The 72,089-nt window shown below is 32.7% G+C and overlaps 6 protein-coding genes and 1 non-coding gene across 10 annotated transcripts in view; 3 read left to right on the top strand and 4 right to left on the bottom strand.

The window, feature by feature from the left end:
• Positions 1–3,274, top strand: part of LOC126725181 (inactive protein kinase SELMODRAFT_444075) — a 7,070-nt gene extending 3,796 nt beyond the window's left edge. For both annotated transcript variants that reach the window (XM_050429722.1, XM_050429721.1), the window contains exons 7-12: positions 1–652; positions 900–1,060; positions 1,354–1,430; positions 1,513–1,660; positions 1,876–2,025; positions 2,771–3,274. The exon at positions 1–652 is cut by the window's left edge and continues 391 nt beyond it. In XM_050429722.1, coding sequence (XP_050285679.1) covers positions 1–652; positions 900–1,060; positions 1,354–1,430; positions 1,513–1,660; positions 1,876–2,025; positions 2,771–3,013 — 1,431 coding nt within the window. In that variant the 3' untranslated portion in view covers positions 3,014–3,274. The remainder of the gene's footprint in view (positions 653–899; positions 1,061–1,353; positions 1,431–1,512; positions 1,661–1,875; positions 2,026–2,770) is intronic.
• A 6,720-nt stretch (positions 3,275–9,994) lies between these two features.
• Positions 9,995–20,588, bottom strand: LOC126725180 (protein WHI4). Of its 2 annotated transcripts, none has more exons than XM_050429720.1 (10): positions 20,243–20,588; positions 18,209–18,271; positions 17,758–17,839; positions 17,537–17,611; positions 17,161–17,242; positions 16,949–16,994; positions 16,267–16,370; positions 16,045–16,114; positions 14,855–14,937; positions 9,995–10,030 (listed from the first exon to the last, which is right to left on the bottom strand). In XM_050429720.1, the coding sequence occupies exons 1-10, from the start codon at positions 20,465–20,467 to the stop codon at positions 10,000–10,002; spliced, it is 861 nt and encodes a 286-aa protein (XP_050285677.1). In that variant the 5' UTR covers positions 20,468–20,588; the 3' UTR covers positions 9,995–9,999. The 2 variants fall into 2 exon arrangements, with proteins under 2 accessions (XP_050285677.1, XP_050285676.1); XM_050429719.1 differs by lacking the exon at positions 9,995–10,030 and adding an exon at positions 14,559–14,763 and having other exon boundaries at positions 20,243–20,587.
• Positions 20,589–28,953: 8,365 nt separating this feature from the next.
• Positions 28,954–29,830, bottom strand: LOC126725178 (PRA1 family protein F2). Its single transcript, XM_050429718.1, has one exon. It carries the CDS (start codon positions 29,668–29,670, stop codon positions 29,092–29,094), a length of 579 nt encoding a protein of 192 aa, XP_050285675.1. The 5' UTR covers positions 29,671–29,830; the 3' UTR covers positions 28,954–29,091.
• A 6,795-nt stretch (positions 29,831–36,625) lies between these two features.
• LOC126725177 (phospholipase D alpha 4) lies at positions 36,626–40,377 on the top strand. The gene is made up of 4 exons (XM_050429717.1): positions 36,626–36,808; positions 37,076–37,639; positions 37,754–38,948; positions 39,665–40,377. The coding sequence occupies exons 1-4, from the start codon at positions 36,722–36,724 to the stop codon at positions 40,099–40,101; spliced, it is 2,283 nt and encodes a 760-aa protein (XP_050285674.1). The 5' UTR covers positions 36,626–36,721; the 3' UTR covers positions 40,102–40,377.
• A 10,953-nt stretch (positions 40,378–51,330) lies between these two features.
• Positions 51,331–56,026, top strand: LOC126725176 (calcineurin B-like protein 10). Of its 2 annotated transcripts, none has more exons than XM_050429716.1 (9): positions 51,331–51,537; positions 51,786–51,957; positions 52,086–52,168; positions 52,956–53,015; positions 53,178–53,262; positions 53,362–53,414; positions 54,290–54,370; positions 54,456–54,568; positions 55,457–56,026. In XM_050429716.1, exons 1-9 carry the CDS (start codon positions 51,514–51,516, stop codon positions 55,530–55,532), a joined length of 747 nt encoding a protein of 248 aa, XP_050285673.1. In that variant the 5' UTR covers positions 51,331–51,513; the 3' UTR covers positions 55,533–56,026. The 2 variants fall into 2 exon arrangements, with proteins under 2 accessions (XP_050285673.1, XP_050285672.1); XM_050429715.1 differs by having other exon boundaries at positions 51,332–51,537; positions 53,154–53,262.
• Positions 56,027–64,958: 8,932 nt separating this feature from the next.
• LOC126731997 (small nucleolar RNA R71) lies at positions 64,959–65,065 on the bottom strand. The gene has a single exon (XR_007659189.1). It is a non-coding gene; the product is annotated as a small nucleolar RNA R71 (small nucleolar RNA).
• Positions 65,066–68,916: 3,851 nt separating this feature from the next.
• On the bottom strand, positions 68,917–69,390 carry LOC126727819 (uncharacterized mitochondrial protein AtMg00310-like). Its single transcript, XM_050433730.1, has one exon. It carries the CDS (start codon positions 69,388–69,390, stop codon positions 68,917–68,919), a length of 474 nt encoding a protein of 157 aa, XP_050289687.1.
• Positions 69,391–72,089: the final 2,699 nt, after the last annotated feature.

Here is a 72,089-nt window from a genome sequence, read left to right as displayed (position 1 = left end):
ACTAGTTCCGATGCGGACAGTGAGCACTTAACTTCATCTTCAAGAAGTTTGAGGTTCCAACCATGGATGGGTGAATTTATAACTTCTAATTTTCAGTCCTCACAAGATACGGATAGAAGCTCACAGAGACCTTTTCATAAGCCTCAAGCATTAATGTCCAAAACTTTGGTAGAGAAGTACTCAAAACAGGATGGAGAACCTGGAATTGGAATGCAGCACTACAGAACTGATATGGACTTCAATGGAAATGTTAGAGAAGCAGTTTCGCTATCGAGAAATGCACCTCCTGGCCCCCCTCCATTGTGTTCAATCTGTCAACACAAGGCACCTGTCTTTGGAAAACCTCCAAGGTGGTTTAGCTATGCTGAATTGGAGCTTGCTACTGGTGGATTTTCAAAAGCCAATTTCTTGGCTGAAGGAGGGTTTGGATCTGTTCACAGAGGTGTTCTACCAGATGGTCAGGTAGTTGCTGTCAAGCAACACAAATTGGCTAGTTCCCAGGGGGATGTTGAGTTTTGCTCGGAAGTAGAAGTTTTGAGTTGTGCTCAGCACCGAAATGTTGTTATGCTGATTGGTTTCTGTATCGAGGACAGACGAAGGTTGCTGGTTTATGAATTTATATGCAATGGGTCACTGGATTCTCATCTATATGGTAACTTGTTTGGAATTGGGATTGGCAACATAAATCCTGTTTATGCTATTTCAGTTATTGATTATTTCCATTCTTAGACAACAGTGAAGAGACTTTTACTTGCGCTTACTTTTACATTGACAGTGTCCTCACTGATCATCATCATTGTCATTCTTTTTAAATATATTGGTTGAATATAAATTGAGATGCTAATATTTTGGGTAGAAACTCTGGTTGTGAGCTCACCAAGGATTTTGGTTCGTTTTAGGACGACATCAGGAGCCATTAGAATGGGCTGCACGTCAAAAGATTGCCGTGGGAGCTGCACGGGGGCTTCGGTATCTTCATGAAGAATGCAGAGTGGGTTGCATTGTACACCGTGACATGCGGCCAAACAACATCCTCATCACCCATGATTTTGAACCACTGGTATGGCAATTTCTTATACTCCTACCTAAATTGGGAAAATTCTAATGTCCAAGTTAATTATGATGGCTTCATTGTTGCAACCTTCATTGATATTAATCAGGGCCTCTTTCCTTGATCCTCATTTTTTTAAAGTAAAATTGTCTTGAGTGTTTATTTTTCTAGATAATTATATTACCGCATGGTATGTGGATATTACAAGTTTTCTAAATTTTATCGATCCTCTGGATATTGAGATGAATCTGTATCTGTTTTCCAAAGTGCATGATGAAATTGTTAAATATTTGTTTTTCAAGGTTGGTGATTTTGGCCTAGCAAGGTGGCAGCCTGACGGAGATATGGGTGTGGACACAAGAGTAATTGGAACGTTTGGGTAAGTATGACGGCTTTTGTTTTTATGGTCTACTTTCCCCATGACATTACAGTATCTGATAAGCCTTTGGGCTGTGCTGTAGATATTTGGCTCCAGAATATGCTCAAAGTGGCCAAATCACAGAAAAAGCTGATGTTTACTCCTTTGGGGTTGTATTGGTGGAGCTGGTTACAGGAAGAAAAGCAGTGGACCTTAACCGGCCCAAGGGCCAGCAGTGTCTTACTGAATGGGTATGACTTATTAGACTCTAATTATACATCTGAAGACCCATTCATGTTTGGTATTGAGAACATATTATGAAATAAATGATACTGATCAGAAACATGACAAAATCTTGACAAAATCAACAGAAAAGAAAAACAAGTTATAGTAGCTTTTGTTGTTTCCTCTTAGTGTAGGTTCTTTAGTTTTCTTGATTTACATGTGCCTTTTTGATCTGGAGCAGGCACGCCCATTATTGGAAGATTGTGCCATTGATGAACTGGTTGATCCACAGTTAGGGAATCACTATTCAGAACAAGAGGTCTTTTGCATGCTGAACGCTGCATCATTATGCATACAACGGGATCCTCATTCTAGGCCTCGCATGTCACAGGTTAGGAGAAAATCAGAAGACAATAATAATTTCTCTACTTACAGGACACTGTACAATAATTAGATGTCTTACAAAGCACTAAATAAATTGGGGATTTTAATTTATACATCACTAGGAAAGGTTAGAAAACTCCAGTAAAATTTTGAGGGCCAGTATGATGGTATGGAAAATTTCTGTTTTCTGCAGGTATTTTTGAATTCCTCAAGTCTTTATTACCATTTTGGTAAACTACTGGACGTAAGATTCGAAAGGATAATGCCAGATTGCTGTAATATGGGACTTAGGAGACAAAGTGGAAATATGTGAGACATTTTCCCGAAGATGTCTAACTAAGGAAACAAAACAAAATCCCAAAATGCAAACGCTTCCACTGAATGTAGATTAATGGGAGCCTGTTTCCGGGAATTTTTTTTGTTTTGTTTACTCTTATGATGGGAAAGGGGTTCTAAACCTTACAAATGGGATTCATGGGTTTGGGGATCAGTTTTACTGTGGCATGGTTGAGACCTTCAATATTTTGCGTGATTGACACCTTTTTCACTGCTAACACCACTGTATTGTTTGTCATTGACAACTTGCCTCCTCAGAGGCTGTGAAGAAATTTGTGAAAATAGTTGTGCCTATGTGCTTATTAATCTTGCACATCACATTTTTTTTTTTTTTTTGGTGCAACACATAACTTGCATAATTAGTCAATTGTCACTGACATTTGGACATGCTTTTGCTTACTCATGTTCTGGTGAAGGTGCTCCGCATACTAGAAGGTGATATGGTCATGGATGCAAATTACATTTCAACACCTGGGTATGATGTGGGGAGCAGGAGTAATCGGATTTGGGTGGAGCAGCAGCAGCAGCAACAACATTACAGTGGTCCCCTATTAAATGAGGCAATTGAAGGGTTTAGTGGGAAGCTGTCTCTTGAAAATTCAAGGCAATCTTATTGGGAAAGGGACAAGGCAAGAACTTCATGTGCTGATGATTTGTAAAAAAGTCTCAGCCATTTAGAATTACATGCTTAGAATGCTAAACATGTACTTTGCCCTTTTTGTATTTTCTTCTCCCACTCATATATTTTTGTCCAATGACATCTAGATTTTGCTTCTGTACAGTAGGAAGGGTAGTAGGAAATAGCAGGGTTTTGTAATTCTTTTGGAAATGAAGTGAAGTTAAAACCACCAAAATGGCCATGCTCATATCTTCAGTGAAATACGTTTTTAGTTAAATGTCAAGATAGCAGCTCTCAGGAATATACTCTCTCTCATGTTTTCATGTTGGATAAAATTAGACAGTTTTCTAGGCGTTATATCTTGGGTTTTTCAATTAAGTTCAATCATAATTCATATGGTTAAATTGACCACTATACTCCCTTTCTTTAGTAGTTAAATAGTGATGGATCAGAGAGATGGAGTTTGAATCATACACATAGGTATCACAAAGTGAGAAAATTATTGGGTAGTTTGGAGTATACTTCCTCTCTCTTACATAGAGGTGGGTCTTATGGTGGGTGGGATCTACCTTTACGTGAAAGGGAGGGACTATCCAATAACAACCCCTATAGAGTGTACTGGTACTATTGTGCTATCATTCGAACCTCATATTGGCCAGCAAAATATAAAAACCAATGCTATCCATCAAATATTTGTGAGTTCATTCAAACAGTCTATTTTGTATAGTAAATTATATTTGTATAGTAAATCACTACACACTTCTGTTTTAATGGTTACTCTACTAGTATAAGTGCTTGTAGGGTGTGAGGGAAAAAAATCGGAGTTTAAGTTTTCAGAAGGGAGTTTTACATACATATACATTTAGATTAGACTAAAGTAGAATTTCTATCTTGTATCTAAAAAATAAAAACCTCGTATAGTAAATTATATTAATCATAATAATTCACATTTCCTTTCTTTGGACGTGCAGTATAATGGTACTATTTAATAAGTATTATATAATGAAATATAAAGATGATTGCTTATAAAACATCTGCTAGATGAATCAACAACTCTTTTTGTATTACATTTATGGTTAACATCTAAGTAACACCACCGAATAAGAAACTTTTCCTTAAGTTAAGAAGAACTGTGGAAGCGGATAGTTTAGCTGGCTAGGCCATGATCTAAATCTTGATGTAAGCCTTTTCCTGCTTGTGGGTGACTTGGAGAAAATAAAACTGATCTTATTGTCTCGTATAAGGGTAGCAAATATCGGTATGCAAATATTCCATGAAGGAAACATCTGTGATCTGGCTGTGCATTGATTGGCACATGCATCATCATTATTAGATGATGTGCAGCGCATGATATCAACTGTTTCAAATTCACTTCAATACGTGGGACAAGTAACCATCGTCGAGACAGAGAGTAGTACTTATGGATGATTCTTTGAGGCAGGTGATGGACCGAGGCTTTCTTCAACATTATGTATTACTGGGGTTGAAAGTCGAAACCATTAGTTATTTCAGCTGGGTTTTCTGTCAGTGGCTTTATCAATTTGCAAATTCTTTGTCCATTAGGAATAGTTCTCTTTGAGGTTTAAGTGATAGTATGTATGGCATTAGTGATATACTTGGTGGTGCAACACCAATATTGTTCGAGCCCCACCTCTGCCCTACCCCACTATCAATTTACTAAAAAAAAACATTAGTTTTTTTCAATAAATCAATAAACTTTTTGATTGTTTTTAGACCCTGCTTTTCTTAGAACAAGAAAATCTATCATGTATCGGATACATGTATCCACCCTCTTACATGAGATGTATATATATAAATAACCACTTTTCTTAGAACCCATTGGAAGTCTTGCATGGGAAACAATTACGTGATGCTCTAATTGTTAAATTAGTAATAGAATTCTAAACTTAAACTTTCAAGTGATCAGACATGGCATACCATAGTTAGTAGGTTTGATTGCATTTTTAAAGCTAGTATGTGATTGATTTTGGCAGGAATCATGCCCCAAATTTCAAGTTTGGAGTGTGCCAAAGGTTGCCTTCTTTGGTTGGTTGATGAGATGTATTCCAAGGTGATGTGTCTAAGGTTGCAAAGAGGGAATATGTTCGATTGCATTTAATGTGATTGATAGTTGGTGAAGCGCAATAAATGCTGATGTGAAGGGAGTTCAACAACGCTACTTTCATTTTGAGAAAACTTGTATGGACTATGGACTGACTAACGGGAAGATTCCCTTAAGCATCATGTTCAGTTCTATAGGTCATATAGTTGTCATGAGGTGATGCGGCCGGTCGGTCAAGAGGGTACTAGGACCCAAGCACCGGTGAGGTAGTTTCAAATATTATAATGCTGTTCAACCTCGGCGTGCATCCTGTTGGGTCCAGCCTTAAGACTCATGGGCCGGTACTGAAGTCCTACTTGGGAGCCATTTGGGGCTAGCTCTTGGGCCCAACAGGCCCAAATTCAATTATAGGCTTGCTGAATTTAAATTACACTGAGGCATTTATAATTTTATAGAAATTTTTATACCAAAAATAATGGTTTTTGCAAGTATAAGTTGTATAACCCTTACTCAAGTTGGAATTTACAAAAAAAAGAATAAATGTTAACGTAAACGTAAAGGAATTAATTAAAACCACCAATAATTTGAATTTTGTATTCATTTATCTATTATATTGTTATTGATTGATTTTTCTTTATTGCAAACTATAGCAACTTAGGCCAATTCAAGATGGAGTTGACTAAAGTTGCTTTTATTGTTAAATTAGTTATAGATTTCTAAACTCAAAATATCAAAGTATTGGTGATCAGACATGCCATACCTTAGTCAGTAGGATTGATTGCATTTTTTAAGGTAGTATGGGATTGATTTTTGCGGGAATCATGCCCCAAAAATCAAGCTTTCGAGTGTGCCAAAAGTTGCCTTCTTTGGTTGGTTGATGGGATATATTCTAAGGTGATGTGTCTAAGGTTGCAAATAGGGGATATGTTCAAATTGCATTTAATTATTTAATGTGATTGACAGTAGGTGAAGCACAATAAATGTTGATGTGAAGAGAGGTCAACCGCGCACAATTGACTCTCATTTTGAGAAAACCTATATGGACTATATGGACCGACTAAGGAGAAGATTCCCTTGAGCACCGTGTTGAGTTCTTCCGATCATATAGTTCATCGTGAGGGGATGTGGCCGGTCAGCCAAGAGGGTACTAGAAGCAGAGCACCGGTAAGGTAGTTTCAAATTTTATGACGGTGTTCAACCTGGGCGTGCATCCTGCTGGTCCAGCCTCAAGGCTCATGGGCCAGTACTGAAGTCCTACTTGGGAGCCATTAGGGGCTAGCTCTTGGGCCTGACAGGCCCAAATTCAATTATAGGCTTGCTGGACCCACTCCTCTCCCCAAATCTACCCAATTTCTCGTGCAATAAGGCTCATTGTTTGTCACTGCTGGTACGAATAGTATACCTATGACAATTAGTTCACTTTATTTTGTTGGTTAAGTGTACATTGACCTATTATGATAAATAATTTAATGGATATTGAATACTACTAAGTATTAATCACTAAAATAAAACATTAGCTAGCTAAAGAAACTAGCCCTGTGCGTAATTTGGTTTGGGACTAGCATAATGCACCTAGCCTCGAAAACAAATTTTGCCTTTAAAAGCTACAACCTATACATGTAAAGCCTAATAACTTAAAAGATTTTTTACAAAGTTTCCAGTTAAAATTTCTCTTATTGTCCTTACAAAGTTACTATATATACCAATTCCAAACCATAGGTCTTTACTCTGAAGCAAAAGTCTTATAGTAGTTAGTGAGAACAACTAAGCAATTTCCTTAAGTGAATGAAATGATTGTCCTTGAGAGATTTTTAGTTACTAATGATTAATGAGAGACTTTATTGTTTTGATTGAATTAAAGATACTCTAGAATTCTTAAACTTCTATTCATTTATCTATTTTGAAAGAGTGAATTGTATTTTGCCACATCATCGATATTTAAACAAACATTGATTATCATCATTTTCTTGTCAATTTAAATTAGAGATGACGCCAAAGAGCTTAATCTTTTTGTGACAATGATTGTGATGTCTTACTAAGGCATTAAACACTCCACATCTTAGAAATTGAAGACAACAAAAATGAAAAATTACAAACGACACAATCCTAGTCAAACTTGAACGGTTTGATTACTATCATGTAGCAATTCTTAAAATAGTAATTTCCTATAACTTTACACATTCGAGTTTTGAAACTTATAATTTAAACATATGGTTACATTGACTAATAGACATTAAAATATATATATATATATATATATATATAGTGGAGGAGGGGGGAGATGGAGTTTGAATCAAACACATTAGGTACCACATAGTGTACTAATACTAGCGGGCCATCACTTGGACCTCATATTGATAAAAAAACACAAAAGCAAATGTTATAATACATACAATTAAGTTAGTCAAAATAATCTAATATTTATGAGTTCATTCAAACAGTCTATTTGTACAATAAATTATATCACTCATAAAAATCCACATTTCCTTTCTTAAACATGTAATATAATCAATTATCAAATATATTAGTATTACTTAATGAACTATAAAGATGATTGTTTATAAAATATACTTGCATATCGCACAGGACATTCACTAGTTGAATTAATAATTCTTTGTAAGAGCATTAATATTAGTAGTGCTAAAAAAGTCATATTACTATTTTTAATACCACAAATACTAAAAAGCATGCTGCAATGGTGGAGGGAAAGCCAAAAAATTTGGCTGTTGAGCTACAGTGGACAACCAAAGATGGCTGTGCACTGTAGATAAGAAGGTAAAAATAAAAAATAAAAAAATAAAAATTAAAAGATATATTATTTTATTATGTTGGTGGTGGTGGTTATTGTTTATTGTCGTAGATATATTAGTATTATTTTATTGTGTTGAAAGTTAAAATAAAACTATTAACGTTGGTGTTTTGTAAAGTGAAGTGGTAAAATAGAATATAGATGTTCTTGCTCAATAGTTATACCGATTACTTTAATTTGAGAATTTAACATATAACATGAAAGTAATTCTACTTAAGAATCATTGTCTCGTACAGGGGTGGTAAATATCACTATGCAAGTACTCCATGAAGGAAACTTCAAACTTGTATGATATGGCTGTGCATTGATTGGCACATGCATCATGATTAGATTAGATCTATAGGTGCAGTTGACGTGCAGGTCATGATATAACTGTTTCTCGATTTGCTTCAATACGTGGGACAAGTAACAATCGAGCCAGAGTAGTACTTATGGATAGATTCATTGGAGCAGGTGATTGACCCAAGCATGCTTCAACATGAAGTGAAGACTAGTACTATATATGTGGGGGGTGATTGATGAAACCACTAGTTATTTCACCTGGGTTTTATCAATTTGCAAATTCTTTGTTCATTAGTCCGGTTCCTCTCGTAACCGTTAGCGCGGGGTTATATCCTCCACAATAATCAATTACCCAGTCAAAAAAAAAAAAAAAAAATAGTAATAGTTCTCTTTGAGGTTTAATTGTTTGATAGTTTGGTATTATTACTAAATGTTAACAAGTACTTATGCTGTGCTTGTTAAGATTGTACTAATATGGATTTCATTTAATAAAAAAATTGAATAAATAGAAGAAAAAAAAACATAAAATTGACTTCAGAATTTATGTTCAATTGCATTTAATGTGATTGACAGTTAGTAAAGAGCAATAATTGCTAATATGAAGGGAAATCAGTAGTACTTAGCAGACATTATTTTAGAGAAAACTTGTATTGACTATAAACCAACTAAGAGGAGGATTCCCTTGAGCAACACATTGAGGTGAAGTCAGTAGTGCTGATTTCTTTAGGTCATATAGTTTGTCATGAGGTGACGAGGGTTGAGAGTGTCTCACGACATGGCCGGTCAGTTGGTTGAGAGGGTACTAGAGGCTGAGCACCGCTAAGGCAGTTTCAGATAATATAATGGTGTTCAATCTGAGTCCAGCTTCAAGGCCCATGGGCCAGTACTGACGTTCTGCTTAGGTGCTATTTGGGGCTCACTATTAAGCCTGACAGGCCCAACTCTAATTATAGGCTTGCTGGACCCACTCCCCTCTAGAATCCAGATATCAACCCAATTTCTGGTGCAAGGCTAATTGCTCATATTTTTTGTCACTACTGCTATGACAATTAATTCATTTTATTTTGTTGGATTAGTGTACATTGACCTATTTTGTTGAATAATTAGAATTAATCACTACAAGTTAAATAAATCAGAGCTGTGCGTAGCTGGAATTGGGACGAACATTATTACACCTAGGCTAGATATCATTTAGTTGTTTACATTGTCATGGTAAATGGTATATTGTCATGTAGTCAGGTCCTCAATAACAAATTATGCCTTTAAAACATACAACCTGTTCATGTAAAGCCATATAACTTTAATAGCTTTCACTAAGTTTCCATTTTCCAATTCCTTTCCTTGCCATTAAAAAATTCCTATATATCCCAATTCCTAACCACTAGTCTTTTAGTAGCAAACGTTTTATAGTGGTCAGAAAAAACCACGAAGTAATTTCTGTAAGTGAATGGAACAATTTGTCCTTAAGAGATTCTTAGTTACTAAGGTCTACTGGGAGACTTATTGTTTTGATGAATTAAGATGCTCTAGAATTATTAAAATTCTATTCTAATTACCCTAAAAAATCTAGAGCTTAATTTTGTTGTGAGTTGTGACAAAGATGGCAATGTCTCACTAAGATGTGTGAAGAGAAATTAAAGATGACAAAGATGAAAAATTACAACCAACACAATCTTAGTCAAAACTCATAATTCAACGGTTGAACCACTATCTTGTAATAATCCCTAAAGCTGCAATTTTTTTTACACATTTGAGTTTCGAAAACTCATAATTTAAAGTTAAGAGTAAGAGGAGCAATTACTAAATATGGTCAATTAAATTTCAATAGAAAACTGTTTGAAATGTGTCAACTTGTGCGTGTGCCCCTCTTCTTCTAAGACTTCCTCATTTTTGACCTTGCATACCTAGAAAGCAGCAATCAAAGAATACCACAATCAAAATCAAATGCAATTTTTTTAGATAAAGGCATATGAATGTGAGAACAAGGAAATACTCTATATGCATGCCACCCCGATCTGACGAATGACGATGGTAGCAGGCTGCCCTGAAGTTCCTCCATGGTCTTATTTGCTTGCTCGATTTCCTGCCAAAAAAGAAAGTGAATTTTTTTTATTAAAAAAAAAACACACATAATATTGAGTTTAAATAACCTGATAACTTGATGTTTTCCAACAAGAGAAACACCAAACCTATAAACTATTTAACTAGCAACAGGTTAAAAAAAAAAAAAAAAAAAAAAACTACCAACAGGTTGGGACCTTTTCTTCTCAGAACTTGAAAGATCTCTTTGTTTCCCTAGGTATAATTAATCAATCAGAGGAGTCTGTAAATTGCGAATTGACTTGTACTAATATATATATTAACTATCACGAGAAAATAACACCAAACACCATATAAGTCGTATAGTGTAATTGATAATCAAACAATAATTTCACAACTCATTACTGGTGCAAAACAAGAAAGAGTAGGCCTATTAATATAATCTTCATGCAAATACAGTGTTCAACAGAATCAACAATCAAGAGTAATCCATGACTCTGTTACTAATTATGCCTTTAAAAGCTACAACCTATACATGTAAAGCCAAACAACTTAAATAGTTTTCACAGAGTTTCCAGTTACCAATTCCTCGTATTGTCATTACAAAGTTCCTGTATATCCCAAATCTAAACCATAGGTCTTTTTAGCCTTAGGATAAAAAAGACCTATGGTTAAGATTTGGAGCCAAAGTATTATAGCAGTCAGAGGGAACAATTGAGTAATGTCCGTAAGCGAATGAAATGATTGTTCTTGAGAGATTCTTAGTTACTAATGACTAATGAGAGACTATTGTTTTGATGAATTAAAGATACTTTAGAATTCTTAAAATTCTACTCATCTATTTTGAAAGAATGAATTGTATTTTGCCACGTCATCAACATTTAAACAAACATTGATTATCATTATTTCCTTATCAATTTAAATTAGAGATGATGTCCACTTATTGCAAAATAGACAAACACAATTTTGGGAACTTTTTTTTTTTTTTAGAGTTTCAATCTATGGTGTCCGCTCTTGATAATAGTTCTTAATTTTTTTTAAAAGAATTTATTAAGACTTTTTTTCAACCTATTTCGTCCGCTCTTGATAATAGTTTTTTATCATCAAACCAAGACACCAATTGGTTTTTTGTGTAAGCGGAAATTGAATTCTAGATTTCTTGTTTAACCATCAGAGACTTTACCAGTTGAGCGAACTTGAAACCCACCAGAATTTTGGAAACTTAATGGTGAAATTACCCCAAAAAAAATCCAGAGGAGCTTAATTTTGTTGTGACAAGGATCATGATGTCTCACTAAGGCATTAAACACTCCACATCTTTAGAAATTGAAGACAACAAAAATGAAAATTACAACTGATACAATCCTAGTGAAACTTGAACGGTTTAACAATTGCCTTGTAACAATTCCCAAAACTGCAATTTCCTATAGCTTTACACATTCGACCTTCGAAACTCATAATTTAAACATATGGTTAGATTGACCAAAAGAATTTTTTGAAAAGTAAGTAAATAGTGTGGGAGGGGGAGATGGAATTTGAATCAGACACATCAGGTACCACATTGTAATAGACTACTAGTACTAGCGGGCTATCACTTGGGCCTCATATTGACCAACATAACACAAAAACAAATCTTATAACACATGCAATTAAGTTAGTCAAAATATCCAAATATTTATGAGTTCATTCGAACAATCTAGTTGTATAGTAAATTATATCACTCGTAAAAATTCACATTTCCTTTCTTAAACGTAATATACTCAATTCTCAAATATAATAATACTACTACTTAATGAGTATTATATATGAATTATAAAGATGCTTGTTTATAAAATATTTTTATTTGAACTTGTAATATACTTGCACACCGAACAAGACATCTACTAGTTGAATCAATAACTCTTTGTATTACATTGGTAAATACAGTTATAGTGTTGACTTTAACTTGGGAATTTAACATATAAATTTTTTGTCCCGTATAGGGTTTGCAAATATCACTATGCAAGTACTCCATGAAGGAAACTTGAAACTTGTGTGATATGGCTGTGCATTGATTGGCACATGCATCATTATTATTAGATCTATAGGTGCAGTGCAGTCTGTGCAGATGACTTGCAGGTCATGATATAACTATTTCGAATTTGCTTCAATACGTGGGACAAGTAACAATCGAGGCAGAGTAGTACCTAATACTTATGGATGATTCTTTGAGGCAGGTGATTGACCGAAGCATGCTTCAACATGAAGACTATATATGTGGGGGATGATTGATGAAACCACTAGTTATTTCTGCTGCCTTTTTCTGAGTGGTTTTCCTTGGATATGGAAAATTTTTCCTTTAGATTTTATCAATCTGCAAATTCTTTGTTCATTAGTAATAGTTCTCTTTGAGGTTTGACTGTTTGATTGCCTGTATAAGTGATATACTTTGTGGTGCCTGATCAAATATAGTTGGAGACCCACCTCTTCCCTACCCACTATAAATTTATTATTTTTAAAAAAAGCATAATTTAGTTTTTTTTTTAATTAAAAAAAAAGCATTAGTTCTGGGATTAATTCAAATTGCACTGTAGGGCATTTCTAATTTTTATGGAAATTTCTATTCCAAAAATAATGGTATCTCCAAGTATATCTCTAACTCAAGGTGTAATTTACTACAAAGATAATAAATGTTAAGGTAAAAGAATTAATTAGACCTACCTCTCTCTCTCTCTATATATATATATTGTGTGTGTGTGTTTTTTTTTCATTTATCTACTATTGTTATTGATTTATTTTTCTTTTTTGCAAACTCTAACCTTTTCATAGTCATTGTTGTCAAAGTTGAAACATGCTTTGCAGGCACGTTGACGGAGGAACCGGAAGAAATTGTACAAGTCAATTGAACAACATTAACTTCTACCAAAATATTACCTTCCCACTTGTAGGGGAGCAATGTTCGTGCAACCTAGGCCAACTCAAGATGGAGGTTGAAAAATGGTGCTCTGATTGTTCAAAGTAATGGTGATCAAACATGGTGTACCTTAGCCATTAGGTTTGATTGCATTTTTTAAGATAGTATGGGATTGATTTTGGTGGGAATGATGCCCCAAAAATCAAGCTTTTGAGTGTGCCAAAGGCTGCCTTCTTTGTTTGGTTGATGCCTTGATGGTATGTATTCCAAGGTGATGTGTCCAACGTTGCAAATAGGAGATACGTTTAATGGGATTGATAGTTGGTGAAGTATAATAAATGTTGATGTGAAAGGAAGTCAATAACACTTAGCAGGCTCTCATTTTGAGAAAACTTGTATTGACTATAAACCAAATGGGAGGAAGATTCCTTTGAGCACCGTGTTGAGTTTTTCAGGTCATATAGTTCGTCATGAGGTGATGTGGCCGGTCGGTTGAGAGGGTACTAGAGGCTGAGCACCAGTAAGGTAGTTTCAGATATTATAATGGTGTTCAATCTGGGTCCAGCGTCATGGCTCATGGGCCAGTACTGGTGTCCTGCTTGGGAGATATTTGGGGCTCCCTCTTGGGCCTGACAGGCCCAACTTCAATTATAGGCTTGCTGGACCCACTCTCCTCCAGAATCCAGATATCAACCCAATTACTGGTGCAAGGCTAATTGCTCATATTTTTGTCACTGTTGGTCCGGATTGTATACTATGACAATTAGTTCATTTTATTTTGTTGGTTTAGCGTACATTGACCTATTTTGTTGAATAATAACTATTAATCTCTATAAAACATTAACAAACCATATAAATTAGAGCTGTGCGTAGCTGGGATTGGGACTAATATATTACACTAGCCTAGATAAACATTCAGTCGTTTACATCGCCCTGGTCAATGGTATATTGTCATGTAGTAATGTCCTCATCAACAAATTATGCCTTTAAAAACTACGAGCTGTTCGTGTAAATAATAGTTCTCACTAAGTTTCCAGTTTCCAATTCCTTTTCTTGTTGTTACAAAGTTCCTCTATCCCAATTCCTAACCACAGATCTTTAAATCTGATGCAAACTTTTTATGGTAGCTAGAGGGAATCACTGAGTAATTTCTGCAAGTGAAAGGAAAAATTTGTGCTTGAGAGACTCTTATTTAGTTACTAATGATACTCTAGCATTCTTAAAATTCTACTCTATCATCTATTTTGAAGGAGTGAATTATATTTTGCCACATCAACATTTAAACGAACATTGATTATTGTCATTTTTGTATGCACTTAAATTATAGACGATGTCCACTTTTTTCAAAAAGAATTTTATACTCTATGGTGAAATTACCCTGAAAAATCTAGAGCTTAATTTTGTTGTGAGTTGTGACAAGGATAGTGATGTCTCACTAAGATATGTGAAGAGAAATTGAAGATGAAAAAGAATGAAAAATTACAACCAATACAATCCTATTCAAACTTAACCACTATCTTGTAATAATTCCTAAAGCTGAAATTTTTTTTACACATTTGAGTTTCAAAAACTCATAATTTAAACTTAAGGGTAAGAGGAGCAATTAATAAGTATGGTCAATTAAATTTCGATAGAAAACTGTTTGCAGGGTGTCAACTTGTGCCCCTCTTCTTCTAAGACTTCCTCATTTTTGACCTTGCATACCTAGAAAACAGCAATCAAAGAATATCACAATCAAAATCAAAAGCAATTTTTTTAGATAAAGGCATATAAATGTTTGAGAACAAGGAAATACTCTATATGCATGCCACCCCGATCTGACGATGGTAGCAGGCTGCCCTGAAGTTCCTCCATGGTCTTATTTGCTTGCTCGATTTCCTGCCAAAAAATAAAGTGAATTTTTTTTATTAAAAAAAAAAACACATAATATTGAGTTTAAATAACATGATAACTTGATGTTTTCCAACAAGAGAAACACCAAACCTATAAACTATTTAACTAGCAACAGGTTACTTATCAAAAAAAAACTACCAACAGGTTGGGACCTTTTATTCTCAGAACCTGAAAGAAACTTGTCTCTTTGTTTCCCTAGGTATAGTTAATCAATCAGAGGAGTCTGTAAATTGCGAATCGACTTGTACTAATTTATATATATTTTAACTATCCTGAGAAAATAATACCAAACACTATATTGGTCCGTTTGGATGGAAGGGGAGGGAGGGAAAGTAGAATATAGTAGATTTGGCTCAAAATTAGCCAATTTTCAGCCAACTATACTCTACTCCCTTCCCCTCTCCCTCCTTCTCCTCTCAATCCAAACAGGCCCTACAAGTTGTTTAGTGTAATTGATAATCAAACAATAATTTCACAACTCATTACTGGTGCAAAACAAGAAAGAGTAGGCCTATTAATAGCATCTTCATGCAAATACAGTGTTCAACAGAATCAACAATCAAGAGTAATCCATGACTATGTTACTAATTTACAAAATAGTGTTACCAATTAGAAAATTCACTATAGTACAGATGATGTGGTTGAATTCATAGCTTCAGAACAAACTCCAAAGATTGTATTACCAATTTGCTAGTAATTGCACTTTCCAATTTCCATTTTCCTCGGATTTTAAGATTAAAAACTGTCAGTCAGTAATCAGGCTACTCACAGCTCATTCTCAGTTGCGATTTTAACCTTAAAGGATGGCGGTAGAATAATTACTTCTATCCTTATTAAGCCAAAAAAAAAAAAAAAACAAACAAACAAACAAACAAACAAACTTCTATCCTTCTGGCAAGATTGAAAGACAACCTTAATGGGGTATTTCCAATTTAGAGACATTGCGTTGATACTCAGGTTTGGTAGAGCTAATCGGGCACTTCTTTTTTGTTTTGGTTATTTAAGATGTCATTTATGTTTTACAGCATGATTAGGGGTATATTTTATTTATAAAAACAATTACCATAATTTCTAGCATTAAGTATGGGATACCTCAAAGTCAGCAAATGCAACTGGCATTCCACCTCTTGCACGCATTTTGAGCATATTGAATCCAGGACGCCTGAAAATTAAAAAATAATTGTAGCCATCAAGTCTTCTGATTGAAGATTCACTGAATCACTGGTTGATGAAAACAATAGGCATGTGGATATAGAGAAAAGACTGTCCCTCACCCTCCCTTAGGGAAAGAGAGAGAAAAGAACTACAACTTACTCAGCAAAAACTTGCTTCAGTTCATCTTCAGTGCAATTTGGACCTAGATTTGCAATAAATAGAGTCGAACATTGACCTCCATCACCAGTCTTTTCTGGATGCTCCTGCAGAAGCCAATCAATATCAAGATCAGTGAAAAACACATTGATACAAATTTAAATGAGGTGCACTGGCAACGAATTAATTGTCAGATGGAACTACCAATTTTTTTGAATAGTAATGGAAAAATTAAATTTAACCCCCAATATGGATTTTGTTACAGCATCTAAGACTTTCTTGAAAACCTTATCCTCTTTCATAAGTTCTACTTTAGAAATTGGATCCTCTGATGAACAATACTACTGTTTTGCATAGGAAACATACATACCGTATTAACAATATCCTAACTCAAACCCCTGAGAAAATTAACTGTGGAAGACTGAGAAAGAGAACAAGCAAGAGGATGCAAAACATCAGCATATTCCAATCTAGCGTAGAATATAAATTCACTATCTTGTTGCAATAACAATTCTCTCACACTTGAAACTCAAGCAATACTCTCCCCCCCCCCCCCCCCCCCCCCAACCAAAAAAAAATTAGGCCAAAATGAATTGCATAAAAAAAGGGTGAAGGTAGTCTATTTGTCTTTGATCAAATACACATAAGGATCCCACAATTTTGTGAAAATGCTATCGTGACTTACGCTTGTGGAAGCTGGAGCATTGTCAGGACCAACTGCCGTCTCACCACTGCACATTACCAAATGGAAATACAGTCTTAGTGATTTACATGAAAGATATAGCAGAAAATAAAAAGGAGCTTTCTGAAGTACAGATGCTAGTACTAGTGATTGTGAAGTTCATAATGTTGAACTTTCATATAAAATGACTAGTGTACTTTATGAGTGCTTTCAACCTTTTTGAGGCTGCTAAATCATCATTCTTGCCAGAATCAGGATTGTCGGCTTCCGAATCAGGTTCATCAGATTCACTGTCTCCTGAATGTGCAAAGAAGTGCCAAAAGTGCAAGTGAGCCACGGAATCAAGTTCAGGTGGCAGTGCCTCCCTCAAGTGAAATAGTGGATTATAACAGCAAACTTTTTCTCGTTTAAATGGAGTGATTACAAGAGAGGGGGAAAAGTATATACAGAAGTTGCATTAAAAAGGCTAATAAAACTAAAATAGCAACCTAGGTCACATACTTGCAAAAGAAGAAAATCTGCTGGAGAGGGAATGAATGTTGGCTATAATATGTTTTATATTGAAAAATTTCAACTGAAATGGAATACTACCTTCGTCACTTGATGTTTCTTGGACATTAGTGTCTGCTTTAGTTCTTTTATCTATGACAACATAGGCTCCACTACCTGTACAAGGAAAAAGTTAATTGAAAATCTAACAAAAAGTAAGTGGAGATCAATCTTAAAATAACGCAGAATCTTGTACACGGTACACCGATACAAGAATCTTTATGGAATTATCACTTGAATGAGTATGAGAAGCCATTACAGACCTGGTTTACGTTTTCTCCTGGAGTTTGATCTGGCCAGTTCAATATGTAGAATGGATCCAGTTTGAGGATCAAATTTTACACCCTGAACATTATAATCATCAGAACATCAAAATTAGATATGCTTCCAATTTCCAAAAATTCAAAAGTTATTGTCAGAGGAGATTAAAAAAGAACAAAGCAGGAAAAAGTTTTTACTTTTGGTTCATTTCCTATCAGGCCATCCAACAAAAAAATTGAATTAGAAACACATTCGGAACTCAAGACCTGATATTCAATGAGTTTAAAAATATTGACAACTTAAATAGGAGAATTCTATCATTAAATTAAATTCAGTCTTGTTGGCCTTGAATATTGGATTACATAGAACACCGCCAAAAAGATTTGTTCGATGCTATATTGATACACATATTAAAATAAACAATTACATTTGGTCGTGGAGAAAAGTTCTCACATTTAAAGAGTGCATTGCCGCTATTGCTGATTGATGATTGAAAAAGGTAGCAAATGCCACAACCTGCAAAAAATAATAGGAAGTCTTCAAAGTGTTATCTATCCCCACTCAAATTATCATCAAAATGTAAAAGATGACTGGAAGACTAACAAATTGAAAATTGCAACCACCAATCAGGCCTTAACATTCTACAAGCAATGCAAACCTTCATTCTTGGTTTGGTTTTTGAGAGAATACAAAAAAGGAAATATATATATATATATATATATGACTTCTTCCTTGGTTTTAAATAAAAAGTTATCTTTCTACATTCAACACAATACATGATGCAAGAGATTTTTATTTTTTATTTTTTAATTATTATTATTTTTTTAATAATTAAATTTGCCAAAATTTTCTCAGGGACCAACAAAGAATAACTTCTCTGGGTATAGAAATTTTCTCAGGGACCAACAAAGAATAACTTCTCTGGGTATAGAGGAAAACAAACCATAATACTAACGAAATGAAGAAGTGATTTTCTCATTCTCCACATTTCTCAAGACATGACTTTTTATGTTCAACATAACATATGATGCTTTATTTTTATGACTTTACTAGCTTTTCTCATGAACCAAACAGAAAATAATTTCTCTGAGTATAGAGAAATGAAAAAACCATAATACTCACACAATTTTTTTTATTTATTTTTTTTAAACATAGCTTTCTATATTCAACAATTCATGAAGCTTTGTTTTTATTGAAGTTCCTAACTGGTCCTTTGGAAACAATCGGAGAACACTTCTCCAGGTCTAGGGGGAAAAAAAAAAATTTTATTTTCTCATCCTCTACTCTTTTTAGAAACCAAGCAGAAGGCAAAAGAAGCTTTAAATTCACAAACTCCAAACCAAAAACTTCCACTCGACAAATTGTTTCTTTGTCATCAAAACCCAAAGCAAGACAACATTTGAAAATATTTTGAAGTGCTATGCTAGGCAGCTACGGTTCTACATTTTCTCAGGAACCAAAACAGAGAGTAATGAAATTTTAGCAAGAACCTGGTTGCATGAAACTTTATATTTATAGTTCCTATCTATTCTTGGAAAGGAAACTAGAATAATTTCTTAATGTTTAGGGAGAAGAAAACCTTTTTTTTTTGGCAAGAGTCATGACACAAGGAAAGCACAATTGACATTTGTGCTATACCCAAAAGGACTAGTCAAGTTAGAATTGGGGTTCCTCGTAATCATGCATACACCCAAAATCCACCTAATAAACACCCAATGTAATTCTCCGTGCACGCCCGCACACAACAAGCACTCATACAATCCAACGCAAACAAATCCACAAACTCTGTGATATATAATAAAAAAATAAAAATTCTAAAGCAACACAACATTTGAATTTTTCCCCTCCCCTTCACTTTGATGTGGTATGCTAGGAGTTCCACATTTTCTAGGGAACCAAAACAGAGAGTAATACAATTTTTTCAGGAACATGGTTGCGTGAAACCTTATTATTTGAATGTATTTTTTTGGGGTTATGTTTTGTTCTTTTCAATCTTTCCTACTTGGCTAAATTTTACTCGGCATTGTACATTTTCTCGGGAACCAAAGATGGAGTAATTCACAAACTCATAACAATTACAATTTCCACTCTTAAAAGTTCCAAAGCAACACAAAAATTGAAACTTTTAATTTTTCCCTAAGCGTTTGTAATATTATCACAAACTCAGAACAACTACAATGTTAAATTTTCACGGTTCCAAAGCAACACAAAGTTTGAAAAACTTGTTTTGGCTAGGGATTAGTAATATTTTCTCGGGAACCAAACATAGAGTAATTCACAAACTCATATCAATTACAATCTCCACTCTTAAAACTCCCAAAGCAACACAACAATTGAAACCTTTCTTTTTTTTCTTTCTAGAATAACTACAATGTTAAATTTTTAAGGTTCCAACGCAACACAGTATTGAAGACTTGTTTCAGCTAGGGATTTGAAATATTTTCTCGGGAACCAAACAGGGATTAGTAAAGAAAAAAAAAAATTGACCTGGTTGCCACGGCCGGTGTACTTGAGCTGGCAAGAGTCGAAACCGGGGCGGCGGCGGAAGAGGTTGTGAATCTCACGCGCCTTGATATCGTCGGGGAGTCCGGAGACGAAGAGCGTGTTGATTCCACTCCGGTCCTTGTTGTTGCTGTTGTTGTATTCTTGCGGTGGTGGCTGCGGTGGTTGTTGGAGGAGGTAGTAGGGATCGTACGGCTGCGGATGAGCCATTCTTTGTATTGGACGGCTGTGATTTGATGATGGGTTTGGGGAGAGTGGTGGTTGTGGTGGAGAGGACTGAGGAGTAGAGAGATTTTAGAGAGGTTTCAACGAAACAATGAGAAGAGAAGCTATAGTTACGAAAATGTTAACACGAGTTTATTTGTTATAACGGCGAAAGAGAAGAGTGTTATAAAATGTTTTTTTTTTTTTTTTTTATAGAATTTCTTGAAAGAGAGACGTTGTCTTAATAAATGTCTAGTTTGATAATAACTTATTTAACCTTTTGCTTTCATTAAAAAAAAAAAAAAAAAAAAAAAAAAAAAAGGCTGAAAATGTGCTAAAGCATATATATTTTATAAATTGAGGGAAAAAAAAGTGAGATTTTCAAAATCTATACATTTATTTTTGAGGAATTTCAAAATCTGTACATAAAAGTTAAAAATAAAAAAAGTTAGCTTATAATTTAGTTTGTTTGGCCTAAACTTATTTGCTAAGTTTTTAGCTTTTAGTTTTTATGCATGGCTTTTTAAAACCCCACATTTTCTCACTTTGTCGAAGTACAAGTAAACTTTAACACACCTTCAACGAAAATCTTTTTAACAAAAAACTAAATAAATTGTTCCCAATTGAGGCAAATGACTCTATTTTTGTACTCTGATAATTGTCGTCTTTGTTATTTGGTCATGAAAAAACTGTAGAATACTCTATAATCAATATCAATATCAATATAAAAGGAGAGACCTCATGTAAGAGTGATTAAAGTTCTGCCACGTTGCACTCTAATATTGCATTTAGCATTTTTACCTCTTTTCATTAAGTATTTTCTACTGTTACCCAATAAATCATAGTAACTTATTTGTACAGTTATATAAATTTAGCATTTTTGCCCCTTTTTATTAAGTATCGTTTACTATTACCCAATAGATCATAATAACTTTTTTTTACTATTATATCAAATATGAGTTGTTCTTGACAATTAGACCAAAAGTTATTCATTACAAATTGGACTATCTTTTAAAAGTAGACCAAACCTTATGAAAAACTCAAGCCCAGTTATTATCTTACACATTATGGCCAAAGTTTGACCCTTCCCACATGTAAATCAAAGCAAAAACTCTTACCCTCTTAGAAACTCTCTTCTTCCTCCCCTATGTATAGATGATACTTCTAGAAAATCTCATTATTATGAAATCATGTCTCCATTTTTCCCCAATTTCAATTCAATATGCTTTTGTCTATTAATAATGTTCTATGCAATTTATGCAGACAAATTTTGTCATCGACCAATGCAACAAAAATATATATAAATCTTGAGATTCCTGAGGTTGTTGAAATAATTGATAAGTGCATATTTCTAAAATTTATAATAACAAAAAGTCTAATAAATAGCATATACTATCTCACAAAATGCCATTAAATTAATATTTTCTTAAAAAAAATTCAATGATAGGAATGGTAAAAAACATGATCCTATACAAGAAATACCAAAAATACATGCAAAACAATTTTCATAGGAGGATTTATCTTTAAATAATATGAAGACAATAGTAAAGATAAAATGCATTGAATGAGGTCCTATGAAACAAGTTTGTTAATCATTTCAAATTATACTCATCATTTACGTAAAAAATTAATAATACATCATATTATTTACATTAAAAAAAAATACATATTAATTCCAAAGTTCATTGTAAGATATGACCTGTGAGGGTATTGCAACATTAAGTAACATTGATACAACAATGGGTTGGTATTACATTTTGTGCATACTTTGTGAAAGGAATGTCAAACCACAAACAGGATCATCTTGGTGTGCAAAATGTGAAACAAAAACAACATTAACTACATACTCTCCAAATATTTATAATATATTTAACTCACTATAACTACTATATATATATATATATACTTACATACAATTGCAAACTACTTTAGATACAGGATTCAAATTGAATTTTTTTATGCAATTGACAAAACAAATTTTGTGATATTTGATCAAGATGCAGAGAAAATCCTAAATAAATCTACAAGAGATCTTGCTAAAAAATAAACTGAGGTACAACTTATTTAAATTATTATGAAACTATTGATATTGGAGAAAGAATCCCATGTGATTTGGAAAAAAAAAAAAAAAAAAAGAGGAAAAAAATAGATTTTCCTACTTCATTTGAATGAATTCAATCTAAAGGATAGTTTTGAAAATTAAATAGTTGCTAAGACTTTTGATGCACCTTCAGATGACAAAATGGTATGGAAGAAAAAAAAATATACACATTCCAATATGCTATATTAATACTTTGCACTATTCCAAAATTAAGGAAAATAAAAAATAAAAACATTTACAAAAAACTGTCATATCATTGAAATTTAATATAAATGCAAATACCTACGCAAAATCTTAGCGACAAAGTCCAAACTTTATAAGATCTAATCAAGAATCTCTCAGTGCTAATTCATTAGTGATTAACACAAATGATGCAACAAAAAGAAAAGTGATGAAAGCTCAAAAATTAAACAAGTATGGACGGACTAAACTTCAAAAGTTGAAGATGGAGAAACTAATGATGATAACAAGCATCACCATACTGCAATAACAAAGCATTGAAGAAACAACAACAAAAAAAAAAAGGATTTCTTAATGAAGTTTTTTATTACATCACATAATAAAAATCAATAATAGAGAATGAATTAATATGCTTTTATCAACTTTTATTATACAATATTACTCCAAAGTTGTTTTAATTATTGCTCATTAATTGAAGAAAATAATTATAATAGATATATGTGTGTAATTTATAATTGTTACTTTTTATGATGAATTCATTACTAACAAAGTTTTAAAATAAATATACTATAATATATGTATTATATTTTCCAAAAAAAAAAATTTACATAAAACATTATTACAACATTATCCGTGCATCACACAGGCAACTTATTAGTTACTATAAATGTGTGTATTCTTCCTTTTCACATGAATGGTTAGTTTTATCGTGATCAATTTCATAATTAATTAGTGAGATTCAATTTTATGCGAAAGAAATGAATATGTAATTACTATTCCTAGTTTGGTTAAGATGATATGTCTTAGAGTGACTTTATTTCGATTTAATAAGCCCTTAGATTTTACATCACTTTTGTATTTATGGTCCTTTTGAGGTTCTTTCTTTTAATAATTTCAAAAACATTGTTCCGGCTTGTGTGTGTGGTTTAAAATGGCCAAAAGGTGGTTTTTACTTGTTATATTAAGAGTATGTTTAGGAAGTGATGAAATTCACAGCTTATTAGAGTTTTTAGCTTATTTTTGCTACTATTCATGAGTTTTTTTGTATTTTTTGATACTATTCATGGGTTCTATTGTACTATTTAGTTATTTTTTAATCTTTTTTTTACTATACTTTCAATAATAAATTTTTAGTTTTAGTTAAATAAACTGTTTCCAAACAGACCTTAAGTATAATTATGAGATATTCTCTTCTTTTTCTTTTGGGTTTTGGGTTTAGAAGAAAAGTGACAAGTGGTTGATTTGAAGGGCAAGTTGATGAAATCATTGGGTTTAGAAAGGGGCAACCACCCAACCAAATACAATCTAAACTCTCTTTTCGAAACTATTATGAGTGAGGAATAAGAAAGAGAAGCAAAGCCCTTTGTTTTTTGTTTTTTTTTTTTTTTAACTTAATTATATTTTTTCTTTTCTTATAATTTTTTTTTCTCACCAACATGACATTCCCTTGGTGTAAAGAAATTATTTTAGAAATTAAACAAACAAAAGAAAATACAAAATAATGCAACATAACAACAACTAAAGGGTAAGAGATCGCTTGAGCAAACTGTTCACTATGAAGGTTTGGTTAGACATGCCTAATTGCAGGAACAACCTCCTCACTTCGGAACATGGAAATTATATCTGATTGTCCTCAATATACTAGCTACCTTCGAGACACTAATGCAACGATGGTAGTATATATTTGGGCTCTATCGAAGAGGGTTAGGAGGCCATGAAATAGTGAACATGAGATTGAGTGTCGGCAAAGCTACACAACTTCTTTGCTAAGCTTGACAGCCAATTCCTGGAAAGCTACTTTTTCGTAATCCCTTATATCTCTTTCAATTCCTTGTTCTATCCGTCTCATATATATTCCATACTATACTCACATCATCCATGCCTTTAATTGCAATTTAACGTGATCTAGATCACTATTTTTAAATAACCCGTCGACAACATTATCATTAGTGATGGCTTTAGGAATTTTTTTTTTAAGGTGGTCACTAAGAAATTTAAATTATACAAAATCTAATAAAGCGATAACTTTAATATTTGCTACAATTGCGAATCAAGTCACTAAAGAGAGCAAAATTTTTGCGATTACAAAGTCAAAAAGAGTATAACTGTTGTTACTGTAAAAAGAACTCACAACCACAATATTTTCTTAGTACCATTTTTTAAGGAAAAATAAAATTAGAGATTATTTTATTAAAGAGGTTGAACAATCTACACATTTAAATGATTAGCGACTTTTATCTTTTTATTTTATAATAGGATTTCTGTTGAACAATTTGTTCACTTGTTGTTGTTTGGTCTTGTCTTGTTTTTGTTTGGTTTATGTTTGTTGTTATTTGAGCTAATATTTATTGTTATTATTTAAGATTTTTTTTAAAAAAAAATTTATAAAAGGGATTAAGGATTATGTTTGGGGGGCAGAATTAATTTTGGAATAATACTACGTCCACAACATTTTATAATAAATCTTATGCAAAAAACCGTTATCGGTGGATAAAAAAATAATATTGGTATTTGAGTCAAATTAGAATTAGTAACAGCTTACTATATTGAATTTATTGTGAAATTATTGTAAAAATGTTGTGAATGTAACATTACTTTTATTTTTGTTAAACCCAAATTTTTGTAATTCTCAAGTCAGAGTGTTCAACATTTTTTATTAGAGTGATTACAATAGGTTAGTTTAGCATATAATATCTTTTTAGCAACTATATATACATATTTTTTTATAAGTCAGGTGACCACCTTAACTTGCATGTGAAGCCGCTAGTGATTATCATCAAGCTATACATATCATCTAGGATGCACAGACACTTCATTTGAGGTTCCGTACTAGTGTTGTAACGGTGTTCAATATACGATATCATGTTATAACTTTTCAAAAATTACTTGTGTTGCCGTATCGTATCCGTATCCGTACCTGTACCCATATACGTAGCCATGCATGGTAGCATATCATCACTCAACTCAATATTTTCATCAAATTTAATAGGCTGAAAAGTAGGAGCAGCAGCAGCAAACCGTGTAATGGGGAAACTCACAAGTGGTCTTTGTTATCACAAGTGGTCTCTGTTAGAACATCCAGGGGTGGTCTTTGGTTGAGGATAATCATTAAAGATTCCTGTCATACGCTATATATTGGTCATTGAATTAAAAACAGCAGTTTCTAACTAATCCTATAAAGTCCATAAATGAATCTATATATCTGCCCTTCAAAAAACTACATTTTGAGAAACAGTGCACTGCATAAACCCCTGATATAGACCTACATTTTGAACAGGGGAAAATGTCTCTCCAAAAACACTTTAAACTCCCCTTGTATCTTTTTATTTGATGTAAATTTTGAAAATTTAATTATTAGATTGCATATTCTTATTATATCTTTCATGCTTGCAAAATCTTAAAAAGATCAAAGATCAATTGCTATGTCATCAATCAAATGTATAGTTTCAAGTTTATATGGTCTAAAATTATGCATAAAAAATAAGTTTGTTGATCAAATAGTAAACATTTGATTTGAATGAATTTGACATGCATGTTAAGAATATGAAAAACATGTAATTAATTTTCAAAATTCATACTCAATAAAAAGATAGGGTAGAACAGTGGTGGCTCAATGAATTTTTTTAGGGAGTGTAGTCATTAAAAAAACTTAAATTAATTTTTTTAATAAAAATAAAACTTGAATATATTAACATCGTACAAAAAAAAAAAAAACTTGCAAATATATAAAGTTTTCAAATTTTCTTTCACAAGTTTTCGTATTTTGAAATCGTTATGTGATATGATAGCTTCAATATTAATGTTATTAGGTACATATTTCTCAATGTACACAACCAAATAATTATTAAGCTACAGATCTTTCATTCAATTACTAATATATTGCCTAATTAAATAATAATATATCCAAATTATCTTTTTGAAAAAAATGTATCATGCACATAAATCCAACAAATTCAATTAAAGACTAAAATAAACATTAACAGACTAGCTATTTGAAAAGTGTGCATTTTTTAAATTAAAAAAATAGCGATTTTAAAATATACCATTTGAAAACATAATTAAACGTTTGATTGGAGCTTTTAGACTAATTTGTTTGTTTGGAAAATTTTTGAGAAGTGTTACATTCACAATATTTTTGCAACACTTTCACAACAAAGACTAGGTGATAAGTTTTTATTGGTTTTAATTTGAACTTACCATTGAAATTATTTTTTTGTCCACCAGTAACAACTTGCTACATAGGATTTGTTACGAAAATGTTGTGAACATAGCATTTTTCGCAAATTTTGTACGCAAATTTTTGGTTCAACATTCATTGGACCAAAATTTTGGAGGCGTTGAATTTTAGTTTTAATGGGCTCAAATTGTTATTTAGGGTGTTCAAGGTTCTCTCTCTCTCTTTTTTTTTTTTTTTTTTTTTTTTTTTTAGGGTGGTCAAAGACCTGTATTAATTTAAAGGACAGAGTTTAGCTACAAAATTGGTTGTAGCCTAAGACTACAACCTTACTTAGTATCTTTTTATTGGAGGTAAATTTTGACAAACCTACCATTGGATTACATCTTCTTCTTATATCCTTCATGCTTGCAAAATATCTAGAAAATTTAATATTAATAGTTATGTCATCAATAAATTGTTTAAATTGCAATTTTTTGCAGTTTAAAATTATGTATAATATATAAGCTTATAGATCATATAATAAATAATATCCGATTGACACAAAATTTGACATGTGTATTAAGAGCGTAAAAATCATGCAATTCAACAGTTAGATTTTCAAATTATGTAATAATGTTTATTTTATTGAGTATGGTTGTAGCCTTAAGTTATAATCAGTTTTGTAGCTAAATTTTGTTCTAATTTAAAATTCAATATTTTTAAGGTATATAATTTTTTTTTTTTAAAGTTAGGTATAGTATTTTAAGTGCTATTACTTAGGTTATTCTCTTAAAATTCAGCTGTATAACCTTTTTCTCATGGGATAGAGAGTGTTTTTAGTTAAGTAGCCACATGACTGAATTTTAAGAAAAGAATCTAAAAAATAATACCTAAGATACTGTACGGTTGTATCTAAATTTTGTCCAAAAAGATACATAAAAAGTTTGAAGGGTTTTTTTTTTTTTTTTTTGTTTATTTAGAAGGAAATTAAGATATAACTTGATGAAGATCCAAATTTTTATATATTAGATTTAAAAGTTAATTCAAGTGTTACCAACTTTTGTATGTTGTGAGTTGTGTGTTCTTAAGCTTAGGTTCTCAATCCCTCTGTGTGTGTGTGCGTGTTAGTCTCTGTTTATCAAAAGATTTACAACTTAAATCAAATAATTAGACCAACCTCACAACTCATGATATAATTTCCAGACTTCCTGTTGATGATATTGCCCCTTGGCGGGCCCGAATCAATGTCACTCACAATGATTTTGAACCACCAGCAGCTGAGGCCTCAAAAGCTCACAAGAAAAGAATATAACCAATGATACAATGACACAAAAGTAACCAATTACAAAAACCTTGTAAGAAATTTCAAAGTTCAATGCGCAAAAATTGAATTAAAGAGTAGTAATTCCAGGTCATATTTGGCGCGAAAGATCTTGGTTTGGTTGAGAATATGAGCATTAAAAGCAGTCACATGATTTTTGGGCCATTCCACTTGACAAAATTTCATCATTCACAACCACATTCTTCTGTAAAGGCACCTTCAATCTCGCATCTTGCACGTTGAGATTGTCTCGATTTTCTGATTTTCCTGCGGATAACACTGCCCTTGTTTTTGCTGTAAAAACGAACATGTTTGCAAATGGAGCCCTTTAGGGTCCCCAAAACAATGTCGGAAAGATTTGGACCACCAAGGGGCCGAAGAACCCTTAAAGCTCCCACCATCAAAGTAGGACAATGACCAACGATATTAACAATAACACAAACACAACCATAACCAAACAAAGATCTGAATAAACAAACGACAAAATTTAGGTCAATTTTTTATAAGCAGTATATATTCTTTTAGCTGTAATCCGAAAACGATCTCTCAAAATTTAAGAATAGTATCTTATGTGTTGTACATATTTTATTCAAGTGTAATTAAATTCAACTATGTAACTATTGACCAATGTAAATAGATAGTTGTATTTGATTAGCAACTAAGAAATGAATCTAAGATTCTAAGTTTTATCCCATACGAAAAACCCAGATGCCAAATAGAGCAAAACCCCAAAATTGAAAAAGAAACCAAAGAAACAAATCTCATTTCCTCTGTACTAAATCACCAAATTGGGGGGTGGGGGAGAATTACAAAACCCAAAACAAAACAAAACAAATCAAAAATTCATGGCAACATACACAAATTTTGATTAATTAAGAACTAGATCCAGAACCAACAACACCACCACCAGAGCTAGTACCAGTCATCAACCCAGAAGCTTCTTCATCCGAGAACAAATCATCAGTCCTTCTCACTGCGGCGTGCACCACCACCAACACCGCCCCAATCAACAGCGCCACCAAGATGTTCAACGTGGCCTTTGTCAACAACAAGAACACCACGGTCAACACAGCCAACACAATCATCACCACCCTATCGTCAATCACGCGGCCAAAAACCATGAGTGGCTCATCACGCAAGAAGTACAAGAAAAACCACGCTGCCATCATTACTATAAACACTATGAGCGATACGGGGTGCCATAGAAGGCTGAGGAAAAGAATTAGAAGCGCTACGATGGCATAGTTCATGCGAAAATACCCCACGTTTGTTTTTATCCTTGAGACTGCATCGCCAAAGTTTGAAGGAAAGCCAAAACTGTAGAAATGGAACATGAGCTTCCATGGTCTACGAGTGCCAAGGCCTGACTTGATTCTCTCTTTTGCCCGTGAGATGTATTCAAGGTTGGCTTGTGCTGGTGATGAAGCTGGTATAGTACCATAGGTGGTCATGTTGTACTTTGCTTTTTGTTTATGTTTTTGGTTTTGTTTTGGTGAGTTTTGAGGGTTTGAGACTTTTAGGTAAGAGAGTTTGAAGAGTTGGAGAGAGAATGAAGGTTATAATGGGGATTGTGAAAGGGGAACCTGAAACGTGGAGAGAGTAATAAAATAGAGAGGGTGTATTGGGGTTTATAATAAGATGGGTGTGAGGTGCATTGTTTGAAGTGTAGGGGCCGTGGGGTGTGCGTGTGATGTTGTGTGATGGGGGGTGTTTGTGAAATTTTGGTTGGGTGTCAATTATGATATACCCAACAAGCAAAAAAAAATAGAAGGGAATATCAATTATGATTAAACCCCAAATTGGGTTAGGACAACGGGTAAATGATCAAGTAATGTAGGACAAGTTTGATGAGGATGAAAAAGTATGATTGTCAATTCCATTATTAGATTTTACTATGCATGGAGGGGAATATATGAATTGTATAATTGATGGACTTGAAATCAAATTGGGAGGATAATTGTAATCAATCAATATGTAATTAATTTGTAACTTAAAGAGATTTTGGGCTCCACAAACCAAAAAAAGGAGATTAGGAAAATATAGAAAGATGAGCGATCTATTGTCAAAACATTGTTCGAATTACGGAATCAATCCAATAAACTTAGGACAAATAGTAAAAGTAAATTTTAAATATATATATACTTGTTATTGGACTGAATAATGATTGAGATGAGTAATTATTAGGAGTTCTCGAATCACAGTAATGTAGAGATCTATTCTCTTATATTAATAATAAATTCCACCAATAAATTTGTGATAAGATTTACCAAAAATGTGAAATGAAGGAGCACTATATTATTGTGTTTCAGGGGCAATTTTCCCTAAATTATATAACAATTCAATGAAATGAAGCTCATCAATTTTTATTTTTTTATTTTTTTATTTCTTAACTTGAATTTTTATGATTGCTTCTATTTTTACCATACAAGTCTTGAATTAGAAGGCTAAACAAACTAATCTTAATTCACTCTAAGCAATTAGATTTGCTTCTAAATTTCACTCTAAAAGTCTTAATTTAAAAGATAAGTTTACATTTACCAAAAAAAGACAAGTTTACTCTAAATTTGGATTTAACTACATTATTTTTCCTTTTTAATAGGAGATTTTAATTGAATTCTTGACTTAATAAATATCAGTTACTAAATTAAAATCTTATAGATCATGGAGGATTTTTTAATTGATAACTGCAATTGTCATGTCACAATTTAGATGCCCAAAAGAAGAAGAAATTATTATTTACACTGAAAGGACTGCTAATATGGTCCTCTCTGACCAATGAAATAATGTCATCTATATAAATGTATGCGTGAGCTTCATAATCAGCACATATAATAAATAATAAAAATTACCAAATGATATCACATTTGCATAAATAACAACATTTTATTGATTGAAAGGTCAAGAATAACCACGTCAGCAGTCTTCTGGTGGATCTAATAATTTCTCTCCAAGTGATAATTTAAATGTGGCAAATGAATGATTGAGATTGATGAGGTACATGGAATGTGATCAAGTGTACCCACATGTTGATGCCTCTTTCTTAATTTCTTAAAATTATGGTAGTTGTACAAGGACCCAACATTTTCAAACTAATCTTCCAACACGGAATGGGTTGGACTCTTATGTGGACAAGACCACACTAAAGCGTTGTAGGGACGGCAATGATAAAACGACGGCAAGGTTCCAACGAGAACCGGCTTGATTGCCCACGTGGCATGTTGGAAGCTACGAGAAAAATACTGTGGAAACCTTTACAAGCAAAGAAATCTTAATTAAAATGTTTCGTTGATTTTAAAATCGGGAAAAGATTTATTTTATATGCAAACGTGGCAGGAAGATAGTGAATTAAGAGAAATGGGTTGGTAAATCTGACCGATAAGAGATTGCCACGAAAGCAGAATAGTAACCATTTGCTTGAAGAAGCACTTTCTATCTAAATCATCAAGTCGGTTTCAAAAAAAAAAAAAAAATCATCAAGTCAATTCGAATTTTGAAAGTGCCACAATCTAATAGATGATGTGAAGCTTCTTCATTCCATAACACGTGGAAGTTATATGAGTGATTATTGTTTTATGCCTAGTTTTTCATTTCTTAAAGTTTATATTTGAGATCCGAGTATAAATTTTTTATCTTACTTTTTGTATACTACTTTATACTATATTCACAACTTGTTACATATTTTTCCTTTTACTTTTTTTTATAAAATAACTAAAGTCTAAAATAGAAAAAGAAAAAAAAAAAAAAAAAACCAGGCATGTAACATATCATAATAAATAAAATTTAAAGTAGAATATAGAAATTTTATTCTAAATGATTACTCTGTTAGAGCATAATCATAGTAGCTTAGTTATTTTAGAATTGATGTTTGAGGGGTTGAAATGGTGATATGGGATCATAACTCGTAAACACTCCCTCATGTGAGTTGAACCATAACTGGATCTTAAACCCACATAAAATACTAGCTTCATTACACACGTTTTGCTTGTGCAATGAGGTCTTTTTTTTGGAATAAATTTTGGATAAGTTTGTTTTAAAGATATGGATTAGTAAGAAAATGTCCTATTTTGTAGGCATTTTAAGTGGAGTTGGAGATATATTTTTACCATCCTCAAGTTTTTTCCCTTAAATGTAAGGTTTATGGGTATTTTTGAACCACATAAAAGTTCAATCTAAAGATGAGAATCCTCTTATAAATAGTATAGACTAGTATTGCAAATGTTAGGAGGAAATACATAGTATTAAAATTGAATCAGTGTCATATTGTCATATTTGAAGGTTCGAACTCAAGACCTATCTTATGTCAAGATCCTAATCATTAGGTCACAACTCTTGGTGGTTGGAACTTGGAAATGACTAATATGGAATGTTTATAACGGGAAAAGAAAAAAAAATATATTCATGATATAAAATTTTGCCTACAATGATTTTCCTTTTTATTATATGATTTTGAGTGTAAAAGGTAAGTTATAATGTAAAATATGGATAGACTATCAAGTTGTTATGAGTCTAGTTAGACTCAAACGGTTTTTATTTTTTATTTTAACTATTATATTCAAAAATTAATTATACTAATATGGGATTCTACTACTATTACATAAAAAAGCAAAGAAAGGGCTTTGTTTTGTTGCTTTCATTTGTTCCGAGACAGCTTAGATTCCATTTCCCTAGAAAAGAAGAATGAAAAAGATAAGGGCCATTGTTGGATGGTTTGGAGTTTTGATTAGCACTTTAGCAGAAACCATTTTTGTTGGTGGACCCTTCCCTTTGCTGTGCAATCATATGGGCCCAAAGAAAAGCCCAACTCAAAATGTGGCAGACAAGTCCCAAGCTCTTTAACATGACAATATTTGGGTTCGATTTCTTCTTAACATTTCTAAAATTTCCTCATAACATGATCTAGTCCTTTTGTTTTTGTAGGAGTAACCTAGAAAAAAACTTTGTTTTGATAGCTATAATTGGGTGTTGAATTATTCATTCAGTGTATTTTTTCTCCACCACATTTGTTTTTTCCACCAAGTCCCTACACTAAAATTGGTGTTCTTTCTCCATAGCGTGTGATTCTAGAGTCTAGACCAACACAGAGCCACAGAATGTGGTTTTTTCTCCAATGCGTGTGATTCTAAATTTCTAATCCAACACAAACCACAAATTGAAGGTGCTGACTCATTTGCTGTGCCAAAGATTTGGAGTTCAATTCTTTCCACGAAGCTTCAATACTGTTTTCACTTTGAATCATTTTTTATTATGCTAACAATTAATTAGATTGGTTTAAAAGGTTCCATATATAAAGCTGCACCCGATTGGCTTTTGCTCCCTTTCACATGAGGGTGAAAGACTAGAAGTCATGTATAAGACCTACAAATGAAGGCCACTCTAATGTGAAAAGCGATGGACTTTGTTGGGCTAGCCTAATAATGTCATAGTATATTTGGAGCATCATTATAGAACCATGTATTTTTTGGTTGGGAGGGGGATTATACCGATAAAAGAGGTGCTACATCCACAATATTTCAATAACACTTTCATAACAAATAATAGGTGGTTAGTTGTTATTGGTTATAATTTGAATATATCATTAAAATTACTTTTTTGTCTCACCAATAACAACTTGCCACATAGAATTTGTTGTGAAAGAGTAGTGAAAATATTGTGGCCATATCATTTCTCTACTAATAATGTTTATATATTTTACGTAATCAGATTCCTTGTTTGAATATCTTACATTTGTCAAGAACCTTGTAATTCAATTGACTAGTACTTTCTAGTATTTCCAAGATATCTCGGGTTCAAATCTTTCCTCCCTTATTGTATCTATCAAATTAAAAAAAAAAAAAAATTATCTTACATTTAAACTAATATTTTAACTTCATTTATTAATGACTATATATTTATTATTCTTATTTATGTTTCTTTCTGTGTTGAAATATATAATTAGTCACTTTAGAGTATGGAGTACTTAAAAGTAACAATGATTATAACAAGTCTCAACTCTAACTCACTCCATGAAAAAATAAATTATTATTTACATCTATGTTATATTTTCTATATCAATTAATTTTTTAATTAATTAAATACTTTTTACGTATATTAATTAGTATTTTTAGAATTACTTTTGTTTTCAACCTTTTATTTTCATCTTATCCCCTTAAATTAAAAGTCAGACTTTCCCATTAGGGGAGAGACTTGGGAGGGATAAGTTCCAATTGGCTTAAAAGACCATACTTTGTGGAGGTTACATTTATATTATATTTTCCATATCAATTAATTTGTTAATTAATTAATACTTTTTAAGTATATTAATTAGTATTTTTAGAATTACTTCTGTTTTAATCTTGTCCCCTTAATTAAAATTCTGATATTTCTCATTAGGGGAGAAACTAGAGAGGGATAGGTGCCAATTGGGTTAGAAGCCCCTTAGCAGCATGATTTTATATGTAGGGGAGATAACACCTTGTGGAGGCTATCATGTTGTGGAGATAACACTTTGAGAAACCTCTAATTGAGTAATTAATATAACATATATGATTATTGCTTAACCCATAAGTTTAAACTTATGAAGTTGGGCCCAACTATTTTATATTAACCATTCACTCTTCTCGTTAATCGTTATTATCCAATGTGAGATTTTACCCACACATTTATACCCAACACTATATATTATGGACAAGGTTTCTTTCTAAAATTTTTTAATACAAGGTTTCTCTCTAAATTAGTTTGGAGAGAAATGATTCAAACTCCTCTTATATTTTTTTATTGAATGCAAATTTTGAAAATCTAACAATTCGATTGCATGTTCTTTATATTCTTAACACTCATGTATAATTTCGTTCAAATTATGTGTTATTTACTATTCGATCAATAAGTTTATTTTTTATGCATAAATTTAAGGAAAATGCTAACATATGCCCTTAAGGCAATGGTTAACAATCCATTTAAAGAAAGTTTTTATAGGAAAAGAAAAAAAAATGTTTTGACAACTTTTTTCATTTCTCATAAAAGTGGTGTCAAAACTTTCCTAAAATGGATTATTAATCATTGTCCTAAAGACACTCGTTAGCATAACCCTAAATTTAAATTATAAAAACTTGAAATTTAAACATTTTATTGATAACATAATTATTGATCTTTGACAATTTTTAAATTTTGCAAATATAAATGATATAATAAGAATATGTAATCCAATAGTTAGATTTTCAAAATTCACATTCAATAAAAAAAAATATATTAAAAATTTGAAGGGCTTCTCTCCAAAATTTTCAGAATATTTTATAGTCAAACTCATCATTGGGCGGAATTTACTAGCCTTGATTGATTTTACTTGCATTAAGAGCCAAAAAGTCCTTAAACAAAACACTCAAAGGTCCCAGAAGTGGTATATACGTGGTATATGATCCCGAGAGATGATAACAAATACGGTTTCGAAATAGGCTAATCTTTGGTATTTCATTACAAAAACATGCTTGTTAAGATGATGGTCACCAATAAAACCACTAAAGCTTCCTTGACTTTGTTTCTATTAAAAAAAAACAGCTTCCTTAATCTTACCAAAGATTTGGATAAAACAAATAGATTCGCATATATATGGACATGTAATATAGCCCATGATCACCCAAATACGTGAATATTATAAACAAAAATGTAGGAATATGATTTTCGGCACTGGAAATCAATAGGTAGCGTAGCTGCGTAAGTGACTGATAAATAAAAAATTTCTCCAAGTAACAAACTCAAAAGCTTCAAATTAGTCTTCAATAAATCATGGCTTATTCTTAACCAGCTTTTGATGACTGAAAATTAAGTCCAGCCGCGTTGTTTGAGTAAAACAAAAGGGTTTCTTTGTCAGCTGTGGGAATTAGTCTAATCAGATACGTGTTAGGAAGTAAAACTATTTTCAATCATTGCTAATAAAAATTTGTGACTTGGCATTATGGTACAATAGTTGCTACAAGATTGTTACCTCTACGATTTTCTTCATGAAATGCGAACCAGTTGACTCTAACAATGTCTGACCCATGCAACATCCTTAACATTTGTTTATGTGTTGTCAAAATTTGATAATGTCATCTAGTCAGACATGAAACGATAATGAAAAAGTCAGCTAACAAATTGACCCAGCACAGCAACAAAAAATTGTGAAGTGTATAGCTAATAGCTATACAAGTGCTTGGTCTTATTCTTCGGGCAAGGAAAAATGTGACTAATTTCACTTTAAGAAACTTCTGCTTGAAGTATATACTTTGATAGACTTGGAGGTGCTTTCTAAGAATTGAGATGGAAAGTACTACAAGTTTTTCCAACCGCTTATACATTCAAATTGCATTCCAAGTTTATGTTGCTTCTTCAAATGCAACAACGAGATTATCTACCTTTATAAGCGACCAATAACATAGCACAATTCCCTTACATGTCCAAACAAATCAAAGCCACACTTGAAAAAAAAAAATCTAAACTCTCTCTCTCTCTCTCTCTCTCTCTCTCTGGGTTGTTTTGAAAGCTCGAGCAATGGAGAGAAAGCACAAATTTCTCCATGGAACACTTGAAGCTACCATCTTCTATGCCACGCCTTATACACCGCTATCTCCTTTCAATGTATGTACTAGAAGTTAAGTATACAATACAATGAAATTTGCTAAGTTCCAACAATTTATTTAAATTTCAAAGTCTCATTAATATATGCATAACCCTTTACTTGTTAACTAAGCATTGAAAACATTTGCAATATCTTTGTATTTGTTAGAACAATGGTTAAAAAATTTAATTAAATATTTCCTAATAGCTTAAGATTTTGGGACTAGTGGTAATTTATTATTATCTGACTTACAAGGAGAATCATGCTGTCTACTAAATGTTTTGCAGTGTATATTTGTAAGAGGAAAGCCTGCCTATGTAACCATAGAGATAGATGACATGAAGGTAGCAGAGACCAGCCATGAACGTGACCGAGTTTGGAATGAGACCTTTCAAATTCTCTGTGCTCATCCATCCAATTCAACTATTACCATCACAATGAAAACAGCATGGTCTTGCTTCTTGGGAAAGATAAACATCCAGGCTGATCAGATTCTTAATGAATCAAGTTTGATTAATGGGCTATTTCCTCTCCTCAAGGAAAATGGAACACCAAATCCAGAACTGAAGCTACAATTCATGTTATGGTTTAAACCAGCAGTGTTTGAACCAAGCTGGAGAAAGATACTAAGTAACGGAGAATTCCAGGGGTTGAGGAATGCAACATTTCCACAACGATCAAATTGTCATGTCACACTTTATCAAGACACTCACCATCTCTCTACTTTTCATCCTCCATTCTATTCTTGTGGTGCTCCAAGAAGATTATGGGAGGATGTATACAATGCCATTGAGGGTGCAAAACTCTTGATTTACATTGCAGGCTGGTCTGTCAATCCCAATATGGTGCTGGTAAGTCATGAAAACTAATTACAAATTTACCAAATTCACTTTTGTCTCATGTTCTGGGAATCAACTTTTTACTTTTGTCTCATGTTCTGTCAATCCCGATACGCTTTTGAATAGGTTAGGGATTTTCAAACTCAAATCCCACATGCAAAAGGAGTAAAGCTTGGTGATTTGTTGAAGCAGAAGGCAGAGGAAGGCGTGGCTGTAAGGATTATGTTATGGGATGATGAAACATCCTTCCCATTCTTCAAGAATGAAGGAATAATGAGAACACATGATGAATATGCCTCAGCCTACTTTGAAGGCACCAAAGTAGTATGCAGATTGTGCCCAAGATTACACCCAATGTCCGCCCCACTCTTCTCTCACCATCAGAAAACCATAACCTTAGACACTAAGTCGCAAATAAATTCAAGCAATAGAGAAATTATGAGTTTTGTTGGTGGAATAGATCTTTGTGATGGTCGCTACGATACAGAACAACATTCATTGTTTCACAATCTCAATATGGAACCGCATTGTCATGATTTTTATCAGACAAGTATTGCAGGAGCTAGCCTTGAGAAGGGGGGGCCAAGACAGCCATGGCATGATGCTCATGCTTGTATCAAGGGTGAAGCTGCTTGGGATGTACTAACCAATTTCGAGCAACGATGGAGTAAACAATGTGATCCTTCTTTACTAGTTCCCATTAGTACCTTGTCAAATCTCAGCTGCCAAAGTTATTCAAGCATTCCCTCTGGGAGGAATTGGAATGTACAAGTATTTAGGTCCATTGACCATGTGTCAGCTAGCCAAATGTTTAGAAACTTTACTGTGGAGCAAAGCATCCAGGAAGCCTACATACAAGCAATAAGGAAAGCTGAGAGGTTTATTTATATTGAGAACCAGTATTTTATTGGAGGGTGCCATTTGTGGGAGAAAGATCAACATAGTGGCTGCAGAAATTTGATTCCTATTGAGATAGCACTCAAGGTGGTCAACAAGATTAAAGCAAAGGAGAGGTTTGCAGTGTATATACTAATACCAATGTGGCCAGAAGGAGTGATTGAGAGTGATGTAGTTCAAGATATATTGCATTGGACTAGAAGAACAATGTCAATGATGTATAAGTTGATAGGAGAAGCAATACAAGAAAGTGGTGAGCCAGGGCACCCTAAAGACTACTTGAATTTCTTCTGCCTAGCAAATAGAGAAGAGATGGGTAAAGAGGAAGTTATTCCTCCAGAGTCTCCTCACCCTGAAACACAATATTGGAATGCTCAAAAGAATAGGAGGTTCATGGTTTATGTACACTCCAAGCTCATGATAGGTATGTGTGTCAATTCTTCATTTACACTTAAATAGAGTTCCTTCTACTTTTGATTTTATTTTTATTGTTAGAGGAGTACTGCCCTAATGGCCTAGTCAAAATTTACCTTAATGATTGGTACAAAACTTAGGTACAATTTCTTGGGTGTTTTATCTCATATTCCTCGATTAAATTTAATCATGTTGCTGCATTGGTCTATGAGCTACATAGTTTGAATTTAATTATCTTTGAGATAAGATAGTACATTTTGTATTACATTGGTCAATACAACCACATAGTTGAATTTAATTAGAAAACCTAAGAGATAGCATTTAAGCTAGCGTCATTGCTATACCTAAGTTTTGCCCAAAAGATTATATTTCATGTTGCCAATAACTTATATAGGTCGATTATCGCTTCTTTTACCATGCCAAAAAAAAAAAAAAATCAAAAAACAAAAAGGAGTAGAGACTATTTGGATGGATATAGACCTATAACTATCCTGTGGGTTGGGTGAGGATATAGACCTAATGGGTTTTTGCAGGTTTTGCTTTGGTTTTCTTTGAATTACTTTCTAAGTAAATGGATTTCACCAGTAGAAAATACTAAATGCAGGAAGAAAAACTTTACATTTCCCTCCATTTTGTTTTCCTCTACTTTCCACAATGAATATGATAACATAATAGTGATTTACATATTAACAACCTGTTCCTCCATTGTTGCTATTTATATTTCAGTGGACGACCTGTACATTTTGATTGGATCAGCAAATGTGAACCAGCGATCCATGGATGGGCAACGTGACACTGAGATTGCTATAGGGTGCTACCAGTTCAAAAGTGACAAAGACAAAATGAGTCGCGGCGATATTCATGCATACCGTCTGTCACTGTGGTATGAGCATACTAAATGTGCTGATCAGGAACTGTTTCAAGAGCCACAAAGTCTGGAATGTGTGCAGAAGATGTGTTCCATAGGTGACCAAATGTGGAAGATTTACACTGGTGAAGATTTGGTAGACATGGAAGGTGTGCACTTGGTAACATACCCTATGAATGTGACACAAGATGGTACTGTGGAGGATCTAACAGATAATGGGGGCAATTTTCCTGACACAAGAACACAAGTTAAGGGAAAGAGATCAATGTTGCTACCACCTGTTTTTACCACATAAGATTATTAACCCAAGTCTACTCAGTCAGTAACCAAAAAAAAAAAAATACCCATTCTTTATTAAATTTTTTTTTTTCCTTTTATACAGAAAATCACCTTAACTTATTGTTACCCATTGATGTAAAGATTATAGAATTGGCTTGTGTACATGTCTAATTTTTTCAATTTTTTGAAATTATTTCATTTGTTTGTATATGTGTGTAAACAATTTTACAGAGCAAGAAAAAAAAGAAAAGAAAGAGAAAAGAAATAAAACAAATGTTTCACCTTGCATCATTGCTTTTGCTTGCCTTTATCCACTCCAATTTTTGTGAAGAACATGCAAAAGTTTATCTTTTTCTTTTATCTTGCATTGTACGTCTTTTTTGCAACTTAAGATGAATTTTTTTTTGGGTGCAAACTTTAAGATGTAATAACTTCCATTTCAGTCCAAGCAATTATGCACACTTGTTTTCGGTGCAAAGATTCTTAAAAGCAAAGATTTAACAATAACCCAGGGGTAATAAGTTAATCAAGCTTGTATACACCAGAAGCTAGTAGTCTCTTTGTTCATGATCCCTCTCAAATTTGAGAAGAAAAATGAAAATCAGTCTCAACCATGTGTACTCTATTTTCTTTTCTTAAAAACAAACCATCTATATCTAATTAAAACCTTTTTTTTTGGGAACCTTAATTGAGGGAATGACAAATAAGTGAGAGCTTTACCAAAAAAAAAGAAAAAAGAAAGACAAATAAGTGGGAGATAAGCTTATCAATAAACTTTTGTAACAATGCAATTGTGGATGTCTCTTTTTTTGGTTCAGCCACCACCCCATTAGTTAACTCATGCCACATCTTCGTATTTTTTATAAGGACAATGTTTATTACACATGTATCATAAGTTTTCCCCTTTTTATAAAGAAAAAACAAAAAAGAATGAAGTATTGAGCTAAGTTCATTTAAAGCCAGAAATGCCCAAATTGTATTGGGCTTTGCATAAAATTCTTTATGCCTCATGGTTTGGGCTTATGGCACATATTTTTATATTTCATAGAACATATATAATATAAGGCTTTGTAGTTCCTTCCTTCTTTTCTACTTTCTATCTTATTTTTGTTCTTATTCGGTCTCCTTGCAATTATAAGGCTTTGTCGTTCCTTCCTTTCTTTCTTCTTTCTATTCTTATTCTATCTTCTTGCAATTACAAGGCTTTGCCGTTCCTTCTTTCCTTTCTACTTTCTATTTTCTTTCTGTTCTTATTCTGTCTTCTTGCAATTATAAGGCTTTGTTGTTTCTTACTTTCTTTCTACTTTCTATTTTATTTCTGTGCTTATTCTGTCAATAGGTGCCTATATTTCTTTTTGCAATTATGAGAGTCCTTAACTATCTATCTTTATTTTATCCTCAGTTGTCTATCTTGCAATGATGAGATGTGGAAATTCTTTTACCTATCTTGCTAAGTTCGCTAAGAAAAAAGAATGAAGTGTTGGGCTAAGTTCATTTAGAGTCAGAAATGCCCAAATTTCATTGGGCTTTGCATAAAATTCATAATGCCTAATGGTTTGGGCTTATGGCTCACATTTTTATATTTCATAGACAAAAATCATGGCTTGTATTTTCTCGACATCATAAGATGAGCTCAAAATTCACGTTTTTCTTCCATTACAATTGGGCTCAAGACTCATATTTTTCTCCTTAATGGATCAATGCTTATAAGAGTAGCACTATTTCTTATCTCTCATAGTATGGGCTTTCCAATAAAGACTATATTTACACAAAAGTGGTTCTTGGAGAATAAATGCCAATTTCAAGCTAATTAAGTCATTGGGTTTTTTTTTTTTTTTCCTAAAAAAAGAAAAAGAAAAAAAATCATTGGGTCTTTCCTTCACAAAATAATAATAATAATGATGATGATGATGATGATGATAAATAAATAAATAGTCATTGGTTACATAGTGCTACCTACATCAATCATGAAGCCCATTAATATTTCATGAAGGCCCAAGCCTTAATGAGTAAAATAATGAATTTGAAGCAAGTAGGCAATCAATAGGTCATTTCTAGCAAAAAGTATTTTGTATGAAATGATATCACACTATCAATATTAAAACCCAATAAATGAGAGACATGTGTATAAAAATAATTACCCACTAACACATGTTTTTCATTTGTTAGTGGAGTAATTATTTTTTGTTGACATATCTCACATTTATTGAATTTTAATACCGCTGATATGGTTTCATTCGATACCAAATACTTTCTCCATTTCTAGACAAAACAAAAACTTAAGGTTTAGCCTTTTCCACTTAAAAATGCAAATTTGTCAACTCACTAAAAACAGTTTTGGCACATTGCCTCATCAAGGCCACTGCTCTCTCTCTCTCTCTGTCTCTCTCTGTCTCTGTCTCTCTGAGAGAACAAGACCAAAGCGTGGGTACCTAGCCAGAACTCTTTACCCACAGGCCATATGAATTGTTGTTTTAAGCTTTGAATATCATAGTCCAATACCATAAAGTCTTTTAAGGCCAACTTGTGCTTTGTAGTTTGGAGGGCAAAAGATATATGTTTAATTCAGTGGCTCTTAATAGTCCATGAAAAAGCCATATACATGAATTTGGCATGTCACAAGTGGTCATGTGAATTTCTGGATGAGTAGTTGCAATACAAAGATTTCATTGGTCAAATTCCTCAATCACCAATGAGCCTTGGGAAGAATAGGTCCCTCATGTCCAATTGATATTCCATGCGTTATTTGAAACCTTAGATCTCTTCCATAGAAACAAGACAACTATCCAAGCATTCATCAATTTTTTTAACTCTTTCAGAAGTTGGACCAAGCTAACCAAAATTTGTTAACTTGTCTCTCTTAAGCCAAAGAACAAGGTCAGCAACAAGCCAGGTTCACTATTTAAAATAAATCAACCTTCCCAGATGTCACTTCTCTTTTTTTTTTTTTTTTTTTTTCAAAGAAGACCCTTTTATCCTTATTTAAGGAAGACGAGGGAAAAAACAAAATGGATGACATTCAAGCACTGATACAAACATACAATCATCTTTCACATCACACTCAAATTATTGCTTACTATCATAATTCTTTCTTGACTCAAATGCACAAGAGAGGAACAAAGAAAAAAATATCTTCTCTGTACTTCATTTTATTACACTTCACTCAAATATCTTTCATGCAATGAAAGGTTTAACGAAGGAAGGGCCCATTTCCCTTTGGACAACATTGATCATGTCATCTATGATACATTCATCGATCATATTCGAATTTACTCTCATTTTATAGAAGTTTGGCTAAAATGCAATACTTATTTTTTATGTTTTACCAAAATTCATTTCAGTCCTCTAACTTTAATTTTATTCATTTCAGTCATCTAACTTTTAAGTTTATTCAATTAAAATTTTTTCATCAACTTTTGTTATATGTTGTCGTTAATTTTCTATTTTTTAAAATTTTTCTTCAAATTTTTTTAAATTACGAAAATTCAATTACTGATTAAAAAATATTTTCAAGATTTTTTTTTCAAAGAATTTTAACAAAAGTTGACAGAAATGCTTAATTGAATAAATCTGAAACTTAATAGAGGGCCAAAATGAACAAAAGTGAAGTTAGAGAATTGAAATGAATTCTGGAGAAACTTAGAGGGTGAGTTTTGCATTTTAAATTTTTAACCTTAAAGTTTAATGGTTGAACTCCTGGCAGTATACTATTTCTCTAATGGTTGGATTGACGATTGTTCTTATTGTTGGACACTTGGACTTGTAACATTTTAGTATTTTACTATTGTTTTATTGCTGAACTCAAACCATTTTTACAGCTAAATTTGTTTTACTTTATTGCTTCATTACCACTAAACTCTTAACACTGTTTTTTACTACCGTATAAGTTTTTATTTTTTATTTTTTATTTTTTATTTATTTATTTTTTAATACTGCAAAGGTAGACTACCATATAAGTTGCTACCTTTGAATTTGTAATTGTTTTAACTATTGAACGCAAGTTAATTCATTGTTAGTTTACCATATCCATATTTGAATGTGAGTTAATTTATTATTTGTTTTATTAATATTTTATTACGGACAAAATTTGGCTACAAACTTGGTTGTAGTCTAAATCTACAACATCACTTAATATCTTTTTATTGGATGTGAATTTTCGTAAATGACAAAATTTAGCTACAAAATTAGTTGTAGCCTTAGACTACAACCTTACTAAATATCTTTTTATTGGAGGTGAATTTTGACAAATCCACCATTAAATTATATTTTCTTCTTATATCCTCCATACTTGCAAAATTTTTTAAAATTTAAAGATCAATAGCTATGTTATCAATAAATTATTTAAATTGTAAGTTTTTGTAGTTTAAAATTATACATAAAATATACGCTTATTGATCATATAGTAAATAATATCTGATTGATACCAAATTTGACATGTGTATTAAGAGTATAAAGAATATGTAATTCAATGGTTAGATTTTTAAAATATATATATGATAATATTTATTTTATTGAGTATAAAGAATATCCGATTGATACCAATTTTGTAGCTAAACTTTGTCCTTTGCCAAATTCACCATTGGATTACATTTTCTTTTTATATTCTCTATACATGCAAAATTTCAAGAAAATCAAAAATTAATAACCATATCATCAATGAATTATTTAAATTGCTAAATTTTCTACTCTAAAATTATGCATAAAACCAATTTTATAGCTAAATTTTGTCCTTTGCCAAATTCACTATTGGATTACACTTTCTTTTTATATCCTCTTTACATGCAAAATTTCAAGAAAATCAAAGATTAATAATTATATCATCAATGAATTGTTTAAATTGCAAAATTTTCTACTCTAAAATTATGCATAAAAAATAAATTGGTCAATCATAGAGTAAATAACATCATATTAACACAAAATTTGACATGTATATTAAAAACATATAAAACATATAATCCAATGGTTAGATTTTGTTAAATAAGTGGCCAAATTAAATATTTTAAAAGAAGTTGTAGCCTTAAGCTACAATCAAGTTTGTAGCTAAATTTTTTTAATAACCGACAAAATTTAACTATAAAATTGGTTGTAGCTTAAAATTACAATCTTATTCAATATCTTTTTATTAGAGGTGAATTTTGATAAATCTACCATTAGATTACATCTTCTTCTTATATTCTTCATGTTTGCAAAATTTCTAGGAAATTAAAGATTAATAGTTATGTCATCAATAAATTGTTTAAATGACAAGTTTTGGTAGTTTAAAATTATGTATAAAATATAAGCTTATAAATCATATAGTAAATAATATCCAATTGACACAAAATTTGATATGTGTATTAAGAGTGTAAAGAACATGCAATTCAATAGTTAGTTTTTCAAAATATGTAGTAATATTTATTTTATTGAGTAAGATTGTAACCAATTTTATAGCTAAACTTTCTCCAATACATAATGCATGATCACCATACAGACATTAGGGGCCCGTTTGGTAATGTTATTCTAGTAATATTGTTAAAATTTTTTAGAAATATGTATGGGTAAAAAAGTATTGTGAAAATACATGTTATGTTGTTTAAACAACAAAAACTATTGTATAAATACACCTATCAAACATCCCCTAAGGTTCAAGCTCATCTCAAAACCACTGAACAGTTTGGCCTTTTAAGCATAATGTATACTTATGTAGGCTCCATATATAATATATATATATAAAAAAAAAAAAAAATTGTTGACCCAAACTCAATTATTTAACATCAATTATTCTAATGCCAAATCATATTCTTTCAATACTTTTCTGAAGATACTGCAATGGACAACGACAAGAGGATTCACCAGAGCCACTAGGTAGTTCCATCAAACTCCTACACCAGAAAGAAGTTGGAAAAAGTAATAGTAGAAATCTCTCAATAATTAGCTTTTTTTTAAGGATTATTATTCTAACCCATCATTGTAAACAATGGCTACTTTTGCTTGTTAAAAAATGTCATAACTCATAAGTGTGCCCAGTGCCAACCGATCCAAATAACTTGGATGCAATGTATTATATATAAGATAAGATCCAATAATGCATCCACCACCTAATAGTTCTTGTAGTTGGATAATGACAAAGTCCCGTGGCGGAGACACACCAATGGCTCTGTGGAGGAGACCCAAGAGGTACATCAAGATCACAGGACACTCTATCATTAATTATGCATCATTACGCAATACAATTGTCAAAGAACTCAAACAATCCAGCTACAAAAAGAAATGTTAAAATAAACAAGAATTAAGTTTTCATAAATCTTAGGCTAAAATTTATTTTATGCTCTTTAAGTTTAGGTTACTTTATAAAATAGTCATTTGACTTTCAAAACTTATAATTTATACCATTACCATTGTCAAAGAACTCAAATAATCCAGCTACAAAAAGAAATGTTAAAATAAACAAGAATTAAGTTTTCATAAATCTTAGGCTAAAATTTATTTTATGCTCTTTAAGTTTTGGTTACTTTATAAAATAGTCATTTGACTTTCAAAACTTATAATTTATACCATCAATTTTTTTTTTTTATAGAGAATTTCAACTTATAACGTCCGCTCCTGATGATAGCTCTTTTATCATCAGACCAAAATACCAGTCGGATTTTAGTGTAAGCGGTGATTGAACCCTAGATCTGTTATTTAACCATCAGAAACTTTACCAGTTGAGCTAACTAGAATCCACATACCATCAATTATTATCATTATAATGGTCGGTTATAGGCCAAAATTGGGAATTAACACTGATTTTCAAACAATATAATTAGTAAGCATTGTATTCAAACTATATTTTTTACTAGCATCTCGAGTCTAAAAAACTCGATTTAGGGCCTATAAATTGAGTCTCAAAGACTCGGTTTTCATGGTTTGATCACGTCTAATGTAGCGTTTTTTCCACGTGACGTCCACCTGGAAATCGAGTCTCTAAGACTTGATTTATAAGGCCAGACCCAAACACAAAAGGATTATAATAACATCCAAGCCCATTCCAGATCTAGTTGGATAACACAAAGAACCTCACCACTCATACCAGTTGCAAAGAAACTCCGGTCGAAACTGCAGGTTTCAGCCAAAGAAACGCCGTTCTCTCTAGAAACCCAAAAAAAGAATCAAAGATAAAAAAGAACAACAGCAACAACAAAGAAATCAAAGCCAAAAAAAAAAAAAAAAAAAAAAAAACAAGGCTTGGGCGTTGATTACTACAAGATTCTCCAAAACCCACCGGTGCCACCCACAGACTGACGCCACCTCCTCCTTCCTCTCGTTTCTCTCACAAAATCCACCAGGTTCTAGATGCTGAAAAGCGGCTTGGGTTTTTGGTGGCTGCTCTAATCTTATTGGTGACTGTTTTGATCTTGCTGCCGCTAGATTTGCTGGGTTGTTGGATTTTTAGATTAGATTCTTTGTTCGTGGGTTTTCTTTTCAGGTTTTTGATCTAGTTTTGTGGGTATTTTTGCCTTTCTAATATGGATTTTTGGGTTGTTGGTGGTTGTTTTTTGGGTGGCTGGTGGTTGTTTTTTTGGTAGTTGGTGGTGGTTTTTTGAATCTTTGGTGGTGGCTGGTGGTGGTTTTGATGGCTGTCTTTTGAATGGTTGGCGGTGATTTCTTAATTTTTTGTTTTTGGGTATTTCTGGGAATGGCTTGTACAGTTAGACTAAATTTTTTTTTGGCTTATAAATCAAGTCTTAGAGACTTGATTTCCAAGTGGACGCCACGTGGAAAATACGCCAAATCAAATGTGATTAGAACACTAAAATCGAGTCTTTGAGATTCGATTTATAACCCCTAAATCGAGTTTTAGAAACTCGAGATGTTAGTAAAAAATATAGTTTCGAAACAATGCCTACTAATTATATTGTTTAGCAAACAAGGTTAATTCCCAATTTTGGCCATCTGTTATATCTTTGTCATTTACCTACCTAAAAGAAATTATACTTCTAAAAAAAAAATTATACTTTTCTCTATTTCTATCCAAAATGATGTCATTTTGTGTGGGTTATTGTTACAGAAATTTATGGAATGAGCATTGATATTATTGTAATATCAAGTGTTTCACGTTAGAATAATTAATTTTATAACTTTTCATAGTTAACTGACTAATTTATAATCAATCTCAAAATTTTTCTTTTTTTAAAAAAAGTAAATATTTTAGCCTCAGTCTTAATAGCTACTTTTTCAATCAGGTTGTTGGTTCTTTTAATTATTAACGTAGAAAAGAAATAAAATAAATTTCGTAATTTAGGTTTTGAGTTAAACTATTCGTTTTTTGACTTTAATTATCTTGAAATATATATGATTCTTTTCTTTATAGTCTCCCTCAACACATATGAGTGTTCATAAACTAACTAATATTTTGTGCAATACATGAGTATAATCTAGTTTTGTTCTAAAAAAATTTATAGGACTTTTTTACATGATGCATTTGTAACACTCGTTTTATGATATATGATGTTCTTAACATTTGAAGAGTTAGTTTTATCAATTGTATTACTCGATATCATTCATCAAGAATAAGAAAAAAAGCCAAGAGGCTTGTTGCTCAAACTTAAATTATTAAAAATAATATAATTATTCAAATGACATACTAATAATGTCATTGATCATATATATACAAACTACTTTTGTTTCTTATCCATATGTTCATTAGGTTTTGTGAGGGATCCGAGAGTAGCACCTCTACCGAACTATGTTCAAGGAGTGTGCAAGTCCAGCAAACGAGCCCTTGGCTGGAAAACCTGATATAGCTTGAAAAGGGGCTTGGACAAGGGCCCTTAACAACCCAAGGAAGTCCCTTGGACGTGAACCTCCCAAAATGAACGAAAATGGATCTTGCCATTGGCTGGGAAACATGAACTGAGGAAAGCAAGAGTAGCCAATATAGGTAGAGAGAGAGGGGGAAACTTCCCAAGGAAGCACCCATCACCTCTGCATTGAATGCCCTGCACCAATTATGTCAATCGCATTAATGGCTGAATAACACCTAAATAGTATCAAAATAGCCTGTAGTTCACTTTGCATTTCCTTCAAAGGTGGTATGGGACAAGTATCTAGGGGAGATCAACCACCCTCCAAGTGGATGTTCAAGATTAAAAGAAGACCATTATAAAAGGATGAGTGATCCCAGTGAACAGGGATCAGAATTTGGAGATTAAAGAGAGAAATCACTCAAACTTGTAAACCTTTAAGTGTAACAAGCTTCCTCGGCTGACCGAAGAAAGATCAATATATTCTTTTGCACGTTTTATTTGTCTAATTTTTACTTCTTTCCATTTGGACCCTTTTTGAAAATTCAACCTATTAGATAAGAAGTCCAAGTGTTGGTCCATTATTCTCATATCTACAAATTAATTGTAGTGGGTTCACATCCAAAACCCATTTATCCTGCATGGGCCTTTCGTGTTTGTTTTTTGCCCCACACAGGTTTCGTTTAAATGCAATTTATTTATAAATTATCATCTATTTTAGAACAAAAAGTATTGTAAACTAAGGTAAAATTCACCAATAACCCATTGGTTCAATTGGTATCTATTTGTGTTTCCAACCCTAGCATCTAGAGTTCAATCATCCATCCCCTAACTTAAAATTGATTGAAATAATTAAATATTTGTGAATTCACTAAAGTAATATACCATATTTTATATTAATCTTAAGAATTTACATTTCCTAAAATTATTTTAATGACATGTAATATATATATATATATATATATGTATATTGTGGCGGGCAAAAAGTAAAAATGAGGAAATTAAGCAAGTTATAATTGTATTACTATTTGCTCACACAATTCATTTTTAGAGGTGGAGTGCAAGGTCAACCTTTAAATACCCATTCTGTGACAAAAATTGATAGTCTGACTAATCTTAGGCGTATAGTAGAAATATTCAATTAGAAAAAGCCCTGAAATGGCTAAGTGTTCATCCTCAGGTTTGATCCGAGGAGAAAGTTACAACTGGATAATTTCTCTCTGTTCTCCCTTTTTTTCTCCCAAAAAATCCTCCCCAAATCTAGGTGCTTCTTGGCTTTATATAGTTAGCTAGAATGCATCTAGACTCTATATTTTGAGGGTTAGGATTAGATCTCCTTGATACTTATCCCATCAAGATCTTGCTAGAAGGTCTTGCACTAAGATGTGAGCTGTATGGGTACTATTCATGGTCATTTCCTCATTAATGCGGTTAGTTAAGTGGTTGTAGTGCATTTAATGCGGAGGGGATGATTGCTTTGTCCTTCCTTTTTCTTCTCTTCCTTGTTCAATGCCAAGTTACCCTTTTCCACTTTCGGGTTGCATCGTGCCCCTTTTAACTCTGCTCCTCGACTTTCTAAGGTTAGGTGGGCTTCCTCGATGCCTTGGCCAATTGTGGTCATTCAACCTTTACACGAATCAGGGAAGTACTTTCTGAGGACACCCCACCAATATTCCTCGAGGTCTACCTCCTCAGAAATGCCTTCACCCCTTCTATCAACCGTCTTGAGTCTTCGTCCCCCCATATATATATTTTGATAATTCGATAGTTACAACGAGGGGGTGGTATTTAAACTTCGGATCTCTTCGAAAGATCAAGAGATGTCAACAAATTGAATTCCAAGACTCTTGACATATATATGTGTAATAGTAATAGAGTCTAAATTTGTGCTATATAATTAAATAGTGTATAATAGGGTGAATGAAGTTATTTGTCTACTCTTGATGATAACTTTTTATCATCAGACTAAGACACTAATCGGTTTTTGGTGTAGGCGAGAATTGAACATCAAATTTTACCAATTGAACTAACTAGAACTCACGACATTACTGAACTTAAATGTAACTTATGGTGCACTCTATATATATATATATATATTGGGGTGAATATTATATTATACATTATTGATTAATTTTTTTTATTCATAAAAAAAAAAATTAATCAGTGTCGTCAATATATTGGGTTGTTTGGTAGAGTAGTTTGAGAATTGTTATTAAGAATTTTTTGAAATACATGTAGGTGAAAAACTGTGTGAGAATGTGTGTAATATTATTTAAAATATAAAAATGTGAGTTTGAACTCACCCACCAAACTGCCCTTATTTATTTATTTTGGGTGTGAATATTAAGAACAAGATACCTTATGATTCTCTTTTTTTTTTTTTTAAGATACCTTGTAATTAAAAAAAGATACCTTGTAATTATCCTGTCCAAATAAAAAATGGCTAAATACTTATAAATAATGGCTAAGTACTTAGACGATTCTTCTTTCTTACTAGTTAGCTGTTACTGCAAGTCTCTCTATCTCTCTCTGCTTTTTGAAGCTCAAGACCAAAACAGAGAGAAAAACAGAGATCTCTCTGTGTGTGCTGTTAAAGCTCAAGATCAAAACAGAGAGAAGACAGGAAAAGAGTTGTCATCTCTAATGTACTGTGTCGTACAGAAATGGGTTGTACTCAAAGCTCTCAGGTACTCTCTCTCTCTCTCTCTCTCATTTCCGCTTGGTTGGCGAGAAACACGTTTTAGTTTCACTGACTACAAACATGTTTTGGTTTCAATGACTCAAGCTTTTCTCACCTTACATACTACAAAGTTCATAGATTTATGTTTGTGTGTGTGTTTATTTTCTTAATGACAAACTCAGAGAAAAGTTGTAGTTAATAGTTATGTGTATGAATTTGGATTTGATTATCTGGGTTGATCTTTGAAATGATCAGAGTTCAAGCACTCGGATGGAAGGAGGCAGTTTATGTGTATTGTTTGCGCCCTTCATAGGCTATATTGAAGTCCTAGTCCTCAGCTTTTCTCGCTGCCTTCCTCGGTGCTTTACACCAAAGCACTTGTATTACTCCTTTGATGACATCGTCCGACTTGCTAATATAACCCCATGTGAGTCCAATGCTTTGTTGCTGTTGTGTTTTGGAATTTTTTTTTTTTTAAATAATTGGTGATGGTGAATGTCTGAATGAGTGATTGGGATGAGATTTTTTGGTGTTTTTGTGCTTATCTGTTTACAGTTACAGTCAATGATATTGAGGCGTTGCGCGAGTTGTATAAAAAGTTGAGTCAATTGCTTGTTGATGATGGTCTCATACACAAGGTAGCTGGAATTCTGTGTGTTTATCTTTTGTCTTTTCAACTTATGCTTCATTTTTTATTTTTTGGCAATTTCCATCAGGTAAGGGGGAAGGGGGGTTGTTCTTAATTTTTGAGATAGGAAAAAACTGAATTGTTATGATAACTTGATTAGTGGATATTAATGCAACAGTAATGGCTCCTTATTTTTATTGAAATTTCATAAACTTTCATTAAAACTAAACTTTTTTATAAGGTGACATCTACTTGAGTATTTACCGCAAAGAATAATCAGATGAATTGTATAAACATCCAGACTTTATTGATTTTGTGTGTGTCTAGGTCAAGAGAAATCATATTGAGAGCGCAGACAATCCTTCCTATCACTGTCAGGAGGGTAGTCCTATTGTTTGTGATGACCAATCTTGCTAAAATGAAAAATAAAACTAATGAACCATATAGTCAGGATCAGAATTTTTGATGCATTGCATTACTCTTCTGAGATTTATTTGCTTTGTATTTACATGCAATCTGTAGTAATTACTAGCCTATTTGGGGATAGGACATAGATGTGTTATATTTACATATGTGAGAGATTAACTAAGACAACCTCTTAGGAAATTCTATAATATATGAATAAGAAATTTATTTGTTTGCTGTCCTTATTTTCATCCAATAATTAATTATTCATCTGTACACTATGCATCTTGGGTTGGCTCAAATGATTGAGTTTTGTTGCAGTTTTAGAAATACCGTCCTAGAAGTAACCAGATTCTAAATTTGTAATCCTTATGTTTGCTTGTCATTTGAAGGAAGAGCTCCAATTGGCACTGTTTAGAATGCCAGCGGGCGAGAATCTTTTTCTGGACAGGGTAATTTTGCTTTGACTTTTATGCTTGACTCTAATAATCTGGATATACTTTTCAAAACTTGATTAAATTGATGACTTGTGTTGCTGATATGATTTGTGATTCAGTTAATTCTTTCAATTGCTACCCTTTCTTACCTAGGTATTTGATCTTTTTGATGACAAGAAAAATGGGGTCATTGATTTTGAGGGGTTTGTTCGTGCACTCGGTGTTTTCCATCCTCATGCTCCTATGGATGACAAAATTGATTGTAAGTGTTGAAGCAGTTTCTACTTTATGCAACTATATATGCAGACTTTTCACTCGGTTTAAGCTATTGATTTTGTTTTCTCCTTTGGTTTTTATGCAGTTGCATTTAGGCTGTATGATTTGAGAGAGACAGGATATATTGAAAAGGAAGAAGTGAGTAATTCTAAGTTGGTATATTTTTAATATGTATGTAAAACTTGGATGTCAAAGTTGTTTGTATCTTTACTACGATCTTGTTTTGGGTCGTGAGAAAACGAGAAAGAAATGATGAAACCTTACCATTTCTCCATTTGCGACTTTTTAAGGGGATGGGATGATGGAATGGGCCTGCCCATATTGGGTGGAATGCTTCATTATTGTCATTATTAATTGAGGAAAAATGGCATCTTTGCCTCTATTTGAAAAGAATAGAAATAAAATATAAAGGGACATAATAGTAAAAGATGTCCTTTCAATTCATTCTGTTATAAACTCTGAAACATACTAAAAAAAGATAAACAACCAGGGTTTAAGAGATAGCCCAGTGGTAATAGCATCCTTTGTGGTGTTTTATGTCTGTGATTTGAACCCCACCTCTTCTTTTATCCAGTATCTACCTTTCAAAAAAATAAAAAGCAAATTCCTCCATATTCCAATCCATTTACTTGTAATTTGCCATTCCATTTGATCACTTTCCTTTGTGAACTCTGAAACATAGTGTAAATCTTATCTATTACTTCTTTTCATCCAGAGGACATTGATAAAGAAGAGGTTCATTTGTATCCTTGACTCATAAAGACTATTCTGCTAACAGACAATGTTGTAAACATAAAATGTTAAAATCAAATTCATTTGGAGTTCAAAATGGAACTTTTCATTTTTTTTAATAGTGCAGCTCCTATTCCCATTCAAATACTTGGTCCATTATGTGCTTCTAATTGGAGAAAGATGAGATTGTAGCATGTTAATTCCTTATTGTTTTCATTTATTGGTATCCCTAAAATTTCCCAAATATCAATTTTACTGTTGAGCCATTGTTGAGATCTCAGGTTAGGCAGATGGTTGTTGCCATTCTTTCAGAATCTGGTATACGGCTGTCAGATGAAAGTCTTGAAGCTATCCTTGATAAGGTAAGGATTCCATGACAAAATTCTTTCTTCTGATACCCCATTTTCGAAGTTTTGTGCACTGACAGTGACTTCTTTCTTTACTTAGACATTTGCTGATATTGATGCCGATATGGATGGCAAGATTAGCAAAGAAGAATGGAAGGCTTTTGCTGTTGGGCATCCAACACTTCTGAAGAACATGACACTTGCTTATCTAAAGTATCTCACTTTCTCCATTCACTTTATTGTTAAATTTATTATTGTTACTACCATTACAACTGCTGATAGATTATTGTGACTATGAATTCTGCTTTTCCTGTCCAAAAAAATTACTTGTTTTAAAATTTCTATTATTCAAGTTCTGTTTCTAAACCCAGTGTTCGGTTCCTTTGTTTACACTTGAGTGATTGAAAAAGATAGCCAAATATGATACTTATAAAAAAGAAAAAAGAAAAAAAAAAAAAAAGAGGCAAATATGAATACTTTGTAAGATCATACGCCAGACATTTTGACATTGAATTGCCCTTGCTGTTCGTTTTATCTTTTGTCTTTAGAAGCATGGTTTGTTTTCTCATGGAACTTGTGTCAAGATATTGTTTTTATTTATTTATTTGCCTCTGATTTCTGAGAAACATAGGAAAGAATATGGAAAATTGGGTTCTTAACTTAGTTGAAGTTCGGATGGTATGGTAAAATGGGAAATTCCTTTTATGCATTTAACATCTTAGCAATCTACTGTAGCATAAAGTAATAAATGCCAGATCAACTTCTCAATGCTATTTTTGAATTGAGTGTCTATTACATTTGGTTCTGCTCTTGCGTGGTTACCTGCCTGTGAACTTTGTTATATTTTCTATTTTGGGTTGGGGACATAATATAGGAATGTCACAGATTTTGTGTTGCACTTGTGACTGTTGCATGATGCATTGCTAGTAGATGATTGGGTTATTACATACTTGGGTTGGGGCAATGTAAAGAACTAAACTAGCATTCTTTGGTATTTAGGCATTGAGCTTTCTCTGACACATGATGTCAACCACTATTTGTATCACACTGAATACTCTCAATACTCTAACCTACTTTGTTTATGATTTTGCCATTTGCCAGGGACATTACAACCGTATTTCCAAGTTTTATTTTCAACACTGAAGTTGATGAAAACATTTTGGTAACAATACGATAAGGCTAAATGTTGAAAAGGAAGAGAGGAACTTCCAAAGAAGTTGGACTATTTTGGTTTATATATGTTGCCTCCAACCAGTACAAACACAAGGCTGGCTAAAACCATTGCATCTATCTATGATCAATCCATTCTTCCACTCGAAACCTCATTGGCAACAAATATCCCTAGTTGTTTATGTATATTGATCAAAATACTCCTATTGTGTAGCGAAGTGATATGTAATTTTATCATTGCCCTCGTTGTCTGTCCTGTCATCCCCCAATAATTATATCCTATGCCAGCTCTATGGAGCAGGCCTCTCACATGATGTGGGTCCAATGCACCTGTAGGACTTAGCTTGTGAGTGGTGTACTCCATGGGACTGGTCTTGGGAACTAGGAGATACCTTCTTGTCTTCCACACCTCTCTCTTTTTAATATTTTATAGCCTCAATTGACTCTTTGTTGTTGTGTGTGTAAGCCTGTTTGGCTATATATTCATATAACTTATAAGCATATCTTTTTAAGTAAAAAGTAAGAAAAAGAGGATTTATCCTTAAGCCTTGAGCCAGATTTGTCTTAAGAACCACAGAGCTAATTACAACGTGGAAGGGGCTGCTATATATATGATGCTCTCTTGACAATAAGAATTTGCTATATGCAACAAGGGTGGGGAGTGAAGAGCCACTCAAGGTGGCTCCCCCCAAAACAAAACCCCGCCCTTCATTTCCCTCCTTCAGTAAAAAGCAGCTTCAAGAAATGCCTGCCTTCGAAATATATATAGTTGGGTTAAAGGCCCTAGATTTATGCATCTGTAGTTGGCAAGCAAGAATATCTTTACTCTTAAGCAGTTTTTTGTTGGATCAGTATATATTACATGTTGACGTCAATTTTGTTTGTAATTACTTAGATTTGGTTTTACAATCATGGTCATCATTGCAATATGATGTTGTGAAATAAAGATGTACTTTTCACAGCATTGCTTTCTTCACTGAACCTCTATTCTTTTTCCAACATTTATCACTACTTTATAATAATTAGGGATCGCAATTTTACCCTAACTCACCTCATCTTATCTTGACACAAATGGATGATAGGACGGGGCGGATAAATTTTTTTACCTCAGCCCCTGGGCTGGGGCAGATACAAATTTTGGTCATCCCACCTTGACCATACTAAAGATATTTCCTAAAATACCTTTATATTTATGTCGTTTCAAAAATACCCTTGGATTTTTTTTTTTTTTCATTTCAATTGAATCTATTTGAGAAAATACACCTTGTTTCGGGTGTATGTTTCTCTCTCCTCACAGTTGGTGGGACGCACAGCTGATGGATCCAACTAGCTTGTGAGAGGGAGGAAGCATACACCTAGGGCTGTAAACAAGCCGAGCTTTGTCGAGTAGTAAATGTTCAAGCTCGGCTCGACAGCAAAAGTAAAATGTTAAAGCTTGGCTTGAGTTTGATATAAACTTACAAATAATGTTCAAACTTGAGTTTGTTATAAAGTATAAAAGTTTGAGCTCAGCTTAGCTTGATTCATTGGTCAAGCCAAGCTCGAGCTCGATATCAAGCCCAAAATCAAGCTCAATATCATGTTTTTGAGCTTGAGATCCAACACAAGTATGTTATTAAGTCTATATCAAGTTTATTATTTAGTCTATATGGTTTGGATGAGTGGTCTCAACTTATAATTAATTAAAATCTTAGAAGGGTATGAGTTTACTTGTCAGGCTCATTTCAATTTTATTATCAAACTCATAAATAAGCCTAGTCTCAACTTGTTTTGTTACTTTTGTTTCGAGCCTTGGTGTTCACAAGCTTGTTCTTGAACAATATTTTTTACTTGGGCTTGGCTTATTTATTAAATAAGCCTAAAACTAAAGCTTAAGTTGGGCTTGTTTATAAACAAGCAAATATAAACGAGCTTTTTATTGAGCCAAACCCTTTATGAACGGTTTGGTTTATTTACAGCCCTATATGATACACCCAAAATAGGATATACTTCCTCAATCTAATCTATCCTTATTCACTCTTCAACTGTTTATAAAAAAAAAAAAAAAATTTATTCACTCTTCAACTACGACTGCCAACCCCACCCTCTCTCTTTCTCTCTCTCTGGTTTTGGAGATCTCCTTGTCGTTGGTCGCCTTACCAAGAAAATCTCTCTGTTGCTATTGTGGTAGGTTTTTCAGTTCTCGGAGACCAACTTGAGGTGGCCCAAGAGTAGCCCACCTTAGTTTTGAATAGGAATTAAGGGATCTTGTTCCTATCTATTACTGAAGCTCTTTGAGCTTTGCATACTCATTCCTGCGTTTAGTTTATACCGATATCCCATGCAATTTTACTGTTGAGCCATTGTTGAGGTCCCAGGTTAGGCAGATGGTTGTTGCCATTCTTTCAAAATCTAAAATACAACTGTCAGATGAAAGTCTTGAAGTTATCATTAATAAGCTAAGGATTCCATGTCAATAGTCTTTCTTGTGATACTCCATCTTTGAAGTTTTGTGCACTAACAGTGACTTCTTTCTTTACTTAGACATTTACTGATATTGACGCCGATAAGGATGGCAAGATTAACAAAGAAGAATCGAAGGCTTTTGCTGTTGGGAACCCAACAGTACTTCTGAAGAACATGACACTTACTTATTTAAAGTATCTCACTCTCTCCATTCACTTTATTGTTAACTTGGTTACTATCATTATTATTAGAAAATTCTATTTTGGGTTGGAGCATAATCTAGGAAGGTGTCACTGATTTTGTGTTGCACTTGCGACTGTTGCATGAGTCACTGCTAGTAGATGTTGAGTTATTATATACTTGACTTGGAGTTATGTAAAGAACGAAACTAGCATATTTGTTATTTAGGCATCAAACTTTCTCTGATTCATGATGTCAACAACTATTTGTATGACACTGGTTGCTCTCAAAACTCTAAACCTGCCACTTTGTTTATATTTTGCGATTTGCAGGGACGTTACAACTGTGTTTCCAAGTTATATTTTCAACACTGAAGTTGATTAAACATCTTGGCAACAGTTTGGTATGGCTAAATGTTGAAAATGAAGAGAGGAGCTTCTACTGCATCAGACTGTTTTAATCTTCCAAAGAAGTTGGACTATTTTGTTTATGTTGCCTCAAGAGTCACTTGCTCCAACTGGTACAAACATAAGGCTGGCCAAACCCATTGCATCTATCTATGATCTATCCATTCTTTCACTAGAAACCTCATTGGCAACAAATATCCCTAGTCTTTCATGTACATTGATCAAAATACTCCTATTGTATTAAAAGTGATCTGGAAGCATAGTCCTGTTTTGCTGTCTTGGTCCCCTCCCCCACGCCAAATAATTTTGCCATTGCCATCATCCTCTGTCCTGTCATCCATCAATAACTATTTCCTATGCCAGCTCTGTGGAGCAGGCCTCTCACATGATGCGGGTCCAATACTCCAATGTACTTGGAGGACTTAGCTTGTGAGTGGTGCGCTCCATGGGATGAATCATAGGCACCAGGAGACATCGTCTCGTCTTCCAAACTTCTCTCTTATTTAAATTTTATAGCCTCAATTCTCTGTGTTGTTGCGTGTGTAAAGCCTATTTGGTTATGTATTCATACAAGCATATCTTTTTAAGTAAAAAGTAAAGAAAGAGGATGTATTCTTTACTCAAGCCTTGAGCCAGATTTGTCTTAAGAACCAGAGTTAATTACAACGTGGAAGGGGCTGCTATGATGCTCTCCTGACAATAAAGGATTTTCCGTATGCAACAAGGGTGGGGAGTGAAGAGCTACTCAAGGTGGCTCCCCCAGAACAAAACACCACCCTTCATTTCCCACTTCTAGTAAGAAGAAGCTTCAAGTAATGCAAGCCTTTGAAATATAGTTGGGTTAAGAGCACTTCATATTAGTGCGTGTAAAATAGAAAAAAGCATCACATTTTAGTAAACCAAATCCAAAATTCACTCACATCAATCCATGAAAAGATGTTTGAAAATACATAGTTATTATAGTAACCGTGTAAATTGATATTGATATTATTCATTTTGCATTTAGTTTTTTATTCATTTTTTTTTTTTACATACTTTGAGGATGAATGAAGAAAGTGGGCGATGGTTATTGTGTGTGAAGAAAGATAAATAATAATAAAAAATTGACATTTTAATGAAATATAGTGTAAAATAGATAATAAGATGTGAGGTGTTTTAAAAAGTGAGTATATAAAATGAAAAAGTAGGTTTTTATGCTAAAATAGACAATAATTTTTGCACAAGTTTATGCAAATGCTCTAAAAGCCCCAAATTTATGCATTTATAGTTGGCAAGCAAGAATCTCTTAAGCAGTTTTTTGTTGGATCAGTATACATTTATTACAAGTTGATTTAATTGAGAAAAGATGGTAAAATTTTTCTTTTTGTAATTACTTATATTTGGTTTTACAATCATGGTCATGCAAAGTGTTGTGAAATAAAGATGTAGTTTTCACGGAGTCGCTTTCTTCACCCACTTCCAACATTTATCACTACTTTATAATAATTAGGGGTCGCAATGTACTTGTATGTGACACAATGTTAAGGATTTTGATAGGAAACTAGGTTCTTCCTGGTTTTTGAGATTAAGCTTGTACAACTTTCCTGAGTTGAATGACAGGAAAAGCATTCTCTGACTCACATTCACCAAATTTCCATCTAACCTTTTTGATTAAGACATTCTTGATCTTGATTGCTTAATTAACCCCATAAATTTATCACATCAATATATACTGACTGCCTAACAAATGGAAATTTTTGATCTGAACGGCAGAAATACAAAATTGCATCAACCAATTAGTAGTATAGCTTTAGCCTGTAGCAATCTACAACATTACAGGAGAAAAAACGCATCTTGAATGATTGAACAAAAAGGAGAAGAGTTGATATGGGGTGTATATATATTTTTCCCCCTTTGCTACACTCTTAATTCGTATCCAACTTCGATTTTCAGATTTGATGCACAAGGGCTGCATTCCTTATCACCATTGCATTAAAATCTAGAATTGCAAGTAAAATCTTCCAAAGTCCTCTTATTTTACTCCCCTAAATATTTTGTGTGTATCCAACAAGAAGCATGTATGGAACTCGTTTCAATCCTTGATTTATCAACCCTATAAGAGTAATTTGAATTTATAATTATCATATATAGAGGAAAACAATAAAATAGACTAAGATATCCTTGAACAAAGAAAATTACATGGCTTTAAAAATCGGAACGATCGAAAAACCAAAAAAAGGCCCTAGTTTTTACTTCCGATTCCTAGTTGAAGCGGGCGGTCCAGTATGGTTTTTTAAACTACAAAAAAACTAGCATCGTCATTTTCACAATCTCACCACTGCTTACCATTTTGTCCAAAAAAAAAAAAAAATGCCTAACTAAATAAATCTTATATAGTACCTCAAACCATGAAGAATTACTAATAAAATGGAATTAATGTTTTTTCCAAAAGTAGTATAGGCAGTCTTTGTGTTATTAAGGCGAATATTTCACCCGTGTGGTTAGAGGATTTACCTTTACAGTTTTCTTCTGTTCTGGTCGATGATATGATTCCTATGATATAATTCCTTCTTCTTTCAATTAAATTTATAAACTTTCTATTGAAAAGAAAAAAAGGAATAATAATATCTCCATAAAAACACCATTATGGTTTCAACAATTTGGCTTTATTTTCAATTTGGTCATCAAGTTTTCATAGTTTTTATTTTAGTCTTTATACTTTTAAACTTCTTGTCATTTTGGTTTATACTTTATATCTTCACCCAACTTGTGAAAAAAATTGTTTTAAAATTTAAACTAGCCATGCAATCTATTAGTGACATGTGTTTTCTGTAAGTAAGATAACATTAGAGGCCAAAATGACAAGAAGTATAAAAACTAAAACGAAAGAAGATCAAATGAAAAATTAAATCAAAATATAAAATTGTGTTTTTGCCTAAGATCCCCTTATAAAAAGTTAAAATATAATAAATAAGGTGAGAAATGTGAGGGCATAAGGCCCATTTTGTGATAGCTCAATCCCTTTATAGTTTTTCCCCTATTGGGCTTTTCAATCCTCTTATTCTTTCATGAATCATATATATACATTGGGTTCACCAATTTCAGCTCTCTTCACAAAAGCAATGTTTCATTCAAACTATTGTTTCTTCATTCTCCATTTCCCTCCAAAAATGAGCTGCAAGAAACACAATGCAACCAGGGAGGACCCAGGTGGGGGCCTAGACCCCCAGTGGCCAAAAAAAAAAAAAAATTAGTAGGTAAATTTTTAGTAATATATATATACACACACGTGGGCCCCCCTTTATACATTTTATTTTATTATTATTATTTTTTTTGAAAAAGACTTGATCTTTAGAGGAAGAGGTGGGAAAAGATTTAAAAAAAATTTTTTTTTCTTAGAATAGGGTGTAGGGGAAATGTTTTCCCCAAGCATATTTATTTTATGGCATGTTATTAACAAGAAAAGTAAAGGGACAACAATAAAATAAAGTGCAGAAAAATAAATAGCTTGAAAATTAAAGAGCTTAAAATTTAAATGACAAGAATTTAAAGGCTTGGAATTTAAAATGACATAAAAAGTAAAGACTTGGAATATTGTAAGGTTGATTAAAAAGGATTTTTTTTCTCACTTAAATAGATTTTAATCTCTTTCAAACTTTATGGATCTTTCAACATAAGGAAATGGGAGTTCTAAGCCATCACCATTCTTGTAGTTGTGAGACATACCTATATTGTGCTCTAATGGAGGTTTAAAAACAATTTAAGGGAGATAGTAGAAAATCATTTTTTTTAGGGTGTCTATATATATATTAAGTGCAATAGAATAAAGGGGGAGAGGGGATGTGCAAGAAATAAAATGGGATGACAAGAAATTAAAAGCAATAATAAAATCCCTAGATGCCTAGGTGGGATGAGATTTCTTCCCCCTAAGGGTACTTCCTATACATTGCCTAGGAGATGGTCCAATACCCATGTAGGATAACCAACACAATAATAATAACCAACAACAATATTATGAACATTGTAATAAAGGGTTAGATATAAACACAATATGTACAAGAGCATAGTAAAAATAAAGCAACTATATACACAAACAAAATAAAGAAAATATTTTTATATATATGAAAGGATGATTACAATATAGTAAAAGGGGCAGGATGGGTTTGGTTATTAAGAAACTAACCCATCCCAAGAGCCTTACCCACAAAAATTACAACAAGGAAAAAAGATGAGGCTTTTTTGTCTAGGGTTTCCTAGAGAGAGAGAGGCATTTTTTTTTTTTTTTGTGATTTTCTAAAGCTTTTTTTTCTTCTTCTGATCTTCCTCGCTATTTCTCTATTTCTTTTCTACACTTTTTCCTATTTTTTTCCCATCTTTTCCCCTATCTTTCTCATATTCTTCTTCATATTTTTCACAAAAATGAGGGAGGGGAGTATTTATAAGGACAGGTGGAAAATGGGGGGTTAGCATTAGTGTATCAGGATACACTAGTGCTAGCCCCTTATTCAAAGGAGCGGCTAGCTAATAATAGCTTAATTTTGCATATTTATATCATTATTAGAAAGCATTTTCATACTTATTTTGAGTTAATTCATGCATTTTATATTTGGTTTTGGAATAATATTGAATAATTAATTTTGTGCTTAATTATATTTTAATGCGTGAATTTATCTTTTGTAGGAGAATGGAATTAAATAAGTATATTTGTGCAAAGAAGAAGGCTAATGAACTTTAATTTTACAAGGGCCATAATAAAATTAAAGAAGGACAACCCAATTAAATTTGAGTCCAATTGGAGCAAGGAATCAAAGGAAATTTGCATTAAATCCAAGTCCAACTCAGACTAGGAGTCCAACTTGCGCACTATTTAGTATGAAGTTAAATGGGCCAACAACGTCAGTTAAGTGAAGCCTAAAAACCTAGGATTTTCTCCAAATGAGAATTCAACTTGTAATAGGATTCCTTAACTTATTTAAAGGCTCTTTAGGGCAAAATTCAGGGGGGGGCTGCTGTAGAACATAATTTAGGTTTTCTTAAAGTTTTCTTACAGTTTTTAGAGTTTTATTTGCGTTATGACTTGCTAAGGCAAGGGGTGAAACCCAACCGTTTATTGGTATGTTCTTAACAATTATTTATTGGTTTTAATGCTTATGTTTTTATGTTTTTGATTGATTTACTCATCTAGAAAAGTGTTTATTTCTATATAATTCTTTGATTTATTGTAAACTTTGGGCACGTTAAATGCTTAATACTCCCTGCGAACTAATTCACTAGTTTTGTTTTGCCTAAAATCAATCAATTTCATAAAACTACCGTAGACAATTAATTCTTGAGTTCTGATTGTCAAATTATCCGACTAAGATTATCCTTTGTATGAATTTTAGTTGTGTTATAAAATAAATATTGTTAAGACTACCAATAGATGTGTTGTGTGTGGATTCCTAAACCTTAGCACCCTAATATATTCTTATTTCCTCTCAATTTAAATTACCTTTACTAAACCATCAAAATCTCTTCAATTAAACTTTATTACTTTAGTTTTTTTTTCTTGTGGTTTGCTAATAAATTCCCTTTTTCCTGTAGATTTGACCTCAGACTTACTGAGTTATTACTTCGTGATAATCCTGCACTTGAGAGCATTATTTAAGTTGCAGCTAGTTTTTGGTGTCGTTGTTAGGGATTAGGCAATTAAAGAAGCGTTCCACTTCGTTTGGAGAGGTTTTTGGCATTAAATTTCTTCACATATTTGGTAGTATCTCTCCAACTCTTTTCTTTTTAAGTGATTTAGTTTCTTTCAGAGTTTTTCTTTTCTTTTTACTTCTTTTTTTATTGTTCAAGGTATTTGTTTTATTTTATTTTCTTTTTCTTTCTTGCTTTACTATTGCATGCGTGTTTGGTGTCATGATAATGATATTCGCTTGGTTAGAATTGAGTCTAATAATTTGTTTGGCAATTTATCTAATTCTTTCACAAATTCTCACACACTTGATATCATGGCGGACTTAGAGAGTAATCATGGTGATGAGAATAATCTAAATAATGAAGACTTCCGTAATCACCAACCCATTAGAACTCTTAGGGATTATTTGCAACCTACTAGGAGTAGTGCATCATCAAGCATCATTTTTCCGATTAATGCAAATAATATTAATTTTAAGCATGGTATGATTTCATTGCTTCCTAAATTTCATGGCTTAAATTCTAAAAATCCTTACCTACACTTTAAAGAATTTAAGGAGGTATGTTCTACCTTCCATGACCAATCATGTAATGAAGAGACCATTAGGTTGAAGTTGTTCCCTTTTTCTCTTAAAGACAAGGCAAAAACTTGGCTTAATTCTTTAAGACCTAGGTCAACTGGCACTTGGCAAGAGATGCAAACTGAGTTTTTAAAGAAAAATCTTCCAATTCATAGGTCTAATGCACTTAAAAGACAAATAATGAATTTTTCACAAAAAGATAATGAGACATTTTATCAATGTTGGGAAAGATTTAAAGATTTGTTTAATACTTGTCCACATCATGGCTATGAAACTTGGCGTATAATTAGTTTTTTCTATGAAAGTTTAAACAAATCTTTAAATCTTTCCCAACATTGATAGAATGTCTCATTATCTTTTTGTGAAAAATTCATTATTTGTCTTTTAAGTGCATTAGTCATATGAATTGGAAAAAATTTCTTAAAAAAACCAATTTACATCTCTTGCCAAGTACCAATTGACCTAGGTCTCAAAGAATTAAGCCAAGTTTTTGCCTTGTCTTTAAGAGAAAAAGGGAACAACTTCAACCTAATGGTCTCTTCATTACATGATTGGTCATGGAAGGTAGAACATACCTCCTCAAATTCCTTAAAGTGTAGGTAAGGATTTTCAAAATCTTAGCCATGAAATTTAGGAAGCAATGAAATCATACCAGGTTTAAAATTAAAATTATTTGCATTAGTCGGAAAAATGATGCATGATGGTGCACTACTCCTAGTAGGTTGCAAATAATCCTTGAGAGTTCTAATGGGTTGGTGATCATGGAAGTCTTCATTATTTAGATTATTCTCATCACCATGATTACTCTCTAAGTCCGCCATGATATCAAGTGTGTGAGAATTTGTGAAAGAATCAGATAAATTGCCAAACAAATTATTAGACTCAATTCTAACCAAGCGATTATCACTATCATGACACCAAACACAAATGCAATAGTAAAGCAAGAAAGAAAAAGAAAAAGAAAATAAAATAAAACAAATACCTTGAACAATAATAAAGAAGTAAAAAGAAAAGAAAAACACTAAAGGAAACTAAATCACTTAAAAAAGAAAAAAGTTGGAGAGATATTACCAAATATGTGAAGAAATTTAATGCCGAAAACCTCTCCAAATGAAGTGGAACACTTCTTTAATCGCCTAATCCCGGCAATGACGCCAAAAACTTGCTACGACTTAAATAATGCTCCCAAGTGCAAGATTGTTGCAAAGTAATAACTCGGTAAGTTTGAGGTCGAATCCACAGGGAAAAGGGAATTGATTAGCAAACCACAAGAGAATAAAACTAAAATAATAAAGTTTAATTGAAGAGATTTTGATGGTTTAGTAAAGGTAATTTAAATTGAGAGAAAATAACAATATATTAGGGTGCTAAGGTTTAGGATCTACACACAACACATCTATTGGTAGTCTTAACAATATTTATTTTATAACACAACTAAAATTCATACGAAGGATGATCTTAGTCAAATGATTTAACAATAAGAACTCAAGAATTAATTGTCTAAGGTAGTTTTATGATATTGATTGATTTTAGGTAAAATAAAACTAGTGAATTAGTTTGTAGGGAATACTAAGCATTTAACGTGCTCAAAGTTTACGATAAATTAAAGAATTATACAGAACTAAATACTTTTCTAGATGAGTAAATCAATCAAAAACATAAAAACATAAGAATTAAAACCAATAAATAATTGTTAAGAACATATCAATAAACAGTTGGGTTTCACTCTTTGCCTTAGCAAGGCTTCTAACAAGCCATAATGCAAATAAAACTTTGAAAACTGTAAAGAAACTTTAAGAAAACTTAAATTATGTTCTATAACAGCTCCCCCTGAATTTTTCCCTAATAGCCTTTAACTAGGTCAAATAATCCTATTACAAGTTAAATTCCTGTTTGGAAAAAATCCCAGGTTTTTAGGCTTCATTTAACCGACGTTTTGGCCCATTTAAATTCGAAATTCGGACTTTTGGTAAACTACACAATTGTAGCCCATTAAGTTAACTTTCCAGCCCAACTTGAATCATCTTGATTTGACATCTGAGCCGAAAGTTATGCCTAGAATACTAACTAGTGCGCAAGCTGGAATCCTAGTCCGAGTTAGAGTTGGATTTGATGCAAATTTCCTTTGATTCCTTACTCTAATTGGACTCAAATTTAATTGGGTTGTCCTTCTTTAATTTTATTATAGCCCTTGTAAAATTAAAGTCCATTAACCTTCTTCTTTGCACAAATCCACTTATTTAATTCCTTCCTCATACAAAATACAAATTCATGCATTAAAATATAACTAAGCACAAAATTAATTATTTAACATTATTCAAAAACCAAATATAAAATGCATGAATTAACTCAGAATAAGTATGATCATACTTTCTAATAATGATATAAATATGCAAAATTAAGCTATTATCACTAGCATTGGTGTATCCTGATACACTAATGCTAGCCTTCTCTTTTTGCCACGTCATCGGTCCTTTTTGTCTTTTTTTAATTTTTAACCTGATCTTCCCGCAGCTGTTTGGAGGCCTTTCTGAGCTCCATTTTCTTCAAATTTTATATTCACAAAAAGGTATGGATGTCTAGTTTCCAAGGTCATGTCTTCATTCAATTTGGAGTTATAGTTGTCGAGATATATAGCTCAGAAGGAAGGTGATGCAAAGCTAAAAAATTCAGGATGTTTTTTTTTGAAAAATTCCTATCTTCCAATCCAAAGCAAATATCATCAAGCTCTTTTGGTGAAATTTAGCAAAGACCTGGCTCTTCAAGATGGTCTAGCCCACTTGTTCCAGTTCTAGACCAATCAGTACAGTTTATTGCGTGAAGTCGGGTAAAAAACTGTCAGTTTTCCTGAAAAATACAATAAAGATTTTATTAAGGTATTGGTATTTTTGTGATATCTTGTCCGTTTTAACTCCAATTTGGCCTATAAACTATCATTTCAAAGGGAAAAATATGCTCTACGAGACGGTCCAAAATTTGACACAATCCCACGATCGGATCAAAAAGTCAACTTTTTGCGGTTAGGGTTTTGGTCTTAATTACTGTAAAATGGATTTTCAAATGTGGTGACTTTTTGATTGACCATTCAAACATGTTGTACTTATTTTTACCCTTTTTTGCTTTGAAAATCATGGTTTTTGCCCAATTTTCAATTTTTTTGATTTTTTTGATCTTTGTTTTGATGCGTGAATTGGAGCTGGACAAAATACGGTATCAACAATTTGTCCCACTACCTATGTATGTGACGATTAACTTTGTTGGTGGGACTGTATACTGAGAACTTCCATGATTACATATCACCCCCAAAACGTAGTATATCAAAATGAGAGGGCGTGAGAAAAAGTGAAAAGGAATAAATATGATTGTGTTAATTTTGTGGAGAGAGATGAAGGGTACTAATAGTTTGTGTATTCTTATATATGCTAAGAGAAATATTGCAATTTACACCCTTAAATGTTTGGGGTAATTTGGATTTTGCTTCCTAGAGTTTAAAATTTCCATACCCCCAATGTTACATAAGATTTTGAAAAAAAAAATACAAAGATATTTCTTATCAAAGGGAGGTAGACTCACTTTGTTGAATCTATCAAGCCTTTCAACATACTATTTATCTTTATTCTCCATCCCTAAATCAATGGCTGATAGGTTGGAAAAAATTCAAAGAATTTATTTTGAAGTGCTTTAGAGGAGTTTAAATACTCCTTGGTGGCTATGGACAAGGTTTGTTCCCCTGTTGTGGTGGGTGGATTGGGGCTTAGGAGAGTTGTTCATTTTAATCAAGCATTGTTAGGGAAATGATTATGGAGTTTTGGGAATTGATACATCTCATTTATGGAAGCGTGTTGTTGCCACCAAGTATGGGGAGGACTGCGGGGGGTGGAGTACTAAAGCTAGTAAAGGGACGCATAGTCACCAAGCTTTATGTGAAGCCAAAACAGCACATCAGGGGAGGAAATCCGGCCTAATAGAATCTAGAGGGTGGCCAGAGCATCCTCAAAGTGGAACAATTAGGATATGAGGATTCGATCCCAGCCATGGACAGAGTAATCAATCAACTCATGGACACGATAATTAAACTCCAACAAATCAGGTTGGTGTATAATCTTCCAACTCCAACAAATTAGGCTGATGTATAATCTTCCAACTCCAACAAATCAGGTTGGTGTATAATCTTCCAAGAGGGCCGGTTTGGAATCCAAGGATCATGAAGAGCACGAATGCTCGCACCATTCCCCACATGCCAACAAATAGCAAGAATAGGTTTAGCTGCCATCATACTTTTCCAAGTGTAAGAACTGTTTGGGCAATCCTGAGCATCCAAAAAATGACCATGAGGGAAATACCGAGCTTTGAAACACTTAAAAAGAAGAGAGTCAGGCTCCTGTGACAACCGACATCCCTGTTTAGCAAGCATAACCAAATTAAAAGATCGAAAATCTTGAAAACCCATACTCCCCTCCGACTTGGGCAAAGTAAGCTTCTCCCATCTCATCCAATGGATTTTGTGATCATGGCCAATATTACCCCACCAAAACCGGGCACACATAGAGTTCAACTCATTATGCAATTTCATAGGCAAAAGAAAGACCCCCATCGTATAAGTAGGAATAACTTGGATGACTGCTTTGATCAAGACTTCCTTACCCGCTTTAGATAGCATGTTACCCTTCTAGCCATACATCTTATTCCAAACTCTATCCTTTAGAAAAGAGAAAGTCTGATACTTAGCACAACCAATAAGTGTAGGGAGCCCCAAATAGGATTCAAAACAATCCACTTCTCTCACGCCAAGGGCAGCCTTAACCAATTCCCTTTGAAGAGGAGAAGTATTCTTGCTAAAGAAGACATAAGATTTCTCCATATTAATGCATTTTCTACAAACTTCCTCATAAAAGTAAGCAACTCATTTATAACACCAGTTTCATTTTGGGAAGCCCGACAAAATATCAAAGAATCATCAATAATAAGTTGGAGATAGTGGGAGCCCTTCAACAAATGGACACCCAACAAATGGGATTCTCCGACTTGGCCTTACTCTCGTAGGAGTTGTCTTATTATTTTATTTTTTTTATATTTCTACTAAAATTATTATCTATTACGGAGACTATTAATTTGGTGATTGTGGTCTTTAGTTAAATTCGTATTATATTTAACTTACTTTTACATGGTTTCCATTTTATTGCATCACTTCTCTTTCAATAAATTATTATTTGCTAAATTTATTTTTGTGTTTAAGAATTATACTCTGACATCATTACATGCAATTGTGCAATATATAATTTTATTTTAGATTAAAATGTTTTTTATTTGAAAGATTACCAAGCACATTTTTTTTTTTATGCTCGTTTATACTTCATTATTTTTTAAATTTCTTTGAATAACTCTTTATAGTCAATTTTTGTCAATTTAATGTATTTATTTATTTTAAATAATTATTAAATTGATTATGAGTCATTGTGATTTGACCTTGGTTTGAACCCGATCCAACTTCAAAAATTTTAAATCTCTCTATTTTACAGTTCTTTGAATGGTCTAGGTTTTAAAATCACACTACTACCTACTATTTCTTTGTGAATTGTCAATTTTTCATTTCTCCACATTGGGTAAAGGAGAGAGTGGGCAAGATACCAGTAGTCCAAAAACCCATTTACATAGTTAAAAACAAATCCTCTTTCCCTTTTCTTGATAACTAGTTTTGACGCATGTAAAAATAATTATAAAAAATTATTCATAACAAACAATATTGAATTCAATCATATTTTACTTTAATTAAATTCTAACTTTCTCCTTATCATTTAAAATTAGAAACAATAATTTATTAACAACAAAATTTCTTTAAAGAGCATTTTGTCAAGTGATTGCTAAAAGCAAAATCTAAAGTCTATAATTTACATTTTCAAATAGAGCATGCCATTATATCTCTAGTCCCTACCATGCTCCACCACAAATTGTTAAGCCACTGCATGCATTTAAAAAAATACACTTATATGTTATCTTTTAGTAAGAATAACCAAACTAAACAAGCAAAACTAATTTATTAGCAGTGGAAATGTAACACGCATGAGGAACCTAAAAAAAAAAAGAAAAAGAAAGATAGAGATATTTTTCCAATATTCATTCAAAACTTGCAATAAAACCATCTAAAAATAAAAAATAAATCTAATCTTATTGATTAAAGTACTCATACGTAATAGCAAACTAAAAGCTCCTTGTGATCTTTCTTTAAAGCTCAAAGCATATTAAAAATCTCAATTTTGATAGTTGGTGTAGCATACTGAATAATTTGGCCCTATTTTAGCTCATGGAATTCTAAAGTAAAAAAGGCTATAAATTGCTTACTACAAAGATAAGACAAAAAGTGATGACACTTCAATGAGTTCCAAAAGTTGTTAATTATCAAAGACAGCGCCTTGATAAAGAGGTTATACTTATACCCACCAGTAGATTTTATTAATTTTTTTTTGAGGTTTTAGATTTTATTAATTACCAGTAGCTGTATACAAATGCACATACACATTGATATCAGGCTGCAAAGGGGAAAAAAAATTAGAGTAAGAAAAAGGCTGCAAAGAAGCATTAATACATTGATATCACTTGAACTAACATATACAAATTCACAAAATAAGTCACTCAAATTTAATAAATTCAATAAATAGATTTGGATAAATTATTTGGACTAATATTATTTATATGTTCAATTTTCTGCAGTTAGCTTATAAACACAAAGCAGCACCTATCATGTGCAATGACCAAGTCTAACCATAGGAAGAATTAATGCAGCTAATAAATATTATTCAAACATAACAGTCCTAGACTCCCATCATATATATATATATATATATATAACATTAATTGGGTGGGGGGATAGGTCTAAGTTAACCTATCCCAGCATCTAAATCCTTTTATGAATAAAAGCATGCTTAATAAGCGAATATGCTGCTGACTATCTTAAACTGTGATTTACAATTATCTCATCCAGCAAACCTTAGCCAAAGAAAAAAAAGAAGATATTTACTATTATTCATAATCTCATCCAACGATCCTCCATAATTAATATAAATTTATTTGGAAGAAAGTTTAGTTACAAAATTAGTGGTAAGTTGTAACCTTAGACTACAATCTTGCTCAATAAAATAAATATTACAACATATTTTGAAAATCTAACTATTACATTGCATGTTCTTTATTCTTTTAATACACATAATAATAATAAGAGAGATGCTACGTCTACAACATTTTAACAACAAATCACAGGTGGTTAGTTGTTATTGGTTCAAATTTCAAATTAACGCT

This window comes from Quercus robur, chromosome 5 (assembly GCF_932294415.1).
Source record: "Quercus robur chromosome 5, dhQueRobu3.1, whole genome shotgun sequence".
In the NCBI taxonomy this organism is placed as follows: domain Eukaryota; kingdom Viridiplantae; phylum Streptophyta; class Magnoliopsida; order Fagales; family Fagaceae; genus Quercus; species Quercus robur.
Note: the sequence above shows the minus strand (reverse complement) of the source record. Positions and strands in the feature narration are given on the sequence as shown.

Coding starts and splice junctions, on each gene's coding strand:
- LOC126725180 (XM_050429720.1), bottom strand. CDS start 20,467: ATGGCTCATCCGCAGCCGTACGATCCCTACTACCTCCTCCAACAACCA. Junction 17,612..17,757: donor CAGGAGAAAACGTAAACCAG/GTCTGTAATGGC, acceptor TTCCTTGTACAG/GTAGTGGAGCCTATGTTGTC. Junction 10,031..14,854: donor CGGGGTGGCATGCATATAGA/GTATTTCCTTGT, acceptor GCTGCTTTCTAG/GTATGCAAGGTCAAAAATGA.
- LOC126725178 (XM_050429718.1), bottom strand. CDS start 29,670: ATGACCACCTATGGTACTATACCAGCTTCATCACCAGCACAAGCCAAC.
- LOC126725177 (XM_050429717.1), top strand. CDS start 36,722: ATGGAGAGAAAGCACAAATTTCTCCATGGAACACTTGAAGCTACCATC. Junction 36,809..37,075: donor CACCGCTATCTCCTTTCAAT/GTATGTACTAGA, acceptor AATGTTTTGCAG/TGTATATTTGTAAGAGGAAA. Junction 37,640..37,753: donor TCAATCCCAATATGGTGCTG/GTAAGTCATGAA, acceptor GCTTTTGAATAG/GTTAGGGATTTTCAAACTCA.
- LOC126725176 (XM_050429715.1), top strand. CDS start 51,514: ATGGGTTGTACTCAAAGCTCTCAG. Junction 51,538..51,785: donor GTTGTACTCAAAGCTCTCAG/GTACTCTCTCTC, acceptor TGAAATGATCAG/AGTTCAAGCACTCGGATGGA. Junction 52,169..52,955: donor ATGATGGTCTCATACACAAG/GTAGCTGGAATT, acceptor TGTCATTTGAAG/GAAGAGCTCCAATTGGCACT.
- LOC126727819 (XM_050433730.1), bottom strand. CDS start 69,390: ATGGGGGTCTTTCTTTTGCCTATGAAATTGCATAATGAGTTGAACTCT.